Raw genomic sequence first — 72,089 nt, forward strand, 5'->3', positions numbered from 1 at the left:
GTGCGATATTGTGCATGCGCAGGATTTCTGACCATCACAGGAAAGACAGCTCTAATCCTGCTGGGCCACATCCAAGATGGCACCTCCAGCAGTGAGAGATTACACTTGCAGGATAAATGTTCTTTTTCAGAGGGAATTAACCTCTAAAGTAAGCTATAAAGATATCTGGAGATTTTTTCCCCATATTTAATATTGGCCACCATGGCCCATGGCTATAAAGATCTCAGAGGTTGAAAATGTAGCTTAAAAGAACCATCTTTAAAGTGGAAGTCCATGCAAAAACTAAAATCCCTGCATCTTCAGCCACCAACATTCTAACACTAACCTCTCTAGTGCCGTAAAGAAAAACTCTGTATACATACCCTTTCTGCAGGTGATCCGACTTGATCTTCAGCGGCAGAAACTCTACTGAGTATACATCTGATAACGGCTGTGAAATGAATGGGAAGTGACGTCACCCATAGAGTTACTATGGGGCTTTCATTGACGGATGTGTCCTCTGCACCAGCCTCCACAGTGAAGCCACAGCTGACAGCACAGTGTGGAATCAGAGCTTCCTGGAGATCGGGTCGGATCGCCTACAGAAAAGGTATGTACACTGATTTTTTTTTTTCCGGGCAAGATAGGTTAGTGTTAGTATCTTGGTGGCTATAGATGTAGGGAGTTTAGTTTTTGAATGGACTTCCGCTTTAATTCTTCTCAGACAGATTCACTCTACTATCCAGTTTATTCTGGGAGTACTTCTTTAGTTCAACTAAGACTGGGCCTTTGACCCTTATTGACTATTCACATTCTGCAACATATTATCTGCATTCTTTAAGTTTCCTTAAAGAGCGACTCCAGCACAAACTTTTGTTTTACTTTTTAAACTGGGAAAGGATTGTTTTCATTGCTGTGTCTCAGGGAGTTTCTCCTACCCTTCCTGTCCCTGAGAATCAAACAGATGTAGGAGTAAATCTCCTCAAAGCGAGGGGAAATCCCACCTGACATTCGTCATAGGAGCAGGGGTTCCATTGAGGAGTTTTGCCATCAGGGGACACAGGCAGCAATGCAAAAATTATAAAGGTTCCACTTTTTACACATCTATAAAAAAAGGTTGGGCTGCGGTTTCCCTTGAAGAGCATATGTGTTGCATCTAAGACTTCTCAAAAAAGTTTGTTTCCTTCAGTTTTTCTAAAAAAGGGTGCTGACTTTTTCAAGATCTCTCTATCTGCTGCTATAGAGGATTTACAAGAACAAGAAAGAAAAATTACAAGGAACAAAAAGAATAATTTTCACTTTTACCAGGTCCAAACTACTACATAGTCGATGTACTGTGTAAAGAATTCAAGAGAAACTGCCATCTGCTCATTGAGAGAAAACTGACAATGCCTCCTGATTATCCACCCCTAGCAAAGTATACTCACCCATTCACACTCCCTCACCACCCTCCAACATCAGATCTCTGCCATGAGTAAGCTCCAGTGCTGGATAGTGTCAGGACTTCCAAAGCGGATGATATCATCACCCTTCCACGTGACAGGGTTATGGCCTGTCAATTGGCTACACAGAGCAGAGCACTATTACATGGGGAAGGTCACATGCTCCTCAATACCTGCCAGTCTCTTCTGTCAGAACAATGGTGTGAGGGCTCCCATGTAGCAGGAAAGTAGCATAGATGAGCGAGTACAACTTCCCAGGAGATGGGCTTTCAGGAGGCCAGGGACCCATTTGGTATTGTTATCTACAGTCTTGAATCCATCCATATCTTCATGAGATACTCTAAAGCAAGGGTAGGCAACCTCGGCTCTCCAGCTGTGGTGAAACTACAAATCCCATCATGCGTCTGCCTCTAGGAGTCTTGCCTGTGATTGTCAGGGTCTTGCAAGGTTGCATGACTTGTAGCTTCAAAACAGCTGGAGGGCCGAAGGTTGCCTACCCCTGCTCTAAAGCTACATAGTCACCAGCAGAACAGAATTTTAGACTTGCTGGGAAGGTAATGATCATGATTAGTGAAATATTTCTGCTGTTAATCTTTGGAAGTTCTGCAGGAGAAATAAATTCTGCTTCAACTGCCTTCTCACAATTTTAAAGTGATATAGGATACCTAAACCGTTGGATCAGACCTGAGCAGCTTTAACCTAGATCCAATCTTTGAGAGGTGGAACTCTACCTGAACAACATGAAAGAGCAAAGATCACCGGGGTTCGGCAGAAATTAACTAGCAAGGCCTAACTAAATAGTAGGGAAAACTTAGAAAGCTAGAATAAAACAAACATCACTGTAAAATTTTAAACTTAGGCTACCTACGTTGAGAAGAGGAAATTAAGGGGGGATATGATCAAAATGTACAAATACTTAAGTGGTCCATATCATAAACTTGGTGTTGAGTTATTCACTTTAAGATCATCACAGAGGACAAGGGGGCACTCTTTACATCTAGAAGAAAAAAGATTTCATCTCCAAATACGGAACCGTTTCTTCACAGTAAGAGCTGTGAAAATGTGGAATAGACTCCCTCCAGAGGTGGTTCTGACAAGCTCAGTTTATTGCTTTAAAAAAGGCCTGGATTCTTCCCTAAATGAACATAATATAACTGGGTGCTGACATTTATAGGTAAAGTTGATCCAGGGAAAATCCAACTGCCTCTCAGGGAGGCAAGAAGGACTTTTTTCCCCTGCAAATTGGAGCATGCTTTGTTGGGGTTTTTTGCCTCCCTCTGGATCAACTGTGGGTGTAGGTTTGTGTATATGGGATTGTATTTTTTTTTTGGTTGAACTCAATGGACTAACTATGTAACTATGCCTTAAAAGTGGACAGTGTCAGTCAGTAGAGAAGTGGACAGTGTCAGGAGGGCAGTGGGCAGAATCAGCTGGGCAGTGGACAGAGTCAGCAGGGCACTTGACAGAGTCAGTAGAGCCATGGATGGTGTCAGTCAGTAGAGCAGTGGACTGTGTCAGTCAGACAGTGGATGGTGTCATTCAAGCAGTGGACGGTGTTAGTAATTTTTTTTAATTGTTTTTTTTTTTTTTTATCATTTTTTCCAATTTGGGGGGCTTTGGTGAAAAATCAGGGGTCTAAATAAACCCTTGATATCTGACTTTTGAGACAGAGAATGGAACTGAGGACAGAGATTCCTCAGTCCCTTTCTCTGCCGCTTCAGCTGCACTGGAAAGTGAACAAATTGAAAGAGCTCTGTGTTAAGCAGCTTCCTGTTCATTCACAAAATTAAGCATTGTAAACACAGTTTACTATGCTTCAGTTATTGGACACAGGACCGATCTGTACCAATCACCCAACGTGTTCATTCAGAAAAGGAAGGGGTCAGTAAATTATGTATTTACTGACCCCTTCCCCAGCTCTCAACCCTGAAACATCTCTGCATCAACTGGAGGGAAAGGAGAGGGGGAAGCCAGCAGTGCTGCAGGGAAGGCAAAGGGAGCAAATAGGGGGGCAAGGCAACAGAAAGCGGGACCTGGAGAGGCGGGGTGGTAGGGGAGACATTTTGTGGAACTGTTCTGCTGCATTTTCCTCCATGCAGCAGCTGAATGCCGGAGAAATGTAGAGGGTGAGAAATGGCCATTCAGCTGCTGCAGGAAGGAAAATACAGCCAATCGGTTCCATTAAATGTCCCTCCTCTCCAGGTTCTAGGATCTGGGGAAACGATCTACCCATCTACCTAGACTGTATAAAACAAAAGGAGGGTAAATTACAAAGGTAGTAGAGTTAAAAAGTTATAAAGTAATAAAATAAACTTCAGTAAGTCAAGGTTGACATAAGTAGGTTCAACGTTTTTATATTTAGGTAATGCCAAGGAGCAGAATACTGTATATAAGCATTATTAAACACCATAAAATGAAAGAGGCCCATATAAACTTTATTAACTTTTAATCAAGAACTGCCATGAAAGGTACGCGTGAAGCTGAGAAGCCTCAACCTTTGAGGTTTGGTACTTTACCCAGCTTTCTTCTTTGGATTTAAATTTAATCTGACTGATACTTTTTTTTTTATTGTACTTAAATTTAATATAATAAGGATACTTTAAAAGTTTTGGATCTCCTAGGTTTATAAGCATGTTCATTAACTTTAAATTATGGAACTTTTTTTAACTATCAAGAAGGGTTAGAGCAAAGTAAAAGTAAAGCTAAAACCTCATTAAATTAAGAAACAAATGTGCCTCTGAATTCTGGAAATTATAGGAGCATTTTCTTGTTTACAAGCTGTACTTAAGGCAAGTCATGTGCAAAAGTCCTATTTCATAAGAGGCTAAATTGGAACTAAAAATGTCTTCTTTTTTTTTCAGAAATATCAATATTGTACAAGATAAAAATTACAAATTGAACAGATCTGTACACATAACAGGAAGTAATGTCACTGAAGAGTGTGGATATCGAGAGTGTTACATAAAGAAAATTGAGCAAGACATTAACTCAGAGGACATGTTCTGTTATAGTGAAATGCATGATGTGGCTGCTTACAGTGGGTATAGAAAAGAATAACCCCCCTCTTTCAAATTATCAGATTTTGTTGCTTTGCAGCCGGAAATGAAGACAGACACAGTTTTTGTTTTATCCAGCTGTATTTACTCAATGCAACTTATAACATCCAAGTGAAAGATATAACACTAACATATCAGATCATTTTTGAAAAAATTCAAAAACAGAATCACTGAGTTGGAAAAAGGATCAACCCCTTATGTCAGTTTTTAACTGACATAACTTTGCACATCTAGACTTTGCAATATATGCCCACTCTTCTTTGCAGAACTGCCCAAGTTCAGGTAAATTTGATGATGACCATTTGTGAACTGCACTCTTCAAGTCATTCCACAGATTTTCAGTGGGGTTTACATTTGGGCTTTGACTAAGCCATGCAAGGACATTCACTCTTTTCTCCTTCAACCACCGTGTGTTAATATTTGCTCTGTGCTTTGGGTCATTGTCATGTTGGAAGGTAAACCTTCTTTCCATTGACAACTTTCTTTCAGAGGGAAGCAGATTTTCCTCAAGAGTTTGATGGAATTTTGCTCCATCCATTTTTCCTTTTACCCTGACAAGTGTGCAGCACCATCTACCTTAGGTAGGTAGGTAGGTGCTAGAGTAGTGTTTGTGTTTTTACAGCTAGTGCAGGTAAATTTAGGCAGGACTAGCTGTGAGCTAGGCCTGTTTGTTTTTGATCTGGGGGCTGGGGAGTAGTTTAGTGTAGCAGCAGGTGTCTGACATGTACTTATCTTTCTAGCACCTCCTTTGTTCCCAGAGGGTCCTGGAAAAGAGGCAGGGCAAAGAGTGAGAGTGACATGGAGTGTATCTGAGAGCCCTGACCAATCCCCAACTAGGATTGGCAGGGGGCAGACTTCCTATATATACTCATGGTCAGCCTGTTGTGGGGGGAGTTGTCGGGTGGAAGAACTGAATGATGGAGTGTTAGACTGTCATGGCCTTTGAGGAGACCCCCCTTTCTGGGGGGGCGTGAACTCAGGCCTAGAGCTGGGAGGGAGCCTCTCTCTACACGATCATTGAGAGGTTTCCTGGAATAGGAGCAGGAGGAGGACAGTGGGGAGCACTGCCGGGCTAGTCATGCAGGAGGGATCCATGCCGGGGTTGGTGAGTGAGAAGCACAGTGAGAAGATCTGGTAGAGACATGCCAGGATTGGATGTGAAGACAGAGGGAGAGACTGCGGTGTTGTTGCCAGGAGGGTTGGCAGGATTTGCACTGCACTTTCTAGGATCAGTAGTCCACCAAGTTTCAGTTAGCACAAATGTTCTTTTTCATTGCTATTGGTTGGTACACCAAAGGGGACGGCAGACCTCTGCCAGCCAATGGCTATTATTCAACTGTTGGGACTTATTCAAAGTGAGGCTTGACCATGTGATAATGGTGACTGGAATCTATGATTGTGTAGTAGAGAAAGCAAGTGATCTCAAGTAGTGCGCTGGAGGAGCATGGAGCTTTAGATACTGCCAATATAGATTCAAAGCGATTGCTCAATTCATCAAGATTCATTATCTGGGCATCTCATGACCCCTTTTGCCCATCCAAGTTTAATCCCCTAATAAAAAACAACAAAAAACAAGTAAAAGACTATTCATTGACATGAGAAAGTATGCCTGAAATGGATGTCTGAGCAAGCAGGGTGATGTGTGGAACTAGGAGACGCAGTGACCTCACGATTTGTCGAATATCTTAAGGGAGCTCATTTGTTAGTTTTCTTTAATTGCAGGTTTTCTGGATCTATGCAGATAATTTGGCAATGCTCATTTATGAAGTATTGCATGGGTTTCCTCTGGGTACTCTATGACTGTTGTTAATCTGCCTGATGTCCTGCTTACACCCCCTGAAGTGTCTCTTTTGTCCCAAAGTCTTTCCTTTGCTCCAACAGCACATTTAGATGTTTTTTCCACACTTTTAGATGTAAACAAATTGGTCCGTAACATCTTGCTAAAAAACAACATTTCTCAACACTCACTAGTGCAGACATGAGGTATATAGATGGCCTGATCATGAACTTGAATCACACAGATGATGCTCTATGTTAATTTGTGACATATTTGAACGACTATACTCTCAACTTTGAATTTTCATATGAACATAGTAAGGAAACCATAAACTTTTTAGACATCACACTTATAGGTAGCCAGGAAACAGGGAGCATTGATACCAGAACTTTCCGCAAACCAAGGGGAGGAAATTTCCTGGCCACCAGCTGTCACTTCTCCCCACACTATTTGCTCAATCCCAGTTCAGGAATTTATTAGGGCCAGGAGAAACTGTTCCCTTGTTGGATGTTGAAGGTACTCAGGTACTCATATGGACTGTGACAGGTACTCAGATACTCAGATGAACTGTGACAGGTACTCGGGTACTCAGGAACTGTAACAGGTACTCAGATGAACTGTAACAGGTACTCGGGTACTCTGATGGGCTGTGACAGGTACTCGGGTACTCTGATGGGCCGTGACAGGTACTTGGGTACTCTGATGGACTGTGACAGGTATTCGGGTACTCTGATGGGCCGTGACAGGTACTCTGATGGACTGTGACAGGTACTCAGGTACTCTGATGGACTGTGACAGGTACTCGGGTACTCTGATGGGCTGTGACAGGTACTCAGGTACTCTGATGGGCTGTGACAGGTACTCGGGTACTCTGATGGACTGTGACAGGTACTCAGGTACTCTGATGGTCTATGACAGGTACTCTGATGGACTGTGAGTGACATATGAGGGGTGGTGACACCTTTTGTCCTCTTTATTGGGGGGGGGGCAATCAGTGTGATTGGTGTACACTGTAAGCGGTAACGAGATGTTACCGCAATCTCCTCCTCACACACGATCGGTGTGTGAGGAGGAGAACCCGATAACATCTCGTTACCGCGGTTTGTTTACATTTTAATGATCGGCTGTGAAATGATCACAGCTGATCACGTGGGTAAACAGCCGGCCAATGGCTGTTTACCAGCATCAGTGATGAGCAGTGTTCCCGGGGGAACACGCCGCCACCGATGTGCACGGCGCATCGCGGTCGCGTGCATGCGCCGTGCACAGTGGAGGTGTGACCATCTGTGATCGGCCGTGACTTCATCAAGGCCAATCAAGTGGTAAACCGCCATACCCAATGGCTGTTCACCCCCACAATCACGCGCATTCCCTGTTTAAATGGGAGGAGGTCATATGACACCCTCCCGCCACAATAGGTCCACCGCCTGGCCGTCACCGTGCAATTTTCTTATTCAATTTCCTTCGGGTTTGCCTTCAGCTGTGTGGTACAAGGGCCTGTCTGATTGCACACACATTGAAGGTGTTTAGATTTGGCCTCATATTGTGTGGTTTTTGGTAGATCTGGGGGAGATCCATAGAGGAGAATTGTATGGTATATGGCCAGCATAAGACCAAAAAATCTTTGCGCTGGAGTATTGTGTTGTTGATTAGTGTCTCTCCTGTCTTATACAAAGTGGTTCAGCATGGTGCCATATGGACCTTTACACATGGACTACATGCACCAGAATACTGATTCTTTTTTCTTTTATGGTTTATCATTATTAATTTGTTTTTTGTGACCCATGTGTGTGTAGGATGATCATGTATGGTATTCCACTGTGCTTGTATATCTTTTGAAACATGTTATGTGATGTATATCTTTTATCTCAACATGTTATGTGATGTATATCTTTTATCTCAACATGTTATGTGATGTATATCTTTTATCGCAATCCTTTTCCTGCATTTTGGCGCTTTGATATTAACCTCTTAAATGCTCAGTTAATTGCTTCAATTTACCATGGAAATAGATTTTGGGGTGGAGCTTATATGAGTATAAATGTATTGCCATTTTTATATTTAACATGCTATGACTAAGGATGTTGCCAAAATGCATCAACTGTTTTTCTTGTCACTTTTTGTAACCAACCATAGTCTATAGCTATATAGACTACGGAGTTGCCGGCTCAATCCTTTTACTTGTAGTCTGGTTTCCTCCCACTCTCGAAAAGACATGCTGGTAGGTTTTAAGCCTCCTGTTTAAATTGTCCCTAGTATGTGTATGTATGAATGTGCATTAACCCCCCTGACGGTATTCCCGAGTCTGACTCGGGGTGGATTTTTCATACCAAAAGCGGTATCCCCGAGTCAGACTCGGGACAGCGTCGCTGGATCCAGGAGGAGGTTTACTTACCTTCTCCTTCGGATCCAGCGTTGTCTCCCCGCTGTACGAGCGAGCCGTGTCTCGCTCGATGCATCACACCGCCGATCTCCGTTCCCTGCGAGCGTTGCGACGCACGGGCACGGAGATCGGCGCCAAATTCAAAAAGTGAAACAAACAGTATACATACAGTATAATGTAATCTTACAGATTACATTGCTGTATGTAAATATTTCACATCCCCGTTGTCCCTAGTGGTCTGCCCAGTGTCCTGCATGCAGTTTTATATAATAAAAACTCTTCTTTATGCCTGGAAACTGGAGATTGCCCATAGCAACCAAAACTGTCACTGTACATCAAAAATGATTTTAGACCAGCTAGAAAACAGCGATAATAAATTAGAATCACTCGCAGAATTGAGCGATAGCGATTTGTGGGGAGATCCGTCATCAAATACTGAAAAGTAATGACAGTGACAATTCTGCAACTGAGCAAATTTCAGTGTTTTTGATTTGATTACATTATTGAATAATTTTTATTATTGTTATATTATTATTTGGTACAATTATTTATAATTATTTATTATATTATAATTTATGATTTAATTTTTCAAACTTTATCATACCCAGGATGTCTGCTAGACTCTGGTTTGGACAGATTTAAGTGAGTTATTCCTAAGAATTGCAGGACTACAATATAAAACGCCAATTTTTCATGCAAAATAATGGTACCGCTTTTAGCACCTAAAATCCGAAATAATCGTACCGCCAGGGAGGTTAAGGACCTTAGATTGTAAGTTACTTGAGGACAGAGACTGATGTGAATGTATAATAAATATGTACATTTCTGCGTAAATTGACAGCAATATAAAAGTACCTATAATAAAAACAAAAATAAAGCTACAACCTGTTTGCAACCTTTATTTATACAGATATAAGTATCTGAACTCCTGATATACAGAAAACTGAGAGCCCAGCTTTGCAGATTACCCCAGGGGAGCAGTTCTCCTGGTAAAATCTATGAGGCGTTGCTATTAGTTTGATAGCTGGTCCCACTCTGGAAAACTGACAGATGCTGTTAAAGAATATTAAAAAAATTATTTTGTCAAATAAAAGCTAAGCCCTGAAGATGAATTACATCAGGAGAGTGGCTCTTCCTGTGTACTCTGTAAGACTCTGCTGTCAGGCCATGACCTCACAAACCGGTCTGCCTCCTCTGGGCTGAAATCTTCGTCAACGCTGGCTGCGCCTATAGTTTTATTCAAATATATGAGGGCTAAATGTACAGTTGCAGCCAGCACTAAAGTAAATTTATATGCCAACCCCTTCCCACTGCTGGACCTTTCCCACTCCCTACTTGACTCCCCTACACTCACTGATCTCTTGAGGGCCACTAACTTTGGCCTCTTCCTTCACATTTAAGTACGGTTGAAACCCCGAACTAACTGAGCTCACATGTTGCTCTATAGTTAAGGTTAATCTACCCTGTTGTATTAACTGGGACTAGACCTGTTTATTTAGGGTTTATGCATCAATTGACTCTCTCCTGTAACTTTACTTTGTTTCACCAATTTTCATTGTACAATTAATATAATGGGGGATTTTAACTACCCAGAAATTGACTGGAGTAATGGCACTGCTGGGACAGTTAAAGGGCAAAAAATGATAAACCTATTACATGACAATTTTATGGTCCAGTTTATTGAGGCTCCAACTAGGAATGAAGCTCTGTTGGACCTGGTAATCTCAAACCATGCAGAGCTTATTACTAATGTCCAGATAAAGGAACACCTGGGTAGCAGTGATCATAACATGATTTCCTTTGATGTTAGCGCTAAACAAGAAATACATACGGGTAAGATAAAAACACTTAACTTCAAGAGAGCAAATTTTCCAAGGATGAGGGCTGCTCTCCAGGACTTAGACTGGGAGAGAATATTTGCTTCAATGGGCACAGAACAGAAATGGGAATTCTTCAAAAAGACTGTTTGGGACCTCACTGCAAAATATATTCCCATGGGCAATAAGTTTAAAAGGCTAAAAACAAAACCTATGTGGCTCACAGCCAAAGTTAAAAAAGCTATAAACTATAAGAGAAGAGCTTTTAAAAAATATAAAAATGAAGGATCACTAGTGACATTTAAATGTTACAAAGAATTTAACAGAATATGTAAAAAGGAAATCAAGGATGCAAAAATTCAAAACGAACGACAGATTGCAAAAGATAGTAGGACAAACCCCAAAAAATTCTTCAAATATATTAATAGTAAAAAGGTCAAGTCTGAGCATGTAGGCCCTTTATAAAATAATCTAGAGTGGGTGACTGGGGACAAAGAGAAGGCTAATTTATTAAATACTTTCTTCAGCTCTGTGTACACAAAAGAGCATGGGGGAGCGCATGTCCATAATGGGGGTGATAGTGACACAGCCCCAAATGATCCACAATGGCTCAAAAGTGATATGGTCCAGAAATATTTAGACAGAATAAAGGTGGATAAAGCACCTGGCCCTGATGGCATCCACCCACGGATCCTAAAAGAATTGAGCTCTGTAATTTCAGAGCTATTGTATCGAATTTTTAGGGACTCATTAATGATGGGAATAGTCTCACTGGATTGGCGCAGGGCGAACGTGGTGCCTATATTTAAAAAGGGATCAAAGTCTTTACCAAGTAACTATAGACCTGTTAGCTTAACTTCTATAGCTGGGAAGATACTGGAACGTTTAATAAAAGACCACATTGACAAGTTCTTGCTGAACAAAAACACTTTAAGCAACAGACAACATGGATTCATGAAAGACAGAAGTTGTCAGACAAATCTGATTTCTTTTTATGAGGAGGTAAGTAAAACCTTGGACAGAGGGGTGGCGGTGGACGTGGTATACTTGGATTTTGCAAAAGCGTTCGATACAGTTTCCCACACACGGCTCATGTGTAAGGTAAAGTCTACAGGTTTGGAAATATCAGTTTGTAAATGGATAGAAAATTGGCTAAAAGACAGAATTCAGAGAGTAGTGATTAATGATTCTTACTCTGAATGGTCTAAGGTTATCAGTGATGTACCCCAAGGTTCAGTGCTGGGACCCTTACTTTTTAACATCTTTATAAATGATATTGGGTCTGGGATCAAAAGTAACATTTCTGTCTTTGCAGATGACACCAAGATATGCAGTGGAATAACGTCCTTACAGGATGTCTCCAATTTACAAGCCGACCTCAATACACTGTCTAATTGGGCAACTATGTGGCAGATGAGGTTTAATGTTGATAAATGTAAAGTTATGCACTTGGGGGCTAAGAATATGCATGCATCATACATGCTAGGGGGAGTACAACTGGGGGGATCCATAGTGGAAAAGGATCTGGGGGTTTTGGTAGATCATAAGCTCAATAATAGCATGCAATGCCAAGCTGCTGTTTCCAAAGCGAGCAAAGTCCTTTCTTGTATTAAGAGAGGTATGGACTCCAGAGAGAGAGATATCATTTTGCCCCTGTTCAAATCATTAGTAAGACCTCCCCTGGAATATGCAGTTCAGTTTTGGGCACCAGTTCTCAAAAAGGATATCGAGGAACTGGAGAAAGTGCAGAGAAGGGCAACCAAACTGATAAGAGGCATGAAGGAACTCCGCTATGAGGAAAGATTAGAGGAACTGAATTTATTCACTCTTGAGAAGAGGAGAATAAGGGGGGATATGATCAACATGTTCAAATATATTAGGGGTCCATATAGTGAACTTGGTGTTGAGTTGTTCTCTGTACGGTCAACCCAGAGGACAAGGGGGCACTCTTTACGTCTAGAGGAAAAGAGATTTCATCTTCAAGTACGGAAAGGTTTCTTCACAGTTAGAGCTGTGAAAATGTGGAATAGACTCCCGCCAGAGGTGGTTCTGGCCAGCTCAGTAGATTGCTTAAAGAAAGGCCTGGATACTTTCCTGAATGTACATAATATAACTGGGTACTAACATAGGTAAAGTTGATCCAGGGAAAATCCGATCGCCTCTTGGGGGATCAGGAAGGAATTTTTTTCCCCTGCTGTAGCAAATTGGAGCATGCTCTGCTGGGGGTTTTTTTCGCCTTCCTCTGGATCAATTGTGGGCATAAAATTGGGTATTTGGATTGTACGATTATTTTTTATTTTATTTATTTGTTTTTAAGGTTAAACTGGATGGACTTGTGTCTTTTTTCAACCTGACTAACTATGTAACTATGTAACTATGTAACTATGTAATATTCAAGCTATGTTATTATTTTACCTAAATAAAAAAACAATCTGAAAAAAATAAAAAATGTATGCTTGGATGATGCCAACTTCGGAAGAGGGGCTGGGTGGGGCTTGGTTAGGAGGCCTAAGGAGGGTAGAATAGTATCATTTTTACTAACAGTTTACTTGCCCTTTAAAGGAAACCTGCCATGAAAAAGCTTGAAGGCCAACACTGTTGACCTTTCCTTTTGGAAACGCTGATTGCCTGGAAGACACAACTTTTTGAGCTCCTGATTTCAAACAAAAATACAAAGAAGGACTTCACACTTATGTCTGACTTTCATACTCAGATTTATTGCTCTGTTTCTGGCACTAAAAGTATTGAAGCCAAAAGGGTTAGCAAAACAGCCAAACAACTATCATGTTCAGAAGTCTGTATATTTAACTCATGATAGGTTTCCTTTAAAGGAAATTTAAAAAGTGTTGAGTGTAAATATACTTTATTTTAGCTTTATCTTATACCATGTGTACAAATTAAGTTTCTTGTTGCAAATAAAGCCACATGTACTGTCATAACAATTATCTTTTTGTTTTCGGAATTGTTCATGAGAACTTCATGTTTTCTTTTCCTTCCCAAAAATGCTTCAGTAGTCATTTTGTCACCTTTATTAATGTACAGAATAGTTTTCTTTACACTTGTGCAGGAAGTTGTGACAAGTTTGTGGGCTGGTCATTGTGGTTTTAGTCGGAAATCTTTACTAGCTAAGAAACCCACAGCTCATGCTAACATTTCACATCTTGTGAAAGACTATTCCGCTACGTATGGAACTTCTCTCTCTGCCCTGCAAGAACATGCTGCCCCTATTTTGTGTTCTCCTGTTGGCTGGATCCCTCGTGGAAGGTAATGATACTGCTCTTCATGTTAAATATTACATACTGTACTAGTAAAACTAAATTCCAGAATAAAATTGAATGAGCCCATGGGCTCTCTCGGTAATGTAGCTGAGAGTAATAGATGATAGGTAAAGTACAGTAACCCACACCAGCTGATCTTAGATCAGTTTACTGAAGTTGGGTCTATTCTGACTGGTTAATGTGCCTCCTATACTTTGCTTTTGGTTAAATTGACTTACAATTTTGTTATGCTTGTAAGCTCTCAATACCAATACAAATATGCAATAGGGTAGAAGATGCACTGTATTTTAGGTCTCTCACTGTGAAATAGTCATCAGGGATGTAATAAAATGCTGACAGAGTAAGCAGGTGCCTTGTGTAGCAATGATTAGAGGGCAATATAAAATCTAAAAAGTAGATAACCCCAACACAAATTTTTTATATAATCTTTAACATGCTAATGTCATTTTATAAGTTGATTTTACTCTTTATAAATATGCAGATTTTATCCAGAGAATACCAGTCAATCTTGTCATGAAGATCGTTGTTCAGACACTCCTGTTAAGAGGTGTACAACGCTCTTCAATTATTGCTTTACCTTATTCACCCTGTCACATGGTCCCCTACTGGCTGAGTAAACAAACACTGGCTTTGCGCCAGTATATACAGTATAACAGCAGCGTACAAAGGAGGGGTCTAATCAGCGAATAATCATGATATTTTATAAAATATAATTTTAGAAATAATAAGTCAATTAATTGATTCCGATATATGTGATTAGTGCTATTTTTGTTGAATAAAAAATTTTGAAGAGAAAAATTATTTACATTGATCTAATCCAACTGAAATGCCAATATCTTAACACTAGAAGCAATAAAGGAACGCTTTGCTTTATATACATACATTTATAAACTGCAGAGCTTTGTGATTTCCTGTTACTATTACAAAATAGGTTATGGTGAGAAATGACCCAAAAAGATGATTCATATGATGAAGAACACATGAACAATTTCTCTTGAAAATGTTTTACCATATTCTTAGATATCAGCCTCAAAAAAAAAAACATTCTGACATTTAAACTACACAGAAAAAAAAATTATCTTCAACTTTCGTTTTTCAGATAAGCCAAGAATAATATAAAAAAAAATACATGTTAATACATAGGGGAATGCTTGATTTTTTTTTTTTTTTTTTTTATTGTATTAAAGTGTATGTAAAGCAGAAACAATAATAATGGTGACCATTGCTATCAGACAGAAAAGGAAGAGGAACCCTCAAATTTATAGTTAATTGGAAATCTCCATGACAGGAAATGAAGGAAAATCTTGCCAGCAGGACACACAGCAAAAAATAACCTGATAGGTGTTGTAATCCTTGATAAGACTGCCCCTGATTGCACTCTACTGGAAGTTCGTACCAGCCATCAGCAATTTATAACCAGCTTGGGGGTACACACTTTACAACATAGACCTAAATACCACACAGTAATATTCAATACTTACCCCTTCTTGAATTCCACATGAGCTGTAATAAATTTGGTTTATTAACTTGTCCCAAAACTCCATATATTACTAGCAAGCTTTTTTACTGGCAGCATCAACAAACTGTTGGTATTGGGGTAATATTCCCCCAAATTTGATTATTGGCAATCGCTAGACCCCTCTACTTCCACAAACCTAATTAATACTCCACTCTTCTATACTTCACCCTCCCTAAATGAAAAAAAAGAGAGGGAGCAGAGAGGACTAATTTTCTTGGGAAAAATTTTACGCTCACTCAAAGTTGCCTTGCTTTGCCAATTGACAACTCTCACTATAGCAAATGCCATTTGTCTCCTCCACAAGATCCTTACCATACTCTCCTTCTCAGCCAGCCTGGTTATGTGCCCTTTTCTAGCTACATTAAAATTTATATGCATAGGATATATATAAAAAAAATACTAAATATGTGAATCTCAGGTAATATTATGCACAAGGGTATTTGACCCAACCTGACAGTTATTAGTGCTAGTGCATGTATGTCTTTATTATATTACTGTACATATATATTTGCAGTACACCCAGGCACTTTTCACTTTATCGTGTGCAGAGATCAACTCTCTGTTTTTAGATAAAAAAAAAATAATAATAAATTATATATATATATATATATATATATATATATATATATATTTATACTGTATATATTCTATAGAGTGCCATCCCACACAACACACAAGTCAACCAGGCTTTGGACAGGCATATGAGTCATTATTTCCATAGCAAAAAACCCAGTGAGCGTGCAATACCATGCTCTACTTACATCGTTTTAATTGCATCATCTTAGCAAAATAATTAAGGGAGTAAAAGGCAATTATTTAAAGTGGTACTCCTGGCCATACATTTGTTTTTAGTTTTGGATAAAGCAGACAAGGATCAGTTACCTCTTCAGGTGTTTAGTGTTTCCCCCTCACTTCCTGACCTATTGAACATATTATTGTTTCCTTCTGCACCCCTGTTGGAGATATTTTATTTCATTTTCTGTCCCAGTAACCAGGCAGGAGGTTAGTGGAATCCTCCCGATAGGGGGAACAGACATAAAAAAAAATACTTGATGGAGGTTTTAGCTGAATGTTATGACCACAGAAATTGGATGTGGAAAATCGAAATTTTCTCACAGCAGTGGCACTCCCAAAGTTAGGCGTGCTTACATCCTGTAATGCAACAGTCTTGTAAAATGTTACACCCTAGATAGGCCACCACAATTAGAATGATATCTTTTCAGCATCTGAAAGATATAGTCCTAATTTATAGTTTGATAAAGAAAGCTGTTAGGAAATGTTTTTTGTTAGAATCTACAATTACACTTTAATACACACAGATAGCCAAACATTTGCAGGGCTCTACACCTGCAGTACGACACGTCTACCGACCAAGAACAATAATGAAGAATGATCTATGCTCTATGGGCACTGTACTATCTATTGAAACACAGTATTGTTTATTGAAGAAATAAAACATAACATCCCAATGTTGCAGTCTGTGCATTGGGGGTAAATTTCTGCAGCACTTTGAGCTACAATTGCTACCAACCACAGGCTGCAGATTTAGTCATCATCTTGTACATTGGAAAACTCAGGGCTTCATCCTCCAGGAAATGAATCATTTCTGTCATGGGTTTATGTGCTACTTCCAGAGTAGCCCTGTTAAAAACGTGGTGAAAGAGAAGGGGAGTGTTTAAACTACAACTGTTATTTCTGCTGAGGCTGCAGATTGACATACTATCCAATTTACACTGCTAGCAAGTTGCCTAACAAAGAATTTCAACAGACCTAAGCCCTCAAGATGAATAAAGTAGAAATTAAGCCAGAATAGAATGGGAAAATGAGCTTATGCCTCATACTGTAAGTAGAACAGGAAATGGAATACAATTTCCCCAGTGAGGACAAAAATCTCAATACAAAATTAACAGAGGTTCTAATGCTTCTCAACTCTTAAATGTCAATTTAAAGACATTTATCCTACAAAGATGCCTACCTTCGATTGCTTTTGACAGTACTGAATGAGAAAGGTAGCAGTTCGCAGACTGATCTTTAGATAAATCATATATCATACCTGTGTGATTTTATCACAGTATTTTCTAATACAGGCTAGCTTTTTGTGCCATGATGTTGGAACTGGCATGTGAAAAGTTGAAAAAAACAAAAAAACAAAATCACTTTCATACTACTTGCTCAAACTGTTTGTTTATTAATGGTAAAATAGTCCAAAAAAGCTTCTCATTCTTGATGTGTTTGTTTCTCTATGGCAGTGGTTTCAAAACTGTGGCCAGCAGGCCAGATGTGGATCTTTTCTAGCCTTTATCTGGCCCTTGGGGTGCTATAGCTCCCAATGATACTAGGTACTATTCCTCTAGCAGACACTAACAGTGGGGCATAATGCCTGCTGCTGACACCAATGATAAGCACAATTCTTCCCATTGATACCAATGATGGGGCACTATTCCTCCCATCGATCCCAATGGTGGGTCACTGTTCCTCCCTTTTATACCGATGATGGGGGACTATTCCTCCCACTGATATCAGTAATGGGGCACTGTGCTTCCCTCTGATACCAATGATGGGGCACTATCTCCCCCACTCCCAAAAACAAAAGTTGATCCTGAAAAGAGAATACATCTGTAGAAGCTTTCATTTAAACAGGTAATTTTACAGCTAGTAGTAGATCTCACATTAAAATGAATGTGTTCTGTAATGGTGAATATGATTCAATATTCACCCAAGTGGTTTTATATGTTCCTCAGTCTTGAACACAGGAAATCATATTGACGAGCAATGAAACATTTTCAATATTACAGTAGAATGTGAAAAGGTCAATGATTCTGGATGGGTGCACTCCTAAAAGCGCAAAACGCATCAATATTTTTTCTTCCTCCACTGTTATATGATGTTTTAAGCCTTCATTTGGATACTAAAAGCTTTATTGGAGTGCAGCCATCCGGAATATTTCTTAATTTCTAATGTGTGGATGGCAAACCTAGCTACCACCCTTACACAGCAGTTGGGCAGTGTTTACAAGTGGTGGAGCACAAGTACCTGGAGTAATGTGAATTTCCTTATGTTCAATACAGTTGAATGTGACTAACTAGTAGCTATGAAAAAAATCTTTACTAAATATAGCATGAACTGTCAAAGAATATAAAATGGAAGGAGCTCTCCTTTTACTCCTATATATCATTCCTACATACCAACTTTTAAAATCAGATTCTTAAATGTTTGCGTTTTAGACGTTAGATGTTCTTGACTTTAAACATGTTGTTTATAATGGCAATTATTGGAAATCTACCATATATAATTCAAATTATTGGAAATCTGACCTATATACTATAAGTCCAGTTTTTGGAAACCTGACAATCCGGGAAACTCAAAAATAGATTCTGAAGGTTTCTGTAACTGTAATCTATGATTGGGCAGGATCCATAAATTGCAGCACAGTGAATACATTAAAGGAATAGTGTACTGACAGAAGTACAGAAACAGTGAATTACAAGTAAGTAACAAAATTAGTGTGCAACAGACAGGACTATACACAAAGAAAGAAAAGATCCTGGGAAATAGGAAAAGCACCCAATACAACAAACATAACCATCAACCCAATAATACCAGTATCATGAAAAACCAGAGTGACAATCAGCAAACCCACAATATCAACAACAAAACAGACTTTACAACAATCAGTGGTCATATAAATCAAAGTCAGATGAGAGAAGTAAAAATAACAACTCTGCGTAAATACCTTTAGAAACAGCACCAGATCGACCTTATCCTTAACCAAACGTTAGGTAGCCCATAGATGAGTCATTTGTTTTCCAGCAGCTTGGACAAAAAAAAAATTATTATTTGATTCCTGCATTCACACACTCAATGTGAATAGGGGAATCCTCTATTGTATTCTGACAGTAGGGAGACTTCCCTTCCATCAGAATACATTGATCGGTACTGCCGGCTACTCCTGGCAGTGTTGATTGAGCAGGAAAAGTCCAACATGGCGGTTGTACAGATTGATAGATCAACTGCTGTACAATCTCGCTGCCCATACATGGATTGAAATTCCTGCTGAACTGGCTGAATTTCAATCCATGTATGGCCAGCTTTATGATTCACAGATCACCAAAGCACTCAAGAAAGCAATAGGATAAAAAATAAACAATAAAGATAACATTGCAATCCCACCTCTATAGTCCAATCATATGCCATCACTATTCCTGAAAATTCCTTATAATCCCATCATCCACACCCACTCACTTATACCATTTCAACTTGTCTACCACACTACATATTATCAATGTCTGATCACAGGGATCCACTCACCATCCCATTTACTCTTTCCAATGTTTCCCAAACTCTTACCCCCGATTGTATCCACCTTTCAAATGACCCTACTATATGATTATTATGTGCTCCACCATTCAAACAGCATATCTATGTAACTATACAAGTGGAGGAACAAAGTGAGCACAGGGAACAGGCAGCACAAAAGAGGGTGGACCCTAACGCCCACACGTCGAAAATATGCATCCATGGCAGTTGAGGTTTCTGTGCTGAGAACCATCCACTGCACTCTTCCAGCACAGTGACTGAACTGTCACTTACAGCTCCCAGTCTAGTCCCACCACCTCCCAATCATGGGACCACTGTGACAGCCAATCACAGTGGTCCAGTGATTTAGGACCCTTGCCTCCCATCCCCCACCTTAAGATGCATTTAAAGGGTTGCAGCAATTGGAAAGGGGTTAAAATAAAATGCAGAACCTAAGCTTTAAGATTGTTAAGCCTTTGTTAGGGCAAACAGCGTTCAAATTCAGTTCACAATTGATAATGAGATTTGCCAGCACAGTAAAGACAGGTGTAACAGTAAATGGTTCATTTCCAAGTCCCCCTATTAACTTTACATTGCAGGAGAACATTTTAGTTTTGGTGTTTTCACAAAAGGGCGAGTCGGTAAGCAGCAACTTTTAAATATATTTTTAAAGTAAAACTATGTGAATGGGAAAAGGTAACAAGTGTCAAGTGGGTGTTAACCCAGTTTAGCTTCAAAAGGGGAAATACACTTTAAGTACATTTATTTACATTCCAACCATTCTCTTCTAGCTGATACTGCTATGCCATTACTTAACATCCACCATTTCGTCAAATACCTTCCTTTCCTCCATATATTTACTAATTTTTTTATTACCAGTCATCATAAAACTTTTCCCTTCTTTTGGGGTAAATGTGCTTTATTTTTTCACTTTCCATCCCCATCCTTTAGGTTCAGCTTGCTCTATATGCTGCTACATTGTTATGTTCCTATGTAACTACAAAAGTTTTCAAGTTTGTTACTATTACAAAGTTTTAATAGCTAGTTTAGCAACCATCTTAGAAACATAAATATGGGATAGGGATTATTCCTATTTTGTTGAAATAGTTTTACATTTTATCTAACATAAATGTTATTATAATACAGAATTTTTTTACCAGAATGATATTTTGTATATTTTGTTATTGCTTTTTATATTGTCTTTTATATATATATATATATATATATATATTACGTGTTATACTCCTATGAAGATTATTTCCTTCCATTTTCAGCTCTACCCCTGTAGGAGCCGTTAATTTAGATGGGTTCTTTATTCTTTCCCTTGACCTTTTTAAGAACTTCAGCACCTCTAACACACCAGGTTGAACATACAAAAATACATCACAGGAAATCATTGAAAGTAATACTTAGTACACAGTAGTAGTGCTATAGCAAAGAAAACAGGAACCAAACCAGATAGTAAAGGCAAACTTAAATTGTCGCCCAATATGTTTGGTAACTAGGCAAGCATAAAATGATGATTAAAGCGGTAGTAACCCCGCTGAATTTTTTTTTCTGACTTGCAAGGGAAAAGGCATAATGAGCTAGAATGGACCGCATACTAGCTCATTATGAAATACTTACCTTAGAACGAGGCCCCGATATCTCCAACGATCCATGCCGAGGGAGCTGATATGTTCCCTCAGCGTGTCTTTTGGATATCACGGTTCCGGCACTGTGAGTGGCCGGAGCCGCGATATCGTCACTCCCGTGCATGCGCGCAAGAGATTTCTTTCCGGCAAAGTCCGGCGTCTGCCGGGCTTTCAACCGAAAAACCCCTGTGCACATGCGCCACTGCAGTCAGTGGCTCATTATGAGGGGAATATCTCCTAAACCATAGAGGTTTAGGAGATATTTTTTTACCTATAGGTAAGCCTTATTATAGGCTTACCTGTAGGTAAAAGTAAAAAAAAACTGTAAACAACTGCTTTAACAATGGTAATAATACATTGGGGTTGATTTACTAAAAGCATGATGTTTTACGTCCACATCAGCATAAAGAATAGCAAGGCCATCTCAAGTGCAGCAGTGAGCAGTAGCAAAGTGGAATCTACTGAGTGCTGGAGGTATACTGCCACAGCAGCAGTCCTAGACCAACTGGGTATGCACTGTCCAAAAGAAAAAGAAAATGATAGAGGTGGGGCAGGGAACAAAAGAGACTTGCAGAACAGTCATTATGTGAGGGCAGTCCTTTGAGATGTTTTCTGCTAATGTTGGAGCCCTTTAAGAGCATTGGTGCACTTGATGACTGTCCCAGTTAGCCTGCATGCACTACAGGTACAGTATAGTCTCAGCATAGGTGCAAGGAAGATGTGGTTCAGATGTGGTAAAGATTAGGCATAATGTGGTATTGGTGCAGTCTAGGTTTGGAATAAGTGTGGTATAGAGTGCAGTATGGGTGCAGTATGGATTGGGTATACTTTGTGTCCTTTTTCCAGTGCTCAGACCCTGCTAGCAGTATCAGCAATGGTGGAAAAGCTCTCTCACCAGGCCCTGGGATGCTGTGGTGAGGATCTCTGTAGAAGGGGAGGCCTCCTCATTCCTTCCGCAGAATGACTCTGGTGATTCTCAAGAAGTACATATGTTGTACTTTGTAAGTGAATTTTCCCTAAAGCTTAGTGAATAATCATCCAATCATGTGCATGCAAAAATGCTGTTTTTTTTATTCTCCTTGTACATGATTGGGTATTTTCTGCAGTGAATTTTTCACCACATTCACTAAGCCCTGGGGAAAATTCCCTTGCAAAGTGCACCCCACTGACTCAGAACGAGTATGTAGATCAAGAGTTCTGACTTCACTTGCCGCATGCCTACTCTTAGGCCCCTTTCACACTACCGTTCCGTTTAGGCCGCCTGTCAGTTTTTTAGGTGGACCTGAACGGATGCTCCATAGAGCTCTATGGAGCGTCGGATGTCAGCGGTGACATGTCCACTGACATCCGACCTGCTCCGATTCGAAAAAGTGTGACGGAGGAAAAAGCTATTTTTCCATCCGTCATCGGATCAGATCGGGTGACGACGGACACTGTGGTCCGTCGTCGCCCGATCTCCCATAGGGGAGAACGGCGCTGTGACAGGTCCGTCCCTGCGCAGTGTGCAGAGACGGAGCTGTCATCTTCCTGCTGATCCCCGCTGAGCAAGCGGACATCCACGGGCGGATCATCACTGATCCGCCCCGTGTGAAAGGACCCTAACTCAGTAACTCATTACTCCTGAAGCCAGAGAGAGCCAGGCAACTAGAAATTTCAAAACGTGGCCAGCAATGGCAGCCCTCATATTTTTGCAGTGTTTCATTTAAAAGTACACTATATGGTGCAAAACATAAATTTTAAATCTTCACCATCACTTTTGTCATGTCCACTATTGTTTATGCTATTTGTGATTATTAATGGTGCTCTAATTAACCTCCCTAACGGTAATCCCGAGTCTGGTTTGGTTTGGGATTTCAGTACCATAAGCGGTAACCCCGAGCCAGACTCGGGATCGAATCGCTGGATACAGGGAGAGGTTACTTACCTTGTCATCTGGGTCCAGCGATGTCCTCCGCGCTGTGTGATCGAGCTGTCCTCCACTCGATTCACACAGTGCCCGAGTGCCGCCGAGCTCCGTTCCCTGCGACGTTACGGCGCACGGGAGCGGAGATCGGCGCCAAATGAAAAAAAGTAAAAATACACAAAACACACACAGTACTGTAATCTTACAGATTACAATACTGTATAAAAAAAAATTACACATCCCCTTTGTCCCTAGTGGTCTGTCCAGTGCCCTGCATGCACTTTTATATTATAAATACAGTTTTCCTGGTGCCTCCATGGCAGCATACCTGTGACAAGCTCCGCCTTGGCTCCTCCCTCAGGACTAGTGAATATTATAAAAGAAAAGGTTAGTACAGCCCCCGCATTCTCCTTTTTTTCCTCATACCTCATGGCAGTGAATCCTGGTCGGCGTCCTTACCTTCTGCATTCGGCAGCGTCCGTCCGGGTTCAAGCCTCTCCCGGACGCAGTTCCTTCTCTTGGGCAGCTAAATGCGCTTATAAGGTTGGAAGTCCCTTCTGTAGGATCTTTTGGGACAAGCAGTTTGTCTCTTAAGTAAGAGCTTTACCTGCAGTATGGGCATTCAGGCTCCAGTCTATGGCAGCAGAGGTAGCAGCTTTTGCTCTGTCCCTGAGGTTTGTTTTTTCCCTCCAGTCTCATCTGTCCTTCCTCTCTCCTGCGCTCTGTTTCCGCGGTCCCCATAGTCCTAGCAGGCCCCCCTTTCCTTTCCCATGTTTGTTTGTCACTCCCAGACTCACTAGGGGCCGCGCGCGGCGAGTCTGTGTCATTTTATAATAGTATAGCGTTCCCGCCGTCGTCTGCGCATGCGCCGGCGGGTCGTATGTTTCGACGGTCAGTTTGGACGTTCGGCGCGTGCGCGGTAGCGTCGGAAGCTTCGGCGGCCATCTTTTTTGAGGGCGAATGGTTCCTTTTGCCCTCAGAGTGTCAGAGGAGGAGCTTTAGCACGACATCACTTCCCCTCCTCCTATTTATTTCCCCAGCAGCACAAGTGAAATGCCTGTGGTCAACAAGAGAATTACACTCTAGAGTTCCAGGCTATTCCCACCCCTGTTAAGGTAAGGCATGTTTTAATGCATTTGTTTTTGTACATGTGATCATCCGTATATATTGGTATAGCCCTGATGGAATGTCTCTTTTCACTTAAAAAGAATTAATTTATTAATATATTAAATTATTTAAATCGGAGCCTCCAAAAAAATAAAAATAAAATATATATAAAAAATGGTTTTAAAAAAAAAAAAAAAACACAACACACAGTAACGGGGGGTGGGAATCGTCACTTTTGTAGGCAAATTCCCTTCTTTTCCGTGAATCAGCGCACGACTGGTTGACGCCTTTTTCCTCTGACTCTTTCCTAGCCGTTACCTCTGCTAAGCCGCCTAAACATGAGCCTTTCGCCGCCCGCTCAAGATCCTACTCTACTCCCAAGGTAAGGACCTACGCCCAGGTAAGTTAAAAAAAAAAAAAAAAAAAAAAAAGAGTGCACTAAGGACAATACTTTTGTATTTCAGTCCTGTACGCCAGAAGACGTCTAAGAAGACCTCAAGGCGATATGGAGATGACGATGATGATTCCTGTCACAGCAGAGACAGGTCACCCAGACATGGGCATTACAGAAGCGGCAGGAAAGCTTCAGCTAAGAGGTGCCGTCATTCGCGCTCCCCGAGACCTAGACCTACCAGATGTCAGGCCTGCGGAGGCTCCCCACTTCCGGACAAACTAATTTGTCGAGACTGCCTTAGAGACTATGCAGCAGACAGAGAGTCTGAGAGCCTACAGGTGGCAGATCTCCTTAAAAAGGCAGTAAAAGACTCCCTTACGGAATTGGTCGCTACAAGGCCGACACAACAACCGGCATCTCCTCCTCAGGAGCTGATGGCCGAGGCCTCCATTCCTGGTCCATCCACCAGTGGAAGTGGTCGTCTGTTCCCTCCCTCCTCCTCTAAGCATCAGGACGAAATGGCCGTTTCAGAGGATTCCTCAGATGACACAGATGCCTCTGGCTTTGCCTTTGCCATGGTCCAGCCCTATGTGCAGGCCGTTAAACAAGCAATCGGTTGGGAGGATTCCAACGTGGAGGTCAGGAAGTCCAAATCATACTTCCCCTTCCTTAAGCGCCAGATCTCCTTCTTCCCTCTTATGGAGGAAATCAGGGAGGTGATCGAGGAAGAATGGGGGAGGACAGACAAAAGACTTTCCACCAATCGATTGGGAAAATTATACCCTCTCTCCGAGGCAGATTCCAAAATGCTGGACGGCCCGCCGGTGGTAGATGCCGCAGTGGTAAGGCTGGCCAAGAACGTCACTTTACCCCTAGATGATTCAACCTCCTTCAAGGACCCTCTGGATAGAAGGATGGACCTTGACCTTAAGAAGGCCTATCAGATGGCAGGATATGCCTGTAAACCTGCAATAGCTCTGACATCAGTGTCCAACGCACTACGCGTCTGGACAGATAATATAGAGTCGGCAATCCAACAGGATATCCCTAAAGAAGAGATAATAAGGGCATTGGATGAGCTGAAGCTCTCAGCCGACTTCATTGGAGAAGCCGCCATCGATTCCATTCGTTGCTCCGCAAGGGCAATGCTTCACACAGTAATGGCCAAAAGGGCACTGTGGCTAAAACCATGGGCAGCGGACGTTGCCTCGAAGCAAAATTGGTGCAAGATACCTTTTGACGGTAAAGCCTTGTTCGGGGAAAAACTCGACAAAGCCATCTCTCGGGTCACCGGCGGAAAGTCAGGCCTACTTCCTCAAGACAGGCGATCTAGACGTTTCAGATCCTCTGCACCAAGGTTCCAATATTCCAAAAATAGGGACTACCGACAATCAAGACAAGGGAAAGGCTTCAGGCACAACTGGAAGAGCACACAGTCGACGTTTCTCAAGTCCAGGAGGCAGAGGCCGGTACCTACCCCACAGGAGCCATCAAAATCTTTTTGACGCCAGGCCAGCCCAAGTGATCCCTGTGGGGGCCAGGTTGAAACAGTTCTCAAAGATTTGGGAACAAAAATGCAGGGATCCCTGGGTAGTTGCAACAGTCAAACACGGTCATTCCTGGTCCTTCCTAAACCAACCCCCCAAGGACTATTTTTCTCCGACAAGGGTGTCAAGATCTCCTCAAAAGGCGGAAGCTCTGAAGCGATTTCTTCTTTCCCTACAGGAACAACGGGCAGTAGTTCCAGTGCCTCCATCCGAGAGATTTTCAGGTTTCTATTCCACCCTGTTTCTAGTCCCCAAAAGAAACGGAGGGTGGAGACCTGTGATAGACCTAAAGAGGCTAAATCGCTACATTTTTCTGGAAAAGTTCAAGATGGAGTCTCTTCAGACGATCATTCGCGTAGTCCAACCAGGGGATTGGATGTTGTCAATAGACCTGCAAGACGCCTACTTACACATACCTATACTCCCTACGTTCCAGAAATACCTGAGATTTGCGGTGGGGCAAGTACATCTCCAATTTCGGAGCCTTCCGTTTGGCCTCTGCACGTCACCCAGAGTCTTTACAAAAACCCTGATTGCCATCATAGCACCTCTGAGAGAATTGGGGCTCCGGGTGTATCACTATCTGGACGACCTTCTACTCCTGGCGAAGAACCCAACCCAGTTATTAGAACACAGGGATATCCTGTTAACAACACTAGTGGATTTCGGTTGGAAGATAAATTACGAGAAAAGTCTTCTCTCTCCGACCCAAGAGATGGTCTATCTGGGAGCCCTGTTCAATACAATGAAAGGATCAGTGTCTCTCCCTCCTCAGAAGGTATCTTCCATTATCCAACAGATGAAGAAGGTGAGCTTGAGATCCTACCTGACAGCCTCAAATTGTTTGAGCCTGATAGGTCGGATGTCATCATGCATCCCTATGGTCCCCTGGGCCCACTGGCATTTGAGACATTTTCAGCTGGAGTTCTTAAGAATGTGGAACAAACGATATCTATCCCAACCCATACACCTGACAACCCGGATGCTCAGGAGTCTACATTGGTGGATGAAGAGACAGTCGCTTCTGAAGTCTCGCCCGCTAGGGCATGTCGACTGGATCATAATTACTACCGATGCCAGCGCAGCTGGTTGGGGAGCACATTCCAACAAGACCTCAGTACAAGGGAGATGGTCCTTCAATGCAGCAGGCGTGGTGTCCAATGTCCTGGAGCTCAGAGCGGCCTATCTTGCACTGCTAGCCCTGGAGTTCGAGATTTCGGGCAAACCAGTTCTCCTCAGAATGGACAACAGGGCCGCGGTATCTTATGTGCACCGTCAAGGGGGAACGCGCAGCAGATCCCTCCTGAACGAGGTGGAGCCCATATTCCTCTGGGCCGAAAGGAATCTGAAGGACCTGAGGGCAGTCTATCTGCCCGGCCATCTCAACTCAAGGGCAGACAGCCTTTCCCGCAGGTTCGCAGACACCAACGAGTGGTCCTTACACCCGGAAATCTTCAACTGGATAATGATCCAGTGGGGGCCCCTCGAGCTAGATCTCTTTGCGACAGCATCCAACACCAAACTTCCAAGGTTTATCTCGAGATTTCCGCACCCCCAGGCGGAGGCAACAGATGCCCTATCAGCCCCGTGGGCATGCGATCGGGCCTACGCTTTTCCCCCACGGCCCCTCATACCGAGGTTCCTGTCAAGACTCGTGAGGGAGACATCGACGGTGATAGCGGTTCTGCCATACTGGCCAAGAAGGCCTTGGTTCCCTACGGCAATGGATCTGAGCACCAGTCCTCCAGTCAAAGTTCCAATAGTACCCCTCCTCCTGTCGCAAGGATGTCACACCCACCCAGATCCCCGCAGGCTGGACCTTCACATCTGGCAACTGAAAGGGAAAGGTTCCAATCCCTAGGGTGCTCCGACAAGGTGATCGCAACCCTGCTCAAGGCAAGAAAACCATCCACAAACAACATATATGATAAAGTATGGAACAACTTCAAGACCTTCATGCTTGATAGAAACTGTGATCCAGGTTCCCCTTCGTCATCTCAAATTCTTGAGTTCCTGCAGGCAGGCCTGGACCTGGGTCTTGCATTGAGTACTTTGAAGGTACAGGTGTCAGCGATCTCAGCAGCAACCAGTAGAAGATGGGCGGAGGACCCATTGTTAATCCAATTTTTTAAGGCCGTCAGGAAGATCAGACCACCGTCTAAACAATCTTTTCCCACTTGGGACCTTACGGTCATCCTGGAGTCCTTAGCCAATCCACCCTTTGCCCCTTCGGACTCAATATCACTCTGGAACCTAACTTTAAAATTAGCCTTTCTGATAGCCATAACCTCCGGCAGGCGGGTGTCAGAGCTCCAAGCTTTGGGAGCAGATCAGGATCACATTATTTTTTACCCAGATAGAGTGGAACTTAGAACAATACGAGGGTTCATTCCCAAGGTCGCTTCATCCTTGAGCATGTCAGAACCCTGGGCACTCCCAACATTTTCTGAACAGGACTCTGTCACTCTTCATGAATTAGACATCGCCTCCACTCTGAAATGCTATCTCCAAGCCACAGCTCCATTCCGGGCTTCCATCAGACTGTTCATAATTCCCTGGGGAAAACGTAAAGGAAAGGAGGCATCAGCCAGAACGATCGCTTCATGGATCGTCAAACTCATCCACAAGGTGTACAGGACAAAGGGACTAGAGACCCCTTCAGCGGTCAGGGCGCACTCCACAAGAGCGGTCTCTGCCTCTTGGGCGGCAAGAGCGAATGTGTCGATCGAAACTATTTGTCGGGCAGCAACCTGGTCATCCCAACACACATTCCTGAAACATTACAGGGTGGACCCAGGAGCTCTCTCCTCAGTGGAGTTTGGCAGACAGGCAATCACTTCGGCCTTAGCCTCTTCTAAATAATAAATTCTTTAAATAAACCTCTAAGCATTATCCCACCCGTCTCAGCTAGTTATTTGTCACAGGTATGCTGCCATGGAGGCACCAGGAAAACAGAAAATTGTTCCATACTTACCGTAATTTTCTTTTCCTGGTGCCTATCCATGGCAGCATACATTCCCACCCTCGGTATTCTATATTAACGAGAATGCGGGGGCTGTACTAACCTTTTCTTTTATAATATTCACTAGTCCTGAGGGAGGAGCCAAGGCGGAGCTTGTCACAGGTATGCTGCCATGGATAGGCACCAGGAAAAGAAAATTACGGTAAGTATGGAACAATTTTCTGTTTTTTCTGCCTGGAATTTGAAGATTGTCCATAGCAACCAAAAAATGGCCCTTTATGTCAAAAGTGATTTTAGACCAACTAGAAAACAGCGATAATAAATTATAATCACCTGCAGAATTGAGCGATAGCAATTTGTGGGGAAATTCATCATCAAACACTAAATCTAATGACAGCGACAATTCTGCAAATTAGCAAATTTCAGTGTTTTTGGATTTGATTACATTATTTAATAATTTTTATTATTTATTATTATATTATAAACTTTATCATACCTGGGATGTCTGCTAGACTCTGGTTTGAACAAGTGAGTTATTCCTAAGAATTATAGGACTACAATATAAAACGCCAAATTTCCATGCAAAATAATTGTACCGCTTTCAGCACCTAAAACCAGAACTAATCATACTGCCAGGGAGGTTAAGCAAATTACTTGAAAGAAGGCAAAGGTCATTAAAAAAATGTAACTCTTTATTTATTTATTTTTTTAAATATCCATAGGTTTGCCTATGAAGAGAGAACAATACAAAAGAATCAGATGTAGACCTGGCGACAATTCAGTTGCCTGTTTCCAAGAACAGTCCCTTTTTGAACAAGCCCAGATCAGCAATGAAATTGATAATAATCCAGTGTAAGTATATAAACAATAACATTCATTACCAGGGCTTTTTTTCTCAGAGAAAAAGTGCAGGAACTCTGCCTCCCCTTTTCTCCACCCCTACCCACCTCCGTGCATCATTCCTTGGTTCCACCCCTACCCATCTCCCAGTACTGCCCTTTTAGAGAATACAGAACCATGTATCATTTTGTGGTGGTAAGCAATTGGTATGAAATTTGGTAATGATAACAAGAAAAGCAGTAAAATAGATCCTCTGTAGCCATTAACAATAGCCTGCCCCCACCAGCAACAATCCACCCCCAACAATAATAGACCACCCGCAACAAAATTTCCCCCCTAGCTACAATAGACTCCTGGCAGCAACAACAGCTCTCCCCTCACCAGCATCAATAGACCGCCTTAGCAACAATAGACCTCTCCCTCAACAGCAGATCTCTCCCAGCAACAACTGACCATCACCCCAGCAAGATAAGACCCACCCCCAGGAACAGTAGGTCCCCCTCCAGAAACAATAGACCACCTCAGCAACAATAGACCCCTTTTTCATCAGTAGATCTCCCCCAGCAACAACTGACCCCCCCAGCAAGATAAGACCCACTCCCAGCAACAGTAGGCCCCCCACCAGAAACAATAGACCTCCTCAGCAACAATAGACCACTTTTTCAACAGTACATCTCTCCCAGCAATACCCGACCATCCTAGCAATACAAGACCCTCCCCCCCAACAACAGCAGGTCCCCCACCAGCAACAATAAACCCTACTCAGCAACAATAGACCCCTCTGCAAAAATAGATCCCCCCAGCAGCCAGTATCAATAGACCCTGCAGCATACCCCAGCACCCCTTGCCATCACATACAGTCAGTGCTGGAAGTGCCGGAACTTCGCTCCTCTGTGTTCCTGCTGAAAAAAAGCTTTGTTCATTACAGTCCAGCAAGGCTATATTCACACTGGCCCTTCTACTTTTAGCTTTTCTAAGCGTAGAAGTTTTCTGGAAAGCATAAACAACTTTTATGCCTCCCAGATCACTTTTTACTGTGTTTAGATGTTTCTACTCTAATGTGGGTTTGGCCACATTTACCTGCTGCATTTAAAGTGGATCTTGGATGCACAGAATTAAATTTTCTTTTTTAATTTATTTTTATTATAGTTTTTATTTTATTGTCTGTTTATTATTTATTCAGTGATTTATTATTAAATTTTTATTCTTTATTTTCTCTTTAATTTTTTTTTTCTATTTTGTATTATTCTGTTTTATTATTATTTTTAAACAGCTAAACTGATTGCAGCAAGTAAGCACTGAATTTAAATGGCACCATTGAAAAATCATTACCTGCATACATATGTGTTTTCGAAATGCGCTCAAAATGCACATACAGTGCCTTGCAAAAGTATTCACCCCCCCCCCAGGCATTTTTCGGGTTTTGTTGCCTCACAACCTGTTTGAGGATTTGCATCATTCAATTTACAGAACATGCCCACAACTTTGAAGATTTTTTTTGTGAAGCAAACAACAAATAGGGCAAAATAACAGCAAAAGTCAATGTGCATAACTATTCACTCCCCTAAAGTCAATACTTTGTAGAGCCACCTTTTGCGGCTATCGCAGCTCCAATGATAGTCTCTATGAGCTTGCCACATCTTACCACTGGCATTTTTGCCCATTACTCCTTGCAAAACTGCTCCAGCCCCTTCAAGTTGAATGGTTTGCACTTGTAAACAGGAATCTTTAAATCTGACCAAAGATTTTCTATTGGATTGAGGTCTGGGCTTTGACTAGGCCATTTCAAGACGTTTACACATTTCCCCTTAAACCACTCAAGTGTTGTTTTAGCAATGTGTTTGGTGTCCTTGTCCTCCTGGAAGGTGAACCTCTGTCCTAGCCTCAAATCACACACAAAGTGGTACAGGTTTTGCTCAAGAATATCCCTGTATTTAGCACCATCCATCTTTCCCTCAACTCTGACCAGTTTCTCAGTCCCGACTGCTGAAAAACATCCCCACAGCATGATGTTGCCACCAGCATGTTTCACTGTGGGTGTGGTGTTCTTGGGTGATGTAATGTGTTGGGTTTGCGCCAGACATAGTGTTTTCTTTGATGGCATTGCAATCTCCAAAAGGCTTGTCAGCATTCGACACTTCTGGGACTGAAAGATGTTTACTTTATGTCCTCCACACATGCCATGGTTCCATCCTCTGATTCCTTTGTGTTTCCATTTATTTCAATAGATCCATCAAAAAATACAAATAGGTATGATTCCAGCTAATGCCTACGTTTTTTTTTCACTCAACCCAGTGGGCTGAACGAAACAAAAAACGGAGGTGGTCTCTGTACTTACTATGGAATGTTAGTACAGTGATCTCCCTGCTGAGCCATTGTGTTCCAACAAGGGGATGCGGGGGACACCCCCCCCTGCCAAAACACACTGGTCAGAGCTCACAGCCATTGGCAGAGAAGACTGGTCGGCTGCTAGTTTTCCAGCATGCTCATTCAACAGAAGCCGGTCATGAGATCAGCTTCTTTTGGACAAGGGCCTGTACATATGGGACAAATGTTGGCCGGTTTCTACTGTACTGGACTTAAGTCTCTTGCAGAGACCTTTGGATTATATTTAAACCTGACATGGTCAATTTAACCATAGCGCACGATAGGTGCCCTTCACCTTTCATAGATGCAATGAATTTGTGGATAAAACAAGGCAGTTTGTTTGAAGGATTTGTAACCTACCATAACATTTATAAACTTATACACATATACTTATACTGTCATTTATTCAACAAATTTTTCCTACCGTTTTAGAATGAAAAAATTCCCATCCTTCATACTACCAAACTCCATCTCTGAAGAAGATAATGGATCAGGGAATGGTGTCTTTTCTGGAGAAGAACCTGGATCTGCCAAGGAATATGAACCTGAATCAAATGAAATAAGGGAACACAAATTCCAAAACAATTTTTCTGAGGAAAATCTGATTTTCTGAAGGCAGCAGGACACACCTGAATGAAATCTATAACATTCTGCCATTATGACGTATAGCTTCTGCATAATAGTTATGTATTGTACTTGGCATTAAAAAAAAAAAACATATCTTTATGTTACTATGTTTGACTGAATTCTAGTTTAGCAGTAGTTTAATTCACCCTATTCTGTTATTCATGTATATTTCAGCTGAACTAAGATAAAATAGTCATTAAAATGCTGATCCAAGATCAAATAATATTGAATGAAATGGTAGCTGTAAACTATTGAAATCCCATCCATTGCCCCCTGCTGGTAACATCATATATTGCTGTAAAGAAAACCATGCAGCTATAGCTGAACCACTTCAAATACACAATCACAATTGTGCCAAATCTAACAGTGTGATGTGATAATTTTATTTACAAAACTTTAGTAAAAATACCTGCACACAAAACATTGCTCTGTAATAAGACCTGTTGGATTACAAAATGTACATATGCACTGAGATGGCAATGAATAAATATGCAAAGTCCAGACATTTTTTGTTAGATTGGTAAGGGGTTAGAGCCCCTGTCAAGATTGTGTTGAATTCATTAATATATGGAAGGGGTGCCTGCCTTTCTGTAGGCCAGTTTCCTTTTCTATGTGGTATACAATATAAGAGGCCCATATTTTATCTCTCATCAATAGGATTCTGTTGCTGTCTATGTCTCCACTGGGGAAATTAACTCTCTCTACCTGTCGTGGTCACCAAGGTCACTGGGATAGAGAATGAAGGAATTTTAAATAATTCTGTGGTTGTCACCAGAGCAAGAGACAAGGGTAAAACTTTCAATGAAACCTGTTTAACCACTTTCAGACTGGACCATTTTGCTGGTCAATGACCAGAGGTCTTTTTACAATTTGGCACTGCGCTGCTTTAACTGGTAATTGCGCGGTCATGTAATGTTGTACCCAAACAAAATTTGCGTCCTTTTCTTCCCACAAATAGAGCTTTCTTTTGATGGTATTTGATTGCCTCTGTGATTTTTATTTTTTGCGATATAAACGTAAAAAGACCGCAAATTTTGAAAAAAATGATATTTTCTACTTTTTGTTATTAGAAAAATCCAATAAACTCAATTTTAGTCATACATTTAGGCCAAAATGTATTCAGCCACATGTCTTTGGTAAAAAAAAAGTCAATAACTGTATATTTATTGGTTTGCGCAAAAGTTGTCACATCTACAAACTAAGGTACGTTTTCTGGAATTTACGCAGCTTTTAGTTTACGACTGCCTATCTCATTTCTTGAGGTGCTAAAATGGCAGGGCAGTACAAAACCCCCCCAAATGACCCCATTTTGGAAAGTAGACCCCCTAAGGAAATTGATAAGAGGCATGTTGAGCCCATTGAATATTTTATTTTTTTTGCCTCAAGCGATTGAATAATGACAAAAAAAATTTTTTTTTTTTTTTTTTTACACAAAGTTGTCACTAAATGATATATTGCTCACACATGCTATGGGCACATGTGAAATGACAACCCAAAATAAATTCTGCTGCTTCTCCTGAGTACGGGGATACCACATATGTGGGACTTTTTGGGAGCTTAGCCGCGTACGGGGCCCCGAAAACCAAGCACCGCCTTCAGGCTTTCTAAGGGCGTAAATTTTTGATTTCACTTCTCACTACCTATTACAGTTTTGAAGGCCAAAAAATGCCAAGATGGCACAAAACCCCCACAAATGACCCCATTTTAGAAAGTAGACACCCCAAGCTATTTGCTGAGAGGCATGTTGAGTCCATGGAATATTTTATATTTTGCCACAAGTTGCGGGAAAATTACAAACTTTTATTTTTATTTTTATTTTTTCACAAAGTTGTCACTAAATTATATATTGCTCACACATGCTATGAGCACATGTGAAATGACACCCCAAAATAAATTCTGCTGCTTCTCCTGAGTACGGGGATACCACATATGTGGGACTTTTTGGGAGCCTAGCTGCGTACGGCACAAGTTGGCACAAAATGCCAAGATGGCACAAACCCCCCCCCCAAATGACCCCATTTTGGAAAGTAGACACCCCTAAATTTAGGGGTACACTAGTGAGACTCACAGGTAAAAAAGCACCTAGGCTGTCAGCGACTGTATCAAAACGCTACAAGAAAAACTGGGATCAGGCCTGACTCTGCGAACGCTGCAGTTATGCGTGTTGTGTTTTGTAAGTGACAGTGATCGATCGATACTGCACTTGGGTGGGCTGGTCTGGGCTTGGCGGAGGGGCTAAACGCAGGTGCTAGCAGGTATCTGGGCTGATCCCGCTAACAATGCGTTTTGGGAAACCTAAACTGCTGGCGACGCTAATATAGATCTGATCAGATACTATATTACTAAGGGAGGTGTATGCTTTGTGTGTGGGTGTTAGCGGTACTGGCACTAACCTGACGCTGCCTGGGGCGACGCAGACCTTATCTGACCCTCAAACTTATATCACCCGCCGGGTGATCAGGGGGTTAAACCTTTATTAGGTAATAAATGGCGGGTGCCCTGAAACTATAAAAAAATAACTAACCAACCAGCGTCACCTGTAACAGTTATATGGTGATCACTGGTGAAAGGGTTAACTAGGGGGCAATCAGGGGGCTTTATGCGGTAGTATATGGGGGTCCCTGGCGCTATAAAAAGCTGCGGCGAACCTAAATACCTACCTGCCTAACTAGCGTCACCTGTGACACTAATACAGCGATCAGAAAAACGATCGCTTATTAGGCTGGGTTCACACTGGAGCGATGCGGGAACGCCACGAATCCGCGGCGGGTTCCCGCATCGCATGCCTCCCTGCGGCAGTTCACACTGCCCTATGCGAACTGCTGGGAGTGTCAGTGAAATGTTAATGACACCCCCAGATCAGTTCGCATATCGCAGTGCGATCTGCAAACTCGGATCGCATGGTGTGAACACCCATGCGATCCGATTCTGCTGCGGACCAAAAAAAGGGTCCCGTGCGAGTTTGCGGCGGGTGCGACGCGAATTCAGCCATACTATCTGTATGGCTGAACTCGAATCGCACAGAGATCGGATGTGATTTGCACTGCAGTGCGGTGCGAATCACATCCGTTCTCATAAACCGCTGCAATGTGAACCCAGTGGGTGAAGGGGGGGTGTGAGTGTGCCTGGCATGTTCTACTGTGTAGTGTCGTGTTGGTGCAACTCACCGATCCTCTCTCCTCAGTGCCGGAACGAAAAATACCGACACGGAGGAGAGATTACATCACTTCCTCTGCCTGTGTTTACATTACAGGAGAGGAAGTGATGTCACGCCTCACTTCCATTCGTCAGGAGCGATCGCGAGGGGGTGGCCATAAACGAATGGCCGCCCCCTCATCCCGGATCGCTCCTGTACGGATACCGATCGCCGCTGGCACCGGGGCCCCCCACCCGCGGGAAGGCAGGGACGTATATATACGCCCATATGCCTGCCCGTGCCATTCTGTCGACGTATATCGTCGTGCGGCGGTCGGCAAGTGGTTAACCAGTTCCCGGCCGGCGCACGCCAATGTACGTCAGCAGAATGGCACGGGCAGGCATATTGGCATACAGGTACATCCATTTTTATATGCTGCCCTGCCATCGCATCTGCACCATGCCGGTCGGGAGCCCCGTGAGTCCGGTCGCGCGTCCCGTGGACTCGATCGCTGCGGGGATACCCGCGATTGTCTCACAGGGCGGCTGAACGGGGAGATGCCGTTGTAAACAGCATCTCCCCGTTCTGCCTAGCAACAAGTGACGCTGATCTCTGCTCCATGTGATTGGAGCAGAGATCAGTGTTCACTAACACAAAGCCCAGCCCCCCACAGTTAGTAACACACCCCTAGGAACACTTAACCCCTACACTGCCACCCCCTGGTTAACCCCTTCACTGCCAGTGTCATTTACACAGGAATCACTGCATTTGTATAGCACTGATAGCTGTATAAATGACAATGGTCCCAAAAATGTGTCAAAAATGTCCGATGTGTCCGCCATAATGTCGTCGTCACAATAAAAATCGCTGATCACCGCCATTACTAGTAAAAAAAAAATATTAATAAAAATGCCATAAAACTATCCCCTATTTTGTAAACGCTATAACTTTTGCGCAAACCAATCAATAATCGTTTATTGCGATTTTTTTTACCAAAAATATGTAGAAGAATACGTATCAGCCTAAACTGAGGGAAAAAATGTTTTTTTTATATATTTTTGGGGGATATTTATTATAACAAAAAGTAAAAAATAATGCGTTTTTTCAAAATTGTCGCTCTATTTTTGTTTATAGCACAAAAAATAAAAACCGCAGAGGTGATCAAATACCACCAAAAGAAAGCTCTATTTGTGGGAAAAAAGGGACGTCAATTTTGTTTGGGAGCCACGTCGCATGACCGCGCAATTGTCAGTTAAAGCGATGCAGTGCTGAATCGCAAAAAGTGGTCTGGTCTTAAGCCAGCAAAATGGTCCGGTCTGAAAGTGGTTAATTAAAGTATAGCTAAAGACAAAACTTTGGATAGAGTAGAGCGGTATTTGAAAACCTGTCAGGTTTTTATTGCTGTCTGTGCCTGCCCCCCTTTTGCTCTCCCTATTAGTCTTGTTTACCAAGAATTGTAGGGATATTTTTCCATGGAGACACTAGTCCAGGTGACAACCAGGGATTCCTTCACTTTGTGTTTCAATTGTTTTTATTAAAGGTTTACAATACAAAGAACAAAGGTCTCAGTTTTACATTGTGCAATGCACAACATGTCCTGGGTTCTATACATTGAATATTTTAGTTTACTGGAAAACTCCTCCTCTTGTTGCACACATACCACCATCTCCTCCTAGCATTGGCTTCAGTTTATTTGCTTAATTAAACATGGTTCATACACCTTTTTCATCTCAAAATCTCAAACTTTATATAATACCACAATATCTATGACCCATAGCTTGTTTCCAATCATAATCTTTGAGGTATGTTCTGCCTCTGGGATGACCCGGCTCCCCATCGAACTATCGGGGGAGCCCGGGCCACCCCCTCGAGCAGGCATTTCCCTCCATGACCCAATAGGCGATGATTTGCCTAGGGTGAATGAGAACAATAATGCCATGAGTAATTGAGACCTAATAATTAAGAAATATTCCCCTTTCCGTTTTGGAGTGTACATTGTACCTTTATTCACCCTGGGCATCTTGTCTGCCCAAATGAAGTGGAGAATTTTTTTTTTAAATGATTAAAGGTCCTTTCGGACTAATGCGAAACAGATATAATACTCTTGGTAACATGTTCATTTTTATTGAGTGTAGTCTGCCAAACCACGATGGAGGGTGAATTTGCCATTCAGCTAGATCTTCAGTCAGTCGCTTGAACAGGGCAGGATAATTTATTTTATATAGCGTTTCCATTGATGAGGTCAGATGTATACCCAGTTATGGAAGAACCTTTCCGTCTCCCATATAAATTGGTAGGACTGTTCTAGCGTTTTCTGGATTGTCTTTTGCAATGAGAGACTCAATGCCCTAGATTTTCTATGGTTAATTTTATCCCTGAGATGTCTGAGAATGGTTGCAATATTGCGTATAAAGAAAGATGAAAATAAGTGGTGTTGCGCTCCTAGAGGATAATTTCGCTAGCGAATGCTCAGTGAGAGTTAAAATTCCTGACGTAAACTATCAAAGGGTCCAAATAAAATACTGTCTGATTTAACTATAGTATTACAATAATAAACAACGTGGAATTCGTATGTAATCTAAAACCATATATACGAATTGGAAATCTATGTATATAAAGTATATAGCATTAGACAGTAATTTTAGGCAAATAAACACAGTATATAAATATTAATCATTCCCACAAATAGATGTGCAAGCAAGCAAACAAGTGCAAAAAAACAAATATATAGCGGGGGTGTGCAAAATATGCAATGTGAAAATAAATAAATCCCAAAATGGGACGTGGGGGTTTTAAACAGTCCACGGTGCTAGAAAGTGCAAGTGTAGCAGTGTTTTTCAAAGACACTGGGTGTAATTATAATGCTCTTCAGGTGACAGTGTTTAGATTACATACGAATTCCACTTTGTTTATTATTGTAATACTATAGTTAAATCAGACAGTATTTTATTTGGACCCTTTGATATTTTACGTCAGGAATTTTAACTCTCACTGAGCATTCGCTAGTAAAATTATCCTCTAGGAGCGCAACACCACTTATTTTCATCTTTCTTTATACATTTGGGTATCAGTTTTATCAGGTCTGGTAGGCCCAGTTCCCCTTTCCGTTTTGGAGTGTACATTGTACCTTTATTCACCCTGGGCATCTTGTCTGCCCAAATGAACTGGAGATTTTTTTTTTTTAATGATTAAAGGTCCTTTCGGACAAATGTGATGGGTATAGTAAGAAACAGATATAATACTCTTGGTAAAATGTTCATTTTTATTGAGTGTAGTCTGCCGAACCACGATGTTCAAGCTTTAGGTAAGCTGCATTCTTGTGACTGGGTAGTTTATTCCCTCGCCTAAGGTCATTAAAGTAAGAACATAGATGGGGAGCAAGCATTTCTTGGTACTTTTTATAATAATCGCCATTGAAGCCATCTGGTCCCGGGGCCTTGGAGGGATGGATAGTCTTGATGGCCTCTAGCTCCGTAAAATCTTTGTTCATCAGTTCCATGTGGGCTTGTGTCAATTTAGGTAGTTGGATATCACGAAAGAACATTTCTACCTTAGGGGGTTCATATTTAGTCGGTGGGCTGTACAGTTTGGCATAAAATTTATAAAATTCCTTGAGAATTTGTTTGGGGTTTGGAGTAAAATATCCAGTGGTAGTCATATACAACAAATGTGACACTGCGCTATCCAAACAGAGCAGCTAACACACTAAACATGGATATTTTAGCACAAACATAGTAAAATTTATATATAAAGTGTAGCACTATATAGTAATGTGTAAATCTGTACACACATCAAATTAGTGACAAGAAAAAATACAAACAATTGCAGTTTTCCAATACTACAGTGAGGTGCACACCAATAATACTGTGTGTTAGTACTTATTAATATGCATTCTACAAAAGTGAACACTATATGTGAAAAATAAAGAAGAAAACACTCTAAAAATCTGAGCACAAAAAGTCCATATGTGAGAGTAAAGTCCCAAATATAAGATGAAAATTTGAAAAAGCAATCCAAGAATGATTCTCCCGAACAGTCACCCAAGTGCTGATACCACCACCTTAATAGATGTAGGCTTACCGGATGCTAATGACCCGAATTAATTTATATTTAAGGGGTCATATGTGCTTATCACTCTGGTTGTGGGGAACAGACTCCCAGATCACAAATCGGTCAGTCACACCATGGAAATTGCCTTCCTCCAATTCCTAAATGTACTTCATCTTTACCAAAAAGAGATCTCCGACACCAACCGAAATCACAGATTTCGGTTGGTGTCAGAGATTAGCGGACATTCATTGGCGAATCTAGGTTTGCTTCTAGTTGTTTAATGGTTTGTTCTCGGGACCGTTTTGCCCTGGCCGCTAATTGTATCAATTTGCCCCGAATCGTAGCCTTGTGGGCTGCCCAATTGATTGCTGGTGATGTGTCTGATGACTTGTTAGTTCTAAAGTATCCCTGTATTTCCTTCTCAATTTCAGTATATAGTATTGGGTCATTTAGTAAGTTTGCATTAAAGTGGATGTAAACCCACTCTCATCCTTTCTAAACTACTGCAATATTGGTTATCTAGAAGGATATACATGCCTCCTGCATGTATATTTATCTGTCAAATGTCTCCCCTCTGTCTGCTATGAGACCCAAAAAACTGCAGATTTTGTGGGTAGGTCTGTTTTCCAGGGCTCAGTGGGTGGAGTCGTGATGTCAGTAGACTCCCCGCCTACCTCTACACTCCCCTTATCAACATGCATTTTCTCCTGTGTATTTCTTACACTGAACTTCTGCTATGATCACTAACATCCAGTCAACACCCAGAAAAGTCCCCACATGACTTCAGCATGCCAAATCATGCTGAGGTGAGGAACAGCCAATTCTTGCAGTGTAGCAGAAGAAAGGAGTGGGAGGGAATTAAAAATAATGCATGTCTCTTAGGCTAGTGCATGAGATATGTAAATCACCTGTCACTCACAGCAAGGGGAAGGATTTGACAATTTTTTTCTCTGTTTGTCAAGATTTATCTCACTGAACAATAAAAGATGATTGCTCAGAGCTCAATTAACTCTTTGTGGCAAGACTGGGCTCAAATGATAGAAAATCGTATACTCTACATTATGACATAAAAAATTTTTTGCGTTTAAACCCACTTTAAGTCGCCATGGAGAGGGTGTTGATTTTGTCCAAAGTCCCGTTGTGGAAAGTTTAATTGGGGAATGATCTGACCAGGGAGTGGACAGTATTTTAACCAATGTTAAATATGGAAGTAAGGACTTACGCACTAATAGATGATCAATCCTGGAATATGTGTGATGAACCTGTGAAAATGCATTTAGTAGGGTCTGATTTATCCATAATACTATCTAACGGGATATTGCTATCTCCCCCATGATCACTTGTCCCTGAACATTGGGCATCAGTATCCTTAACATTTTACTAAAGAATTTGGTCTGTCCTGTGTTTGGGGCATAGTATGATATAAAGGAGACTATCTGGCCGTGGATACGTCCCACTGTCATAACATATCTACCTCCTTTATACTTCACTATCGTGATGGGCGAAAAGGGGGTCCGCCTGGAAAAGCAAACTGCCACTCTGTCCTTTTTGTCAGGACCATTGGCCAAGTAAAACTGTGGGTATTTGATTTCAAGGTATCTAGGGGCCTGAAGTTCTAGAAAAGTGGGTTTCTTGAAGCAGGAGGCCATCTGCTTTTTGTTTGTGGTAAAAATTAAAGGCCTTAGTCCTTTTAGTTGTGGAATTGAACCCGTGTACATTGTGAGTAATTACAGAGTAGTCAGTGGATTATGTCTTAGACATTGTGGTAGGGCAGAGCACTCTTACCTTGTGTCACTGAAGGAGTGGATAAAACTGCTAGGGCGAGTGTCATCCACTTCTGTATCCTCCAGGACCGGATTACATGGGTGGGGCACGGAGCCAGAGCTCGGAGGAAGAGGAGGGGAGGAGGGGGGAAAGAAAAGAATAAGAAACAAAATAATAAACAACAAAAAATTATAGGCCTAAAAGTGCACACATAATGAACCTGAAAAAGTTAGCAACAGTGTGAGAAATAACCCCTACCAGATGCAACATCCGGACCTGAGTGGGCAAGGGTACCATCCTGTACCATCCTGTACCATCCTGTACCATCCTGTCCTCAGAGGAAAAGTATCCTTGCAGGTGGGTGACATGTATTGCCACCCCAACCCAAAGTATCAAAACTTGGATGCAGGTCAATCGGGGTTGAAGTTAGACTAGTATCATATAGTAATTTTACACTGTATAGTTGGTTTGCACTAACCCCTCCCCTCAAGGGCCGCGACACCAGGGCCGGCAGGTTCCCCATGGGTTACACCAGCTCTGGCGCCTCCGGGCCAGGGGGACTAAATTGTCCCCCAAGAGGGGGGCCAACACAACACCATCCTGAAAAAGATTTACATTTTTAGTCATTGACTAATTTTAACAAAAGGCAAACGGTCAGATAATTATCCTGCTAAACTGCACTGTATTTGTGCAACTGGAGTGACCGTGAGAAAATCACATTATGGACTCGAGCCAGTCCATCGTGGCAGGACTTTAGTACACCCCATACCGGGGAAGTAGTAACTTATATGTTCCAGTCAACCAGGAGGGGCTTATGGCTGGTTGGTGCTTCTGGTCTTGCCACAGCAGGGAGAGGGGGCAATGGGTTTGACGTGGGGAAGAGGGGGCTGGAGAGTCCTTTGTGATGATTCCCAATTCCAGCAGCAGTTCTTCACCATCTTGAAATGTTGAAAAGAAGTGGAATCTTCCTTTATATGTGAAAGGCAGCTTGAAGGGAAATGTCCATCCATATTTTATCTGTTTGTTGACAAGCTATGGAGCAAAGGCTTAAGGTTTCTTAGTTGTTGCACCGTGGATCAGTAAAGAGTTGAATTGGTGCTCCAAATAGTAATAAGTCCTGTCTATTGCGGGCTGCAAACATCAGCTTCTGTTTTATACAGTAATAGTGCGGCTTGACTATGATATCACGCGGCAGTCCATCTGTTCCTGGGGCTGTTAGGGTTCGGTGGATTCTGTCAATCTCCATTTGGTGTTAATCAATGTCCGGAATCAGTTCTTTCATCAGCTCTCTCATGGCGCCCTCTAAGTCAGTGTGTGTTTCCAGGAGGCCACGTATGCGCATGTTATAGCTGTGAGAGCGGTTTTCTAAGTCCTCGATTTTAGTATAGGCCTCTTCTAGCCTATCCTGGAGGTCAGTGATCATGTTGGAATTTTGATTAACCCTTTTAACAGAGCTGTCCACCTTAGTTTCTATGAGTTCAAATCTCTCTCCTCTGCTGTGAATGTATTTCTTAAGATCAGTAGTGATCATATTACATGCTTTGGAAAGCTCTTGCTGCAGCATAGTGGAGAAGCGTGCGAGTAATACTGTATCTCCAGAGTAGTGTGTCTGCTGGGGTATAATGATGGCGGGGTTGGGCTGACTGAATATGGCCTCTGTTATTTCAGCCATGTCTCTGTCCATAGAGGAAACAGGGGAGTCAGCAGGCTCTCTCATGTCTCTATACATGTCCGGGGAAGGGGGCTGTGATAAGGACTCACCCTGCCATCCTCTTCCATGTCTCCGGATGATTGTGAGGAGAACGGTCAGGATAGCTCTGCTTGTCCTCCATCTGCAGGGTTTCATCCGTCTTGGATGCTGTGCTGCCTCGTGTGTCTGGGCATCCCGGCGCCATCTTGGAATGTGGCCTGTGTCTGGGGGAGGACCCCACTCTTCCGTTCGACTTAGGCTGTTTATTCTGACCCCATTTAGGTTGGCCTTGTGCCCTTCGGTTCATTGCCGTCCCGGGATGGTCTCCTTGCTGTTCCCGATGCGTTGTCCCCGTCGCTGATTGTAGCTGTATTGGGTCAGAGCATGCGGAGCCTGTTCAGAGCACATCTGTCTCCGGGATCCCACAAATGAGCCTTTTTGATTCCTTCACTTTGAAGGGATTTTCTCTCACTTCCTGTTTTGACTATATAACAGGAAGTGAAAGAAATCTCCCTAATGTGACACACCGGGCAAAAATAAACCTTGCACGGGCTACTCTATCCAAAATCAAAATGTTTGCCTTTAGTTCTACTTAAAAGTAGTTTTTCCAAAACTATGTAATATAAGGACCTACACTACATAGTTTGTGTTAGATCTAAAAGAGATTGTACATCAGATTGTGATGTGTGTGCTGAACTTTAGAGTCTAAGAAGGGAATTCCCATCACTTATTAGAGATTCTTATACTTTGTTGCATGCAAGTAGGCTTTCTTCCAGTCTGTCTTAAGGTTTTAGGTGTTCCCTCTCAGTCTTCCTGTTGCACTCATCATAGTTCAAGAGAAATTCAAATTTCAACAGAATTACAGCAGGATTGCAGACCAGGCAACACAAGTACAGAGATATCACTACCAAAGTCCTTGATAGGAACAGGAAACTGTTAACGCATCAGTTTTGTATAGAATGACCATTTACCACCTATAAGACAGCAACCAGAAATAAACTGCTTGGGCCTGTTTAGTTCACAACTCAGTCCACTACAGAATATGCTTTTTGTGCCTTGCCACATTTTGTTGCACCGTTTAAATTTACATTTTAATGCAGAGCAACAGTACACATGTGTTGTACTGTAGCGCATTTGGGTGCATTGTGGCGCCACTCACCATGAACAAAACTGCAAGTAAGATGCATTATTCAAAAAGAGGGGGAAATGGCCCAGTAGAAGGCTTATTAGTCGAAACGCGTCGGGCTAGCGTTTCCTGCTCCCCATATTGCTCTTTTTATCGTTCATTTTTATTGGATCACATGAATCTTTTTGGATATTTTTTATGTCATTTGGAATTTTTTTTTTTTTTTCAAATAAAACCTTCAATGGTGGAATTTCACTATGAGAGGCATTGTGTCCTTACCTTTTGTTTATGGTGAACCTGCTCCGAGCTCCTAGCTGACCGGAACCTTCGAGAGAGAGTTGAAAACCCTGGAGATCTGAGGTGTATCGATCCTGAAGTGGGCAGCGACAATTCGGATGGTGATCCATGACCTGATGTATACGAATGGTGTGTGACGCACATAAGCCTGCATGACACATTTACTATATAGTAGTTTGTGTCCACCATTTTCGGTAAGGGTATCCACCATTTTCTATAATAATTTCTGTCTGTGAACGGAAGGCTATACATAGTTCATACCAATGGAATATCTGGACTCATGTTTTACATTATTTTGTCATAGCTGGACTTTTTTATGCTCATATTGTTAGTTCACTGTAGCACATTTTCTGTATTCCTTACTGGACTGCACAACATGTGATATGTGTGCTGACCTTTTAAGTTTGATTTCACTACTAGATTATTTGGTGATTTATATCTAGGTTTTTTTTACATTTTTTGACATTATAGCGCTACATTTTTTGTTATCATAAGATGCATTATTGGTCACTGCTTTAACATGTGTTTTAGCTTATGCCTAACTACAATGCCCTAGTGTGAATGGGCCCCTTGTGTGATTAGAAATATTTTGTTAATACAGTATACACTGTGACCTCTGTAGTAAGAGGCAATCATGGGCTTCAGAAATGGAACATATCATCTTACAAAGGGTAACTTTAGGTGTGCTATCCCCCTTCTACCTTACAGAGAATAACAGTAAGGGCCCCTTGGGTCTGCTTCACTGATTGGATCCTCAGGCAGAGGTAGCCAATTAGTGCTTTTGTTCATACATGACCCACTCCCTGCCATAGTGGAGAAGGAGAAGTGCCAGAGGAGCTGTCACCAGTTGGTCCCTGAGCGACCCTAATATGGGACTTTTTATATTTTATGGATGCGAGCAGTAAGAACAGTGAAATCAAGCATTGTTATGGGTTAACATAGCTCATAGCACATTTGCGTAATGCACATCCGTACTGATAACAATCACCACAGAAGCACCTCACATGCAACTTTTCTTTTGCTTTCCACTTGCACATATTGATTTGATATAGTAAAACATGAGAATCAAAACCTTAACCAATGTCATTTCCTACACAAGATGACAAAGATCTAAATGTGGTTAGACTGCTACGTTTTCTCTGAAGGAAGTTGAATGAAGTTCAACAAAAAAGATACCTTTAAAATCCCCTTCAACTATTTAGGTATTCATAGCTCCCAACTGTCCCTGATTTCGAGGGACTGTCCCCGATTTCAAACAAAGTCCTTCTGTCCCTCTTTCCTGCTCATTTGTCCCTCCTTTTGGTCTGATCTGTATAGTTGTATATAAAATGCACTATTTATCTTTCAAAAAGTGTTTTATAGTGCTAAACCTTTCATCCAGTTTCTAAATTGGGGCATTTCTAAATTACAAAAGCTAGTATAAAGGAATAGTAGTGTAAAAAAAAAGCACTTGTGGGTTTAACCAATAGTGATTTTGTACAATTCTCCTTTAAGGGGGGGGGGGGGGTGACAGGGGGTGTGTCCTATGCCTACATATGTTTGCTAATAGGTGTCCCTCATTCCCATCTCAGAACGTTGGGAGGTATATATAATTGGTGTACCGGTTGGTACAACATGGTTAAAATAAATGCTGGATTAGGTGTTCCTGACCTGGGAAAGACACTTCAACCTTTTAGTATAATTAGTCTTCATGTTGGTACAATAAGGATACTTTAAATACTGGAGAATGTTCCTGACTTGGACAAGCCCCTTCAATATTTTAGTATACTTTGTCTACATTTAGTACAACGAGGGTAATAAAAATGCCAGGGTAGGTACCAGATTTGGGAAAGTTACTGCAGCATTTTGGTATACTTGGTCTTCATGTTGGTACAACAAAGATATATTTTTTTTCAATTAACAATTTTTTATTAGGATATTCAAAATGAAAACATCAACATTACACAATCTTGCAGAAATCAGCAGTTGCTAAAAGTGCAGCAGTAGGGTGTAAATGTAAAGTGTGACTTTCAATTGCGGTATCTGCAATGCAAAGGCTGGTAGAGCAATATCAACAATTACTGGCATACATGGCCCTACAAAAGTAGTCTGCAAGGTGTGCAGATAACTAAGTAGTAGTGCACAGAATTAGTAGTGGAAAGGAGAAGCAAGAAAAGAGAAAGAAATGAGTGGGGTAGTAGAAAGGGGGGGGGGGGAAGGGGAAGAAGGAATTAAGGATTTGATGGATTGATAGACTACCATCCCGACACCCAGGCCAGCTCACCGCGTGTCCTCCCGAAGATGCCAATGCTCCCAGATCATTGGATCAACCGCTGCAGGAGGGCCTCGGTTCTGGAGGTGGGGTGGGGAGGGTTGGGGGTCCGAAGGCTCGGACTATGATGCTCCATGGGGGGACAGCACTGCTTGGTCCGGAGGGTCTTCTCCTCGGATTTGTGGTGTAGCCTGTGCAATCTGAGCATAAGAGGGGGGTGTTGTTGTGCCCCCCCATGACGTGCTGTGTTCCTTGGAGCAGGAGGGCCTTTGGGCCTTAGGTAAAATGGGGCCCAGTCAGACAGAGGGCAGCCCCCCTCCCCCTACTGAGGCAGGTGCCACTGGAGGGTGTCCGGGGTTCTGTAGAGCTGGAAATTCCTCCATTCCATCTAAGGGGGTGGGGGAGGGACTGCCCACAGCGAGGGCTCCCTGGTCTGAGTATGTCGGCAGCAGCTTAGGAAAGGCCGCAGTATATTGTGTGTACTGCAACAGAGGCTGCAGTGTGGCCCTGCTCGCCGGATGGATGGATGGGGAGCCGGGGGAGCAGGGGGGTCATGCTGGTAACTCACCCCCCGATGTGCCTCGGCCGGTCCTGGAGATCTGTGATCGGGAGCACTGCTATGTGGTGGAGAGCCATGAGCGTGGAGCTGTAGTGGTGTGGAGGGCTGTTGCTGCGTGGCGGCAGCCGGCGCCATCTTTCTGCTCCTGCCCAACGTCTTGTCAGGCGGCCTAAAATAGTCCCTGAATGCTGCCGAGGAGCCCGGTGGGGGCTGTGACGACCCCCGGGCTGATGATGAGCAGGTGGTCCGTGAGCCGCCCATAAATGTGGGTTTTGTCCCCCGTTTCTGGCCTTTGTAGCTCTGGGCTGGGAAAGCGCTCCTAGGCTAAGCGTCCGTCCAGGTCGGCTTCCGGTCACGCCCCCCACAACAAAGATATTTTAAATGCTGGGGAATGTTCCTGACTTGGACAAGCCCCTTTAAAATATCGATATACTTGGTCTTCATGTTGGTACAAGAGGGTAATATAAATACTGGGGTAAGTTCCTGACCTGGGAAAGACACTTCAACTTTTTAGTATACTTAGACATCATTCACACTGTACATTATAAAAATGCCAGTAGCATTAGCTGTAGAATGAATTTTGTCCGGTTTGTGTAGTAGCGTTTTTGGGCATTTTTTAGCTGTAGCATTTTTTTTAGCAAAACTATACTACCACAAAAGTTAATGGCTCAAAAACGCTGATAAAAGCAGAATACCGACATTTCATTATTTTTTTGCGTTTTAAGCTTTTATCAGAGTTAGAGCTTTTTACAGTTGAAAAACTCCTCTTATGCCGCGTACACACGATCAAACAAGCGGGTGGAAAAGTCCGGCAAACTCAAGTCCGCCAGACAATCCCCCCGTGTGTAGCCTCCGGCATACTTTTTTGACCCGAAAGTACAGCGGACTTAGAAGGCAGTGTTGCACTCCAATCTTCCCGCTGGACTCGCATTTCGGCGGACATTCCGGCCGTGTGTGTGCCAGTCCGCCTTACTTTTGAAATGAGCGGACTTTTCCCGCGCGGAGAAAAGTCCGCTCATTTCGAGCGGGTCTGCAGGTAGGCGGGGCCCGCGAAGGAGACGCCGCTGGCCCCGCCACCTGGTATGGACTTAAAGGGAACCCCAACGCTGAAAAAAATCGGCGTGGGGGTCCCCCCAAAGTCCACAACAGACCCTTGTCCGAGCACGCTACCCGGCCGGCCAGGAAAGGAGGGGCGAGCAAGCGCCCCCCCTCCTGAGCCGTACCAGACCGCGTGCCCTCAACATGGGGGGTGCCTTAGGGAAGGGGGGGCCCCCCACCCCAAAGCACCATGTCGCCATGTTGATGAGGACAAGGGCCTCTTCCCGACAACCCTGGCCGTTGGTTGTCGGGGTCTGCGGGCGGGGGGCTTATCGGAATCCGGGAGCCCCCTTTAATGAGGGGGCCCCGGATACCGGCCCCCCACCCTATGTGAATGAGTATGGGGTACAATGTACCCCTACCCCTACCCATTCACCTGTAAAATAAAGTACAAAAAAACACAACACACAAGATAAAATAGTTTATTGCACAGCTCCGGGGGTCTTCCGTCTTCGGGGGTCTTCTTGCCAGACTCCGCTATCTTCTTGTAGCTCTTTTACTAGCGGAGGAGCCCGGCATTCTTCTTCGTCGCCGCGGCCTCTTCTTCCGACTTCGGGGGTCTTGTCCCCCTCTTCGGTTCTTCTGCCGGGCCACCGCGCCTTCTTCTAGCTCTTTTACAGGCGGTGGCCGGTCTTCTATCGCCGCCGCTGTCGCCACCGCTGTCGCCGCCGCCTTCCGTTCTTCTGTTCTTCTCTTCTTCTTCTTCTTCAGATGTTGCCTCGCAGAGTCCTCCGCTCACAATGACGGGGACCGGGCACGCGGCGACTTATATAGGGACAAGGGGCGAGGCCTTCGGTGGATGTCACATGGGTTGATGTCACATGGGTTGATGTCACATGGTGACCCCGCCCACTTACGATGTCACAGTCCCGGAGGATGCTGGGACTGTCGCCATGTGACATGAACCCATGTGACATCCACCGAAGACCCCGCCCCTTGTCCCTATATAAGTCGCCGCGTGCCCGGTCCCCGTCATTGTGAGCGGAGGACTCGGCGAGGCAACATCTGAAGAAGAAGAAGAAGAAGAAGAACAGAAGAACAGAAGAACGGAAGGCAACAGCGGCGGCGACAGAAGACCGGGCCACCGCCTGTAAAAGAGCTAGAAGAAGGCGCGGTGGCCCGGCAGAAGAACCGAAGAGGGGGACAAGACCCCCAAAGTCAGAAGAAGAATGCCGGGCTCCTCCGCTAGTAAAAGAGCTACAAGAAGATAGTGGAGGAGTCCGGCGAGAAGACCCCCGAAGACGGAAGACCCCCGGAGCTGTGCAATAAACTATTTTATCTTGTGTGTTATGTTTTTTTGTACTTTATTTTACAGGTGAATGGGTAGGGGTACATTGTACCCCATACTCATTCACATAGGGTGGGGGGCCGGTATCCGGGGCCCCCTTATTAATGGGAGTATGGGGCATCAGGGCCAGTGCAAAGATTTTTATATACTTAGGCAAAGGTGCATTTTGCTGCCCGTGCCCGTCTTCCCACAACCCCCTCCCCTCCACAACGGAAGTGTGTAATGAGGCCCCCTCCTTCCTGGGTTGTGCATTCCCTGCTTACACCCACTGCTATGGGCAGCTAGCAGGTGAGGCAAACTAAATGTTCCACTCTGTGCCCAGTGAGGGAGATGAGAGAGGGTACAGTGTTGGGGATCAGAAGACAGGTTTTTTAACCACTGAAGTGAAGCCAAATGTTGGTAGTGCCATATTTTTAATGTTACATGATATTAGTGCAACGGTTTATGAAACAAAAAAACTCTGTAAAAAATACACTAAAATTACATTTTTGGCACATACATGCAATTTATTACTCAATTTTCTGATAAGATATAAAAGATGAGGTCATCCCAAGTAAATAGATACCCACCATGTACAACCTTTAAGACCCCTTTCACACTGGGGCGTTTTTCAGGCGCTTTAGCGTTTGAAAGAAGCCTCATCTGCAATCCCAATGTGAAAGCCCGAGTGCTTTCACACTGAGATCCCTTTCACACTGCAGTGTTTTTCAAGCGCTTTAGCTTTAAAAAAAAATCGCCTGAAAGAAGCCGCAACTGCAATCCCAATGTAAAAGCCCGAGTGCTTTCACACTGAGGCGCTGCGCTGGCAGGGCGTCAAAAAAAGTCCTGCAAGCAGCTACTTTGCAGCGCTTTAGGAGGGGTGAATACACCCCTCCTAAAGCGCCCCTTCCCATTGAAATCAATGGGAAGCGCCTGAAAAAAGTCTGAAAAGCACCTGCAAAGCGATTTTGGCAGCAGCGCTTTGTGGGCGCTTTTAACCCTTTATTTGGCCACTAGCAGGGGTTTAAAGCGCCCCAATAGTGCTCGAAAAACTCTGGTAAAGCACTGCTAGTTTAAGTGGCGTTTTACGTGCGTTTTTCGGGTGCTGACATTGTGAAAGGGCTCTTAAAGCACTTGGGCTTTCACATTGGGATTGCAGATGAGGTTTCTTTCAAGCTCTTTACAGGTGCTTTTTTAAACGCTAAAGCGCCTGAAAAACGCCTGAAAAACGCCCCAGTGTGAAAGGGGTCTAAAATTGTTATTGCCTGGTAATTGGTGAAAAACTTCAGTACCCTATATTTTTTCATAGGCAATGTTTTAAATTGTCATCATTTTAGAATTACACAGGAGCTCTGGTGTTAAAATAATTTCCTTTATTCAGATTTATTCAGTGATATAGAAAATTTTCCTACACAGGTGACCTAACGTGTTTTTGTATATGCGTGGGGGGGAGCTCTAAACAAACTTTCATTATTGTTTATGTGTCTATTTAAACAGTTACAACTTTTTAAAATGTATTTATTCATTTTTTCATGACTTTATTGTTATCACATAGGGGACCAATAGCCCTCAGGGATATGCAATTAGCGGGCCTCCATCTATTGCAAAACTACAAGTCCCATCATGCCTCTGGGTGTCATGCTTGTGGCTGTCAGAGTCTTGCTATGCCTCATGGGACTTGTAGTTCTGCAACAGCTGGAGGTCCGCTAATTGCATATCCCCAGACATCGCAACCTGCAAAAACTAATTTCAGGGAGGTGGTGCTTTTTGGGGGAAGGGGGTTGGGGCAGTGGAGGTAGGGGAGAGTAGTGTCAGTAGTTTATTTTATTTTTTTACAGTTCACTCTGCTCAGTTATCACAGGACACAGGAGCGATCTCTCTCACTGTGTCCTATTCCTGACAGTCCCCCCCCCCCCTGCAGTCGGTGGAAGAGGAGAGGAGGGGAGCCGACTGCGGGTGATGAGGGGAGCCGGCTGCGGGGGACGTGGAGGGGCAGAAGAGAGCACGGGACTGGAGGAGAACGGGGGGGCGGATAAAGACATGGAGGGCCGGAGGAGGAGCACACAGAACACCCGGGAATGATCGGTGCAGCAGGAGGGACAGCTGTGAACACCGATCTCCCTGTATAGCTTTTTAGCTGACAGCCACAGGAGGGAGAGAAGGAGACGCTGCTGTCAGATAATCGATACAAAGGAGATTGGTCTTCACAGCTGTTCCCCGCTGGTGTGCGTTGCGATCAGTACGGTTGACGTTCAAAAGGAATAGGTCACTGTAGTGCTCAGCTGAGATGTTTCAAGCTGGAAGGACTCCTGTTCATCAGACTAGCTTACAGGACTGTTAAGCTGCGAGCTACTGGAGTAATCATGTAATTCTCTTTAAATAGTGCAGCGCAAAACTCACAAAATCTAAAAATCCATTACATAAAGTCCATCCAAATATAAACATATGTATCAAAAGAGTCCAGCACCCTGTGCTTCTTGTGTGAATGGTAGATAAAGGAGACAATCTGAGTTTAACCCCTAATGATAAGGTTAAGAACTTCAATCAAGCTCAAGGTTATCTGCTGCTGTTTCTAATTAGAAAGTGTGGCTGTGCATGCATTCTAGAAGTAAACACTCTCACACTTTCAGCTTGGTTACTTCTTACCAGGGGAGGGCTGGCAGCCTTAGGCCTGGGGGGCAAGTCCAGTCAAGTGGCCCATTGAACCACTTAATCAGCTAGGTGAGTCCACTGGTTGGGGGGGTGTTAGATAAGTCTGCTGGTGGGGGGAGGGTGTTAGATAAGTCCGCTGGTGGGTGGGGGGAGCATGTTAGATAAGTCCACTGGTGGGGGGAGGGTGTTAGATAAGTCCGCTGGTGGGGGGAGGGTGTTAGATAAGTCCACTGGTGGGTGGGGGGAGCATATTAGATAAGTCCACTGGTGGGGGGAGGGTGTTAAATAAGTCCGCTGGTGGGTGGGGGGACGGTGTTAGATAAGTCCACTGGTGGGTGGGGGGTACATGTTAGATAAGTCCACTGGTGAGGGGAGGGTGTTAGATAAGTCCGCTGTTGGGGGGAGGGTGTTAGATAAGTCCACTGGTGGGGGGGGAGGGTGTTAGATAAGTCCACTGGTGGGGGGAGGGTGTTAGATAAGTCCACTGGTGGGGGGAGGGTGTTAGATAAGTCCGCTGGTTGGGGGGGAGGGTGTTAGATAAGTCCACTGGTGGGGGGGATGGTGTTAGATAAGTCTGCTGGTGGGGGGGAGGGTGTTAGATAAGTCAGCTGGTTGGGGGGGAGGGTGTTAGATAAGTCCGCTTGTTGGGGGGGAGGGTGTTAGATAAGTCTGCTGGTGCGGGGGAGGGTGTCAAGTCCTCTGGTCGGGGGGAGGGTGTTAAGTCCGCTGGTGGGGGGGAGGGTGTTAAGTCCGCTGGTGGGGGGGAGGTGCTAGAAAAAAAAAAACACACGCTGCCACTGCCAAAATTTAAAATTGTTATGATGACTATGCATTATTAATTAAATTTACAACTGAAGCGGATTTTCCCATTCTATTCCATTTTGTGAAGGTTATCACAGATGCCTTACTTCAGGCTGGGGAGCATTGATTCAGTGAGGACTGGAGACACTGAGCCAGGTCCTTGCCACTCTTCAGGGGGGGGGGGGGGGGGGTGATGATCCTGAAGCAGGTCTCATCTTCTCTGCAAACTGCAGCTAGCCACTGCTCCCCATAAGCCCAGCAGGTCACGCGCGACGTGACGTTCTTGACGCCGGGCGTCCCCTCCCCTGACGTGCCACACACCTGGCCTGCCTCTGAGACTCCTGGGAGGTAGGAGTTGTAGTCTGCTGTGCTCACACCAGGGGCGTACCTAGAGCATTTGGCACCCGGGGCGGATCCTATATCTGGCACCCCCCCCCCCCCCCCACCATAAAATTTAAAAACACCCACTGTGTCCCCTGCATACCTCTGCATCCTTCAATATCTTTTTGTCACTACTGTGTACCCCCCCCCTCTCCACAACTGCACCTCTGGACCCCTTTAAATTACACTGCACCCTGCATCTCTGGACCCCTTTACATTACACAGCACCCTGCCCCTCTAGACCCCTTTACATTACACAGGACCTTGCACCTAAGGACCTCTTTACATTACACAGCAGCCTGCACCTCTGGACCCCTTTACATTACACAGAACCTTGCACCTAAGGACCCCTTTACATTACACAGGACCCTGCACCTCTGGACCCCTTTACATTACACAGGACCTTGCACCTAAGGACCCCTTTACATTACACAGGACCTTGCACCTCTGGACCCCTTTACATTACACAGCAACCTGAACCTCTGGACCCCTTTACATTACACAGCCCTTGTACCTCTGGACCCCTTTACATTACACAGCACCCTGCACCTCCGCACCCCTTTACATTACACAGCCCCTCACAGCTCTGGACCCCCTGCATGTTACACAGACCCCCTACAGTGCAGACCCCCCTCCCTACCATACAGACCCCCATCTACAGTGCAGACCCTCCTACAGTACAGACCCCTCCACCCTACAGCGCAGACCCCCCTACAGTACAGACCCTTCTACAGTGCCGAATCTTCCCCTACAGTACAGACCCCTCCCCCTACAGTGCAGACCCCCCTACAGTGCAGGACCCCTCCTACAGTGCAGACCCCCCTACAGTGCAGGACCCCTTCTACAGTGCAGGACCCCCTACAGTGCAGGACCCCCTCTACAGTGCAGGACCCCTTCTACAGTGCAGACCCCCTACAGTGCAGGACGCCCCCCTACAGTGCAGACCCCCTCTACAGTGCAGACCCCCTCTACAGTGCAGGACCCCCTCTACAGTGCAGACCCCCTCTACAGTGCAGGACCCCCCTACAGTGCAGACCCCCCCACAGTGCAGACCCTCTCTACAGTGCAGGACTCCCCCCCCTACAATGCAGATCCCCTCTACAGTGCAGACACCCTCTACAGTGCAGGACCCCCTCTACAGTGCAGACCCCCTCTACAGTGCAGACCCCCTCTACAGTGCAGGACCCCCCTACAGTGCAGACCCCCTCTACAGTGCAGGACCCCCTCTACAGTGCAGGACCCCCCACAGTAAAGAACCCCCCTAAGGACCCATAATGTACCTTGAGCCCAAGGCAGTGGCATTGCAGGGGGGAGGTGCGAGCAGCACCCGAGTGGAGTGACATCTGTCGGCTCAGTGATCCGGGACCCGGAGCAATAATCCCCTTCTCTGTGGTCGCGTGACTCACGTCGCGCCGTTCTGATCAGTCCCGGCAGCGGCTGTCACTCACAGCCGAGCAGAGTGAAGCCGCCTCCCCCTCCTCCTTCATGTCTACACAGTGCTGTGCATGGAGGAGGGGGAGGTGGCTTCACTCTGCTTGGCTGTGAGTGACAGCCACTGCCGGGACTGATCAGAACGGTGCGACGTGACCACAGAGAGAAGGGGATTATTGAACCGGGTCCCGACTGCCCGTCACAGCGTCAAAAAAAAAAAGAAATGAACAAACAGCCAGCGGCCGTTTTAAACATAATGTAGGTGCCGGCCTGGGGGGAAATTTCCACCCTGCCCCCCGGCCCAGCCCGCCCCTGCTTCTTACACTTCTGGTTTATTCCAGGGCGGTGCTAATGTTTTATACAGAAAGATATGTCATTGCTATGTATCCATCTTATTGCCTGAAATACAAGACAAAATGGAGAAACTTGATGCCGAGGCTTGGTTGTTGCTGGCTCTGTCTTCATTTTCGTATTCTTCCAATGAGGGGGAGTGGGAGTTGCCATCTTTAGTTCCAAACAGAGCTTATCTGTATACTTATATAATACGTAAGGAGTTGCATAGAAACATGTATACACATAAGAAAATAGACATTTTCTGATTATTATTATCTACATTACATTCCTTCACAGTCCCCCCTAAAATGGCTATTTTCTCTTTTCTGTCCCTCATGCTAAAGGTCCTACTCACCTGGCCCATTCTTCTCAGCAACTCTTTTAGGCTGTGCAAAGAGTTAGGCAGCAACTAGTTCACTACCCCCCTCAATACAGCTGGAGAAGTGCAGTCAGGTGCTATCAATCCCTATAATCCTATAGGATTTTAGACAGGGAGTGACTGTAAAGGAAGGGTTTCTCATCTTCCATCATAAGGGGGTCCTCTTCTTTTTGGTGGAGAAATGTAGGTGTGCTGTTGTCTACAGTCTTGCTCATCAACTTCTTTACGAAAGGTAGAATACAGCATACAATCAGGGCTAAAAGAAGCAGGATTATTAATACTGTTACCCCTTTTTGGGCGAGCACCTTCTGCCACAGACTCATCCGACTCATCCAGCTAAGATATTGATCCCATGGGTCTGTGATACCTGAGTTCTTCTTCAACTCCAGTGACAGATCTTCTAATTTCTTTATAGCTAGCGTAACATTTGGACCAGTATTATCAGGAATGTAGGTACAGTAGGTTCCTGTTTTTTCTATCATTTTAAAGACACCTCCTTTCTCAGCTAACACCATGTCTAAGGCCATCCAGTTCTGCAATGTCATGTAGGAAGTGGGGGCTAACCGGTAAGCAATTCCCTGTAGGGCATCTTTAGTGTAATTCACAAATCTCTGTTGGTGTAAGTATATGTAGTTGATCCAATCTACATTCTTGTTGACAGTTATTATGGGGACCAAAGACTCAAAACCAGCTTTTACCTGATCCCTGGCTTTAAATTCACCAGGAACCCCCCCTTGGGACCCCTATGGCATCTATGTACACATGAGGGTCAAAGCTTCCGGAGACAGCTGCTCCATTCCTCCTCAGACTAGGTGCTGGGTCAGTGTATGTATCAGGAGTATCTTCTGTTAGGATATGGAGGGGCATAATGACCTTTGCTAGGGCACATTCATCGGTCCAGATTCCCTATAATCTGGTCCTGATTTTCAGTTTCCTATAGATCCAATACACATCCCCAAGGGACTAGACCTGGTTTTATACCTGTTTTCCGCAAAGTCATTCTGCTTATCAGGGGCTTTCCATTTTCATCTTTCTTGTCTAATGTACTCTGTGGTTGCCCAGTCTGGCCCTGTGTTCCAACCCACTGTCCCCCCAGGAACTTTTTGTGATACACACATATATATCCTTACCGTCAGGGATGTCACTGTACCAATGGCATTGCCATGAAGGGTCAAATGGACAAGGTACTATATCATAGTAATCTAAGGTAAAGGTGGTCACATGTGTACCTGAAGAGTTATACCAAAATGTAATTATGTTATAATTTTTTGTTAAGGCCACTTCCTGCCCCCCCCCCCCCCCCCCCGACCAAACAGAAAAAGGATATGCAGCATGGTGATCATGAAGTGGGCGGGATCTTGTCCTCAGGGGTTGGAGCTTTCTTGCAGTGGGAAGGGTGTATCCAGGTGTTCTTCCCAGCAAAACTTGGAATGGACCATCATATCTTGGCTCAAGGATCTCCAGGCAGTAGTTGGTGTGTTCCTGTATCTAATTCAGGATCTGGAATGGAAGAAAACACATGTATTTGGGTTAATTCTCATGATAACACGGTTACATAATTAGTCAACACCCCTAGTGGTGGACTTTAGAGGCACGTACAACAATAAAGTAATGTAAAATTTATTAATTGGATGAATAGATATAAAATCATATCATAAAGAAAATAAACAACATAGTAAGCAAACAATAAAGTACAGAAAAGCTAGTGAGCTTATCACCCATACAAAATATAATTGGCTATAACGCTCATCACCCTACGTGTTTTGGAGCGCTAGGAGTCTCCTTCCTCAGGGGGAGGTATATAGCATAGAACGCAATTCTAGTGAAAATACAAATAGCAGAACATTAGGACAATGGAATAGTTCACAGAGAATAATTGTTATAGCGATATACTTAAATATCAAAATTTCGTATTGTATAAATGTAGCGTAGTATTGGTTAAAAACAAATAGAGCAGGTCAGGTGATGTAAATGGCTTTCCAATTTCCAAGGTTCCCATAGATAGATGGTATTAAATAAGGGCTGTGGAAATTAAAGATAAATTCCTTGATTAATCAATTAATTTTTTTGACCAATCAAAAGAGTTCCGTCGGAGATCCAGTGACATCACGGACATCAACGTCATTGGACTCCTCCCCCAAGTGCCTCCATCTGCTAAGGAAGGGAAGGGAGGAGGAGTCTGGTGACGTTGAAGTTCTGATTGAACGTAAAGTGTACGGGGGAGGAGCTACACATGACGTCACCTGCTGCTGCCCTATGGAACTAACACGATTGTTGGCTTTACATGCTGTGTTTTTATCATCTTTATGTGAGTAGTTTGTGTTTGAGCACAAAAATTAAATCTTATACTTAAGCGGTGAGCACTTTTCTTTCTACCCATGACCAGGCGTCCTTGCTGGGAACTAAGGAGACATGAGAGAAATTTATGGTCCGTGTTTACCCTTTTGATACCCGCTTTGCATGACCACATGTTTGCACAGGGATCCATGCCATAAGGTGAGAGTGATTAGTTAGACTGGAGGTGGAGGGATTGTCACAAAAAAATTACTTAAAGCGGAGTTCCACCCTAAAGTGGAACTTCCACTTATCGGAACCCTCTTCCCCTCCGGTGCCACAGGAGGGGGGGTGTAGATACCTGTCTAAGACCGTGGGAGTCTATGCCTCTTCCTGTCCCGCCGTGCTGTCTGTTGGGACACACATGGGTCCCAGAGACAGAGCATGGCATTCTCATTGCGCTGTGCGACTCGCGCATGCGCAGTAGGGAACCGGGAAGTGAAACCTAAACACTTCACTTCCTGATTCCTGACTTCTACCGAGAATGGTGGCCGCAGCAGCTGAGAGCCGAGCGATTGATCGGCCTCGGCTGCCGACATCGCTGGACCCCAGGAAAGTTAAGTGTCCATTTATTAAAAGTCAGCAGCTGTAGTATTTGTAGCTGCTGGCTTTTAATATTTTTTTTTCGGGTGGACTCCCTCTTTAAGTCAGTGCTACAGTTTGAATTTAAAACGTACGTGTGTGAACTGTGAAGTTAAGTCATGGATTGTGGAAACTAACTAGTGTCGGGTGATTGTATATAGTGTATACCACATTTACCACTGACTAATGCAGAGTTGCAATGCAAGGAGATCAGCTAAAAGTAGTTGGAGCTGTATGTGCGTTATAATTAATCAGAATTTGTCGATTAATCGATAAAAAAAAAATCAATTAATCGAACATGAAAATTTTAATCAGTAACAACCCTATATTAAATAAAATGTTGGGGTGTAGATTTTTTGCTGCCAGAAGGTGGGAGGGCTCCTTAGAGAACCCAGGAGAGGTTCATCAGGTGCATCTGAAGGAAACACTGTGGCGAAAGAAACGCCCAACCCTGAGAAAAAACAGGAGTAGTGAAGAGTAGGTCTAAAGAGTAATACATTTAAAAGCTATAATAATAATGTAATTACACTAGAGTGATTCAGCTGGTGATAATTAATAATTATAGAGTCAAAAAACTCTTCACAGAAGTGTGCCTGAAATGGGGATGCAGGTAAAAATATAAATTAATGTAGGTTCCAGGCCCGTACAATAAAATGAAGGCTGAAAAAAAATATATGGATAAGATATCAATTGTAAGGAGGATTATTTATAAAAAACATATGTATGGGAGTGATTGAGACTGTTAGAAAGCACAATAGTCAATAATAATTGTAATTAAATATAAGATTGAGAAGAAAAAAAAAAGTATATATATAGTTAGTAACCCGCATAGACTATGCAGTTAAATTTTAATTTTACATTTTAAAAGAGTATTAAGAGTATTGTTTTAAAAGTAAAATATGTGGATGTATATAGCGCAGATGTATCCAAATAGCTTAATGTGTCAAAAATAATGATTGAAAGGCGGACCTGCCAAATTACACCATAGTATAACGCATAGCTGAAATGTAGGAGTATGGAAAGCAGATAGAGAGCTATAGTTGATACCTTAAGACAATTGGAGAGAGATCTCTGACTGTCCGTTCAGCATTCCACAGATACGGCTGTGAAGTGATGACGGACATGCAGTCAAATGTTTAAATAGCTGGAGGAGAGCAGGGCAGAGCATGGATACACCCCCCGAGTGGTGTGCGTGTGGCCCCACCCCAAACACGCATGTCAAAGACACAGACGTTGGAACGGGGCCCCGCCCACTCCACCCGCCGGTGTTCTGGCGTATAGAGTCCGGGCATCACATAGTGTCCACTCCGTACTGCGCATGCGCAGTACGGAGCAGACGAAGCTTCGGAAAATCCCCGAAGCTGAACGGCGCCTGCGCCGTGAGTGGAGGTGGTAGCCCCACCATCCAAGCGGACATAGGGTTGTGAATTTTAGAGGGCCCCTCGCGGGCGTGCTTCGCTCGCCACGCTTCGGGCTCAGCCTCGCTGCGCTCGGCTCTTTTTTATTCTAACTCTATGTCCACTTGGATAGTGGGGATAGAACCTGGACTCACGGCGCAGGCGCCGTTCATCCTCGGCAATTTTCGGAATCTGTGTTCCTGTGTACTGCGCATGCGCAGTACGCAGGGGACACTATCTGATGGAGGATGCTATTTGACAAGACACCGGCACAGCAAGCCTCCCTAGTGCACAGCGCATGTCCAAGATGGAGACCAGTCGGCGGTGAAGTGCCGGTGTTGTAAAATTTCCTGCGACTTATGAAAACAGCTCACCCCGTCACTTCCGGTGCGGCTCCGTCACTGAAACAGCTGACGGCGGGCCTTTACCGAGCATGCGCCAATTCCCTGACATTAACAGCGCATGCGCAGTATATTTATTTTCACGGTTGAGAAAAATCCTAGACTCAAGTGGGCGGAGACTTGCGATTTTGTTCACTGGTCAAGAAAAATTATGGCTTCAAGCTGTTATTAGCGCATGCGCGGGATATTTGTTCAGCGGTCGACAAAAATTATGGACTCAAGCGGGCGGAGACTTGCTGGGAGGGAAAGATAGAGCGGAGCTTAGAGAGGGGGCGGAGCTTGGAGAGGGGGTGGGGCCCCGTGCATAGCACTGACTACATATACAGTACATTGTTCTGCCAATAAATACGCCTCACTGTGCCCCACAAACGCCGCCTCACTGTGCCCAGAAATCGCCACCTCACTGCATCCAAAAAATTCCGCCTCACTGTGCCCCGCAAACGCCGCCTCATTGTGCCCAGAAATCGCCACCTCCTGCGCCCAAAAATGCCACCTCACTGTGCCCCGCAAACGCCGCCTCACTGTGCCCAGAAATCGCCACCTCACTGTGCCCAAAAAATGCCGCCTCACTGTGCCCCGCAAACGCCGCCTCATTGTGCCCAGAAATCGCCACCTCACTGTGCCCAGAAATCGCCGTCTCACTGTGCCCAGAAATCGCTGCCTCACTGCTCCCAGCAAACGCCACCTCACTGCGCCCAAAAATCGCCATCTTACTGTGCCCAGCAAACGCCACCTCACTGCGCCCAGAAATCGCAGCCTCACTGCTCCCAGAAAACGCCACCTCACTGCGCCCAGAAATCGCCACCTCACTGTGCCCAGCAAACGCCACCTCACTGCGCCCAGAAATCGCCACCTCACTGCGCCCAAAAATGCCGCCTCACTGTGCCCAGCAAACGCCTCACTGTGTCCAAAAAATGCCGCCTCACTGTGCCCAGCAAATGCCTCATTGTGCCCAAAAAATGCCCCTCACTGTGCCCAGCAAACGCCACCTCACTGTGCCCAACAAACGCCACCTCACCATGCCCAGAAAACACCTCACTGTGCCCAGCAAACGCCTCACTGCGCCCAAAAAATGCCGCCTCACTGTTCCCAGCAAATGCCTCACTGTGCCCAGCGAACACCGCCTCACCATGCCCAGCAAACACAGCCACTGTACCCATCAATTGCTGCCAGATTGTCAAGCCGTAGCTGTGTTTCCTGGGGATATGCTGATCACCCATCTGTGCTGCTGGAGGGAGCCCAGACGGCCATAAATGAGGGACCTGCATGTCATGGTAAGTGAGACCATCCCATATCCCACTCCATCTTCCCCGAGAACAGGGACCCCCTTCCAACCCCCACCAGATGAGGGACCCCCTTCCCTCCTCTAAGGACAGGGAGCCCCTCCCCCCAAGACAGAGACCCCCTTCTCCCCGATGAGGACAGGGAAACCTTCTCCCCCCTGGGGACAGGGGCCCCCTTCTCTCCTGGGGACAGGAACCCCCTTCTCTCCTGGGGACAGGGACCCCCTTCTCTTCTGGGGACAGGGACCCCCTTCTCTCTTGGGGACAGGGACCCCCTTCTCTCTTGGGGACAAGAACCCCCTTCTCTCTTGGGGACAGGGATCCCCTTCTCTCCTGGGGACAGGAACTCCATCTCCCCTGGGAACGGGGACTTCATCTCACCTAGGGACCCCATCTGCTCTGGGGATCAGGACCCCACCTCCCCTAAGAACAGGAACCTGATCACCCTGTGTGTGCCAACCTCACTACCCTGCCTGCCATGTGTCCTGTGTGAGGGCGCCCTCCTGTGACAGCTCTTATAAGGACTTCACTCCACTGTGTGATCCCCCTACATGACTGATCCCTCTGTGTCCAAAACTTACACGGGGAACCCCTCTGTTTGCTCCCCCTACATGTCTGCATACTCTGACCACCACCTATACAATTTCCACATCCACTGACTGCCTCCTGTATCCTGTGCACATGTTCCGACCACCTCTTGTACCATGTCTGAAGCCTCTAGCCACCTCCTGTGTCCTGTCTGCAATCTCTGAATATCTCTTGTCTGCAGTCTCTTAGGGGGAGTCTGGAGAGGAATCAAGAGTGAGAGCACCGCCGGGATTGGGATTACGCGAGGAGTCACATGTGTATGGACTGTGGAGAAGAGACTATAGAATAAAAACCAGAACCACCAACCTGGAGCCATCTAACTGAGCCCTGCACGCTGCACTGGAGAGGAGGTCAGTGACAAGAGGGCACTGATATAAAGGTTTCCCATCATCTCAGTAACACCACCCCCCCTAGTGTATTCACTCTGCGGAAGGTGGTCTCTGGTCACCAGAGTTCCCCCCCCCCCCCCCCACATAACATTTCCCGGCGTTCCCCTTTACATCAGAGTCCGCAGAATTCTTCCCCAAGTCAAAGGAAAATGCTACAGAGCATGATCTAAGGAGGAACTCTGATGTAAGGGGTGCTCTGGTCATCAGAGACCACCTTATATCAGAGTCCACTGCATTCCCATTTACATCAGAGTTCCTACTTACATCAGGGTCTGCAGCATTGCCCTTTGCATCAGGGTTTGCAGAGTTCCCCCTGTTAGATTAGAAGGGATGGAGGCCCAAAGACATGTCCAGAGTACACAGAGGATACATGGGTTAGATTAGAAAGGATGGAGGCCCAGAGATATGTCCAGAGTACACAGAGGATACATGGGTTAGATTAGAAGGGATGGAGGCCCAGGGACATGTCCAGAGTACACAGAGGATGCACGGGATAGATTAGAAAGGATGGAGGCCCAGGGACATGTCCAGAGTCCCCAGGAGAGAAGGGGGTCCCTGTCCCCAGGAGAGAAGGGGGTTCCTGTCCCCAGGAGAGAAGGGGGCCCCTGTCCCCAGGGAGGAGAAGGTTTTCTTGTCCTCAGGGGGAGAAGGGGGTCTCTGTCTTGGGGGGAGGGGGTCCCTGTCCTCAGAGGGGGGGAAGAGGGTCCCTCTCCTGGGGGGGTTGGAAGGGGGGTCCCTGTTCTCGAGGAAGATGGAGTGGGATATGGGATGGTCTCACTTACCATGACATGCAGGTCCCTCATTTATGGCCGTCTGGGCTCCCTCCAGCAGCACAGATGGGTGATCAGCATATCCCCAGGAAACACAGCTACGGCTTGACAATCTGGCAGCAATTGATGGGTACAGTGGCTGTGTATGATAGCACAGTGGCGGCAATTTATGGGCACAGTGGTTGCATTTGATGGGCACAGTGAGCCAGAGTTTGCTGGGCATGGTGAGGCGGTGTTCGCTGGGCACAGTGAGGCGTTTGCCGGGCACAGTGAGGCCGCATTTTTTGGGCGCAGTGAGGTGTTTGCTGGGCACAGTGAGGCGTTTTCTGGGCATGGTGAGGTGGCGTTTGTTGGGCACAGTGAGGTGGCGTTTGCTGGGCACAGTTAGGGGCATTTTTTGGGCACAGTGAGGCATTTGCTGGGCACAGTGAAGCAGCATTTTTTGGACACAGTGAGACGTTTGCTGGGCGCAGTGAGGCGGCATTTTTGGGCGCAGTAAGGCGGCATTTTTGGGCGCAGTGAGGCGTTTGCTGGGCGCAGTGAGGTGGCGATTTCTGGGCGCAGTGAGGTGGCGTTTGCTGGGCACAGTGAGGCGGCGATTTCTGGGCGCAGTGAGGTGGCGTTTGTTGAGAGCAGTGGGGCGGCGATTTCTGGGTGCAGTGAGGTGGCGTTTGCTGGGAGCAGTGAGGCAGCAATTTCTGGGCACAGTGAGACGGTGATTTCTGGGCACAGTGAGGCGGCGATTTCTGGGCACAATGAGGCGGCGTTTGCGGGGCACAGTGAGGCGGCATTTTTGGGCGCAGTGAGGCGGCGTTTGCGGGGCACAATGAGGCGGCATTTTTTGGGCGCAGTGAGGTGGCGATTTCTGGGCACAGTGAGGCGGCGTTTGCTGGGCACAGTGAGGCGGCAATTTCTGGGCGCAGTGAGGTGGCGTTTGCTGGGAGCAGTGAGGCGGCGATTTCTGGGTGCAGTGAGGTGGCGTTTGCTGGGCGCAGTGAGGTGGTGATTTCTGGCCGCAGTGAGGTGGCGTTTGCTGGGAGCAGTGAGGCGGCGATTTCTAGGCACAGTGAGATGGTGATTTCTGGGCACAGTGAGGTGGCGATTTCTGGGCACAATGAGGCGGCGTTTGCGGGGCACAGTGAGGCGGAATTTTTTGGCGCAGTGAGGTGGCGATTTCTGGGCACAGTGAGGCGGCGTTTGTGGGGCACAGTGAGGCGTATTTATTGGCAGAACAATGTACTGTATATGTAGTCAGTGCTATGCATGGGGCCCCGCCCCCTCTCTAAGCTCCGCTCTATCTCTCCCTCCTAGCAAGTCTCCGCCCGCTTGAGTCCATAATTTTTGTCGACCGCTGAACAAATATCCCGCGCATGCGCTAATAACAGCTTGAAGCCATAATTTGACCAGTGAACAAAATCGTGGGGTGGGCGGGGCTGCTGCTGACGTTCTAACCATCTGTTCAGCTCCGCCCGCCCACCTGCAAGTCTCCGCCCACTTGAGTCAAGAATCTTTCTCTCCGTGAAAATAAAAATACTGCGCATGCGCTGTTAATGTCAGGGAATTGGCGCATGCGTGGTAAAGGCCCGATGTCAGCTGTTTCAGTGACGGAGCTGCACCGGAAGTGATGGGGTGAGCTGTTTTCATAAGTCGCAGGAAATTTTACAACACCGGCCGGGATCTCCTAAAGCACCGCGGTGGGTTAATAAAGCCCAGGTGGCTTGGTGTGCCGGGCAATCTCCCAATACACCTGGTGAACTAGAAAAGTAAAACAAGAGATAAATTGCTCATCTATGTAGAAGGCAGATGAAGCAACATCCATAGATAGTAAAATAGCATGAAGTGCATATCAGGATAATGTGCGAAATATATAGTGGAGTTGCAGCAAAAATCGTAACACCTATGGGAGTATGTTTACAATAACAAAATAAAAAATAGAAATACAAACAAATATTAGTAAAAGGAAAACCTTTTGGGAATTAGAAGCCATAAATAATATTAATATAGAATTGCATATTACCAGTGAAGATTGACAATCGTTGATAATGGCAATAAGTCCAAGATCTATCTACAAATAAAATTAACAGACACTAATGATGGCAGTAAATCCAAGATTAGGTTACCAATATGATTTAACAATTACTGATGATGACAATAGATCCAAAATCATAAGACGAACATTATACAAGAAAACAGAAATCATTATAAGGATGAACATTATATAACAAAACAAAAATTATTATGGAGATAATTTATTACCTCAATTAATACAGACACATGGAAAGAAGGGAATTGCTATTGTTCCATACCACCTGATGAAAAACCTTCAAGAAACGGTTTAAAACAAATTCTGTCCTTTAGGCCTGGTGGCTGAGTGGCCTTGAGTTTCTATATCCACCGAGATTCTAGCTGAAGGAGGGCCTTGTTCCAGTACCCCCCCCCCCCCCGCCCCCCAGGATCTGGGTGTACACGGTCTAGGATCAAAAATGTAATCTTTGGAAATTTACCATTATGTACTATGGTTGTGTGGCGACCGAGAGGAAGATCTGGGTCGCAAGATTGCATGCTTAGAATATGTCTATAGGCCCTTTTCCAAAATTCTACTTTTGTCCCAATATAGAAACAGTTGTATTCACAGAGTAATAGGTAAATCACTCCAAACGTCCGGCTATTGGCGAAGTGTCTGAGGTGGAAGACTTGGCCATTGGGTAGAATTGGATTTTTTTGTACTAACATGTATTTACAGTAGTGACATTTACCACAGATAAAAGTTCCTCTGTACTTGCAATGATTTTTGCTGGCCTCCCCCAGATATTCGATGCTACCTATCCTGTCTCCAATAGAGTTAGCCCATTTAAACGTAAAGAGGGGTTTTGGTGAAACAAATTTCCCCAGCAATGGGTCACACACAAGTAGATGCCAATATTTGTTGACAATCTTTCTTATATTGTCATGTTGATTGCTATATTTTGTAATGATTCTAGTGTTGTTAATGTATTTTCTGGGTTTTGCTGAGTAAAGTAAGTTTCTCTTGTTTTTTGCGGATGCTTGGTGCAGATAGTCCATAGTCTGCAGAAGTTGTTGGTCAGTGGATTAACTCCTGGTGCTACACTTGTTAAGAGAGTTCTTAAGAATCTTTGTCAAGTGGGTAGCTCCATGTGACCATTGCACCACGGCTGGGTACATAGTCCTGGGTAGACAAAGCTTCTTATTGAACTTAAATAGTCCATCTCTGAGAGTTGCTCCCCTCCAGCTTTCTTTCTCATCCGGACTTGCTGCTTCCTGTAGTTGTTACAGATAAACTCTGTTCACTGGGAGAGTCGGTAGGGCAAGCACAGGGTGGTCTTCTTCTACCACCCTGCTGTCCACTTCCTGTGGACCACTGGATTTCTGTTTGAATCGGCTAGATGATTGCCACGAGCTTCATTCGAGTTCAGTTTGACATGTGCTTTACTTTCAGAATAGCCACTTGAGAAGCAAGGTGTCCGTCAGGTCTTTGATAGCTGAACTGTGTTTCACAGGTGTTCCTGCAGCCATCGGGAATCCCATGTCCTTTCAGATAACACCAAAATCATGGGCAATGCTGAAGGCATATCTTGAGTCCGTCCGTACTAATGTTGGCTTTTTACCTCCAATTTACATGCTGTAGTAAGTGCTTGCAGCTCTGCCTCCTGTGCAGACATCACCAGTGGTAAGGCTTCAGCTTGTAGAACTGTGTTTTCAGTGGTGACCTGGATTCTGCAGGGGTACTTCACTCACGGTGGGGATATTCGTAGTTTACAGCCACATTAATTTGAAGCAGTCATGGGGTGACAAGTCAGGACTCGACTCTTCCTCCTTTCCCCCCTCGAGAAGTGGAAAAAAGGTGGTAGAGTTCAGTGTTTGACAACTTAATAGAGTAATGCTGTCCAGTAGGAGGGAACACAGGAATCTCAAGTGTCTGGCGGTGGACAGGTATTTCGGCTGGATCTTGGTTGAATATGGCAGCAATGTCATGGGGAGCAAGCAGAATGAGACAGTGTCCAAGAACCAAGTCCAAAGTTTTGTCAAGTAAGGCTTGTGCAGCAAAGACAGCTCGCAGACACGATGGGCCTCCTCTTGCTACTGCATCCAGCCGACAGGAATAATATCCTATGGGGCGTAGGCAGATGCCGCATGATTGGGTGAGTACACCTGCAGCATGTCTCAGAAGTTCGGATACAAAGAGTTTGAACGTTTTTTGTCGTAGTCTGGGAGCTCTAGTGCCGGAGATGGCGCACTTGAGGGCCTCAAAGAATATCACTTCGGGAGATATCTGGAAGGGGTCTGATTGCAGAGCATCAATAGGGAGGCTTCTGGAATCCATTCTCTGCACTAGGAAATTAGTCCAAGAAAGGCATGAAGGGATTTCTGGTCTTGTGGCAGTGGGATGTCAGAGATTACTTTCACCCTGTCTTCAGTGAGGTGTCTTGTCTCATGGGACAAACAGTGTCCAAGGAAAATTACAGATGTTGAGCACCACTGCAATTTGGGCTTTGAGGCTTTGCAACCCTGGTTGGCAGGATAGCACAACAGGCTGAGGTGACTTCAACAGGGGATAAGTCAGCTGCACAGAGGAGAAGGTCATCAACATATTGGAGGAAAATCACTTCCGGGTCATCCTCTTGTCATATATCAAAGACGATAGCCATAGTTTTTGCAAACTGGCTTGGAGAGTTCTGTGCCCCTTGTAGCATAACTATCTAGGTATGTTAGTAGAAAAGATGTAGCTGGATAGCCGCACTCCAAATTATTCAACTTTATTTCAAAAATGTAATTAAAATCATAGCATCTAGGCTGGCAAACAGACTAACTGCACAGCCGCTGACATGTTTCACACCGAACACGGTGCTTAGTCATAGCTATGCTACATCTTTTCTACTTCAGTTCCTGTTGCAAACAGAGCCAGCACCCTGTGGGATTGTGGAGACAGCTGTTTTGGGAGAAGTCATTACCTTAGAGCGGTAATTCTTTGTATCTAGGTATGTTACTGTTTATTTTCATGGTGAATGCAAAAGGTACCAGCAGGAGGAGTGAGGGTGGACACTGGAGAAAGCGTTTGCAAGGTCCACCACTGTGAGGTACTTTGTGGTCAGAGGCACCCCCGCAAGTAGCTGGTTCTCTTTTTCACAGGGACCAGCAGCGTCTTGCATGGAGATGTATAGGGTATCAGGGCTAACTTTAGAGGGTATTGTGGTTTCCAGGGCAATGATGTGCCCTCTTTGAGCTTGACTGAAACTGGTGGCACCTTTAAGTGACCGATGTCTTCCGGGCCTGTGGACTACATGCACGCAGGGATTCTGTCAAGTACTTCCTGTAGTATTGAACTTGGAGTTATTGCTTCATGAAGTGTCACCATGAGAGGCAGAGAACACAAAGCAGGTGAGTCTTCTAAGGATAGGGGAGTGTGTAACTTCACCCCCCCCCCCTTCAGGCATGAAGATGATTGAAGCCTGTAGTCTGGACAGCACATCAGCTTCAAGTAGAGTCAAGGAACATGTAGAGGACACCACAAATCTGGCAAGCAAATCGGGAAATGTCCCCACTTGGAGTGGCTCAGTAAGTGGACTGGAGCGTGGCACCCCATCCACTCTCACGCAGGAAACATGTGTATGTGCTTTTTCATAGTGAGAGAAGCTCAGATCATCAAAGGCCTGTATGAGTCTAGCATGATACTTCTCCACAGACTCCCCTTTATCTTGGACAATATCTTGGATTGTGGTGGTCTGGTCTGCCAATTTCTCCTTTGCCCAGTGGCGGAGTTAGGCAGACAACCCCCCTCGCCTGAGGTATAGAAAGTGGCACTTGTCAGGCAGGCATCATTGAAGGCTGCCTGCATGACTGGCCAAAAAACATGTCCTGCTTTAATTTGGCATAGGCTGATCAAGTCTCTCCAGGCAGCTGAATAAGTTTCTTCTATCTTCACTATCCTGCGGTAGAAGGGCATTGGCTGCTTCACAATCTTTTGGGATGACAGACACTGCACAGATAATACAGGCTGCAGAAACCCAATGGCAGGTTCATTAAAACAGCCCCAGTCGAAGAATAAGTTACCTGCCTCTGAACAGTCTTAGCCCCTGTACACACGGACGGAGATTTCGACAACCAAATCCGTCGGATTTTCTCCGTCGGATTTTGTCCGTCGGATCTTGTCCGAAACTGTTGCATACACACGGTCGGACTAAGTTGTCGAAAAATCCGATCTTTCAGAACGTGATGACGTAATTTTGTTACGATGGGACTACATTCAGGCTAGTAGCCAATTGCTTTGATGTAGGAATTTGATCTGAGCATGTGTGGCACTTGGTCCGATCAAAATTCGCTGCACATGATCGGAATATGTCCGACCGGCCCAGTTGGTCGGGAAATATTTCCAACATGTTGGAAAATTGGGTCCGACGGATATTCCGACGGAATTAGTCCGATGCATACCACACACAGTCGGATTATCCGACGACACGGTCCGATAGGACACATTCCGACGGATTCTCCAACCGTGTGTACAAGGGCTTAGAGAGCCAACAAGATCAAGCAGCCAGCCCAGACAGGGAGAAGTCGTACAGTGGTAAGAATAAATATGCTTACCATACGGTTAGGGCTGCGCAAACCCCCTTGTTCCTATCTGGGTCAGCCACTCAATCCCTCTTGAGGTCTCCCATCGACTGAAGCCTGGAGCCCCACGTTGTTCCGCCAGCTGATAAGGTTAAGAACTTCAATTGAGCTCAAGGTTATCTGTTTCTAATTAGAAAGTGTGGATGTGCATGCACTCTAGAAGTAAATACTCTCTGACACACGTTCAGCTCTGGGACTGTGTGATTCATTTATATATTTTTTTTTTCATGTGTACATTAACTTGTGTTCACTAGGGTGATTTCACCTAAGTTAGTATTACTGGTGTTGTGTTATAGTTAATTGAGTTTCTTGATTGGTGTCACAGAATAAGATCAATCATTTTATTTGTTAGTTACACTATAGCGCCTCCATTTCTGTTTTTTTCACATAAATTTGAGGAGTTAATTACTCTTTTCAAGGGGAGCAGCTTTTATATACAGTGGGGCAAAAAAGTATTTAGCCAGCCACCAATTGTGCAAGTTCTCCCACTTAAAAAGATGAGAGAGGACTGTAATTGTCATCATAGGTATACCTCAATTATGAGAGGCAAAATGTGGAAGCAAATCCAGACAATCACATTGTCTGATTTTTGAAAGAATTTATTTGCAAATTATGGTGGAAAATAAGTATTTGGTCAATATTAAAAGTTCATCTCAATATTTTATACAAACAAAAGTTGTGGCGCTAGAATCTGTGTAAATTAAAGTAAAAGCATATACATGCCAGAACTCACAAGTATACAAAAAACAACAGTAAATAAACAATTACAACGAAAACTGAATAAATGTTGTGAATGAATAAGAGGGGTAATTACATCAATGTACAACTACCCCCCAAGTAGAATAAAGTGTCTCATAAAGTGGCAAGTGTTCAATAGGTGTCTATAGGAGTCTCTATGTAGTCTAACACTGAAACTCTAACAGACTTGCCAGAAGTAGACTTTACAGATGGTGTCACAGTAGAAAAATGAAGGTACTCTTACCAAAACCATTGGACACATCCACCCTAGAGCATTGTGTCATACAGGCTTTCAGCGCTCACCCTCCTGCGCTAAGGTAAGACGAACTCCAAGACCGGAACCAGGTGGTAAGGATGATGACAACCCCCCATGCAGATCGATGGACATCAGGACTGGAGACTCACGGTACCATCAATAAAAGGATATTATAAGGATGTATAAGGAAAAGAAATACAGAAAAAAAACGGAACAACTCTGATGGTGCAGGTCAAACTTAAAAAGTTGGTTTATTCACATCAAACACAAGGTGACAAGCCTAATACCCAAATGCGGGAGCATTCTTGCGGGATCTACCGCTTCCCACATTGTCTAAGGATCATGCGGAGATGATGGAGTCAGAGTTTACAGAGAGTGAAATAGCGGCGGCCATCAAATCCCTGCACCCGTCAAAATCGCCGGGCCCTGATGGTCTCTCGGGCCACTACTACCGCAAATTTAGCGAGATTCTGACTCCTCATCTCTGCTCTTTTTACAATGAACTGCGCAGGGGTTCCCCCTTACCTCCACACGAGAATAGGGCTTACATACATGTGATACCTAAGCCGAACAAGGACCAC

At 44.4% G+C, this 72,089-nt stretch overlaps 1 protein-coding gene across 1 annotated transcript; it reads left to right on the plus strand.

Annotated features, from left to right (window-relative positions):
• Positions 1–13,553: 13,553 nt before the first annotated feature.
• Positions 13,554–33,287, plus strand: SRGN (serglycin). The gene is made up of 3 exons (XM_077454283.1): positions 13,554–13,718; positions 29,817–29,946; positions 32,734–33,287. Exons 1-3 carry the CDS (start codon positions 13,640–13,642, stop codon positions 32,912–32,914), a joined length of 390 nt encoding a protein of 129 aa, XP_077310409.1. The 5' UTR covers positions 13,554–13,639; the 3' UTR covers positions 32,915–33,287.
• The last annotated feature ends 38,802 nt before the right edge of the window (positions 33,288–72,089 follow it).

Source organism: Lithobates pipiens, unplaced genomic scaffold (genome assembly GCF_037356315.1).
Source record: "Lithobates pipiens isolate NorthernLeopardFrog02 unplaced genomic scaffold, aLitPip1_a1.2 Scaffold_25, whole genome shotgun sequence".
NCBI classification, from domain to species: domain Eukaryota; kingdom Metazoa; phylum Chordata; class Amphibia; order Anura; family Ranidae; genus Lithobates; species Lithobates pipiens.

Bases quoted from the DNA above. Each gene is read 5' to 3' on its own strand.
- SRGN (XM_077454283.1), top strand. From the start codon at position 13,640: ATGGAACTTCTCTCTCTGCCCTGCAAGAACATGCTGCCCCTATTTTGT. The intron at 13,719-29,816 runs GTAATGATACTG...AAATATCCATAG, and splicing joins GGCTGGATCCCTCGTGGAAG to GTTTGCCTATGAAGAGAGAA. The intron at 29,947-32,733 runs GTAAGTATATAA...CTACCGTTTTAG, and splicing joins GAAATTGATAATAATCCAGT to AATGAAAAAATTCCCATCCT.